Raw genomic sequence first — 72,089 nt, forward strand, 5'->3', positions numbered from 1 at the left:
TTCTCTTAATGTTCATGGTTATCCGAGTTTCTTCGGCTTATAACGTCATACTCAGACAATCGAGACTTAATGCATTGAGAGCGGTAGTTTCGATTTTCTATCTCCTTGTCTGATTTCCAACAAGAAATGAGATTAGAGAGATGTATGGAATCAACTACTGGTCCGATATTGCTTCATGGTCTCTGTCGACGGCAGCAAACTTGAAGATCCTCTGTCGATTGACAAACTAGACCGGAGGGATGATGAAGAAAGGGGTGAGCCAGTTGAACAATTAGTTTTGATCCCATTAAAAGAAGATAATTCGACTAAAACTATTCAAATCAGATTACTACTATCTGAGTCGAAGCGAACTCAACTGGTGAATCTACTAAGATGAAATACCAATGTCTTTGCTTGATCGATGGCTGACATACTTGAAATTTCATTAGAAGTCATAACTTATCGGTTAAACATCGATCCAAAAGTTAAACTAATAAGACAAAACAAAAAAATTTTTACTCTCGAAAAACAGGTCATCGATGAAGAAGTCGATAAGCTCCTTATGACAGACTTCATAAGGAAAGCCAACTATCCGAATTGGCTAGCCAATGTCATGATGGTGAGAAAAGTCAACAAAAAATGATGAATCTGCATTGAATATACCAACCTAAATGAAGGATGCCCGAAGAATAGCTTCTTTCTGCTGAAGATTGATCAACTGGTCGATACGACATCGGAGCATAGACTCTTAAGCTTCATGGACGTCTTCTCAGAATATAATCAGATCCGAATGGCCTCCAAAGATAAAGAGAACACGATTTTCACAACTGACTAGGGTATCTACTGCTACAAAGTGATGCCATTCGACTTGAAGAATGTCAGAATGACTTATCAGTGACTGGTCAACAAAGTGTTCAAGGCACAAATTAGATGCAATATGTAAGTTTATGTTGATGACATGCTGGTGAAAAGCATCAAAATTCGTGATCATGTCTAAGACTTAAAGGAGGCTTTCAACACACTTCGACGACATCGGATGAAGGTGAATTCGACTAAGTGTGCATTCGAAGTAATAGTCGAAAATTTTTTCAAATTTCTCATGTCACAACGAAAAATCGAAGCTAATCCAAAGAAGATAAAGGCTATTCTCAATATAAGGCATCCTAACTCTAAAAAAGAGATATAATAGCTGAATGGAAGAATCACCGTATTTAGCCAATTCATCTTAAAGTTGGCAGAAAAATGTCTACTCTTCTTCAAGACCTTACGGCAAACAAAGGATTTCTCATGATCGAATGAATGCCAATAGGCCTTTGAAGACTTGAAAAGATATCTAACATCTCCTCCACTACTTATAAAACCAGAAGGAGAGATGTTGTATCTCTACATAGCTACATCTTCAAAAGCAGTTAGTTCGGTTCTCTTTAAAGAAGATAAAAATCAAGTTCAACGACCTATTTACTACACCAGTAAAGTACTCTACAATGCTGAGACCTGATACTCAAAGATGAAAAAAATAATTTATGCTCTGATTATATCAACTCAGCATCTTCGATCATACTTCCAAGCATACTCAGTGGTCATATTAACAGACCAGTCGTTGAAGGCAATCTTGTATCGATCGGATATCTTCGATCGGATGGCAAAGTGACCAATCAAACTCCATAAATTTGACATATAATGTCGTCCACGATCATCAATGAAAGCTCAAGTCTTGGCCGACTTTATCATCGAGTGCACTATACCCGATGAAAAGTCTGATGACAAATCTGAATAAATTGAGAGCTTAGAGATCGAACCAGAGTCTGTTTGGATGTTATATGTTGATGGAGCATCCAACGCTCAATGGAGTAGAGCCAACCTCATTCTCACCAACTCCGAAAGGACAGTGACTGAATGTCCTTCGATTCAACTTCAAAGCTTTCAATAATCAAGTCGAATATGAAGCCTTACTAGCCGGCTTGAAGATTGCAAAAAAATTTGGTGTAGACAACTTGAAGATCTTCAACGACTCACAATTGATCACTGAACAAGTTAAAAAAATTTAAAGTTCGAGATTCGATCATGATAAAGTACCTTTAAAAGGTGAGAGATCTCATTCATATCTTCAAATATTTTGAGATATCCCACATCTCCAGAATAGAAAACGCACGCGCCAATGCACTACGTCGACTGGCGACTACTTCCAATCCACTTGATCGAACATTTGTCGAATATCTCAAAAATTGAGTATCGATAAAGTCAACGAAGTGCATCAAATATATGATGAACCAACCTGGATGGATACGATCATTCAGTATTTTTTCGATGGGGCTATACCTGAAGACTCGTTAGAAATCAAGCGACTAAGGTAGATGGCTTCACAGTATATTTGATGAATGGATAGCTATACAAAAGATCATTTTCTCTTCCACTGCTTAAGTGCTTGAGATCTACTAAAACTGATTTTGCTCTCCAAGAAGTCCACAAAAGGATTTATGAAAATCACTTGGGAGATAAATCACTGGCTTACAAAGTTCTATGATAGGGGTATTACTGGCCCCCCATAAAGAAAGATACTGCCGAGCTTGTACAGAAGTGTAAAGCATACTAAAAGTATGTCGATATACAGTGTCAATCGGCCAGCTAGTTGACATCAATTATCATGCCATGGCCCTTCCCATAATGGAGAATCGACATACTCAGTCTCTTTCCTCCGACGACTAGTCAGAAGAAGTTTCTAGTTGTCACTATATATTATTTCACTAAATAGATGGAAGCCAAACCCCTGGCATAAATCACTAAAGACAAGATGGAAAACTTTATTCAGAAGTCGATCATATGCCGATTCGAATTGCCATACCCATCATTACTGACAATGGTCAATAATTCGACAATCAGAAGTTTAAAGAATTTTGTGCGAAACTCTATATTACACACAAACTTATCTCTGTCGGTCATTTACAATCAAATGGAGAAGTAAAAGTGACAAACCGAATGATTCTATATGGTCTCAAAATCAGACTAAATGTATTCAAGGGCTTATGGATAAAAGAGTTATACCTGATCTTATGGGCTTATTGGATAACTCCTCGCATCCCAATGGGAGAGTCACCGTTCAATCTAGCATATGGAACAGAAGCGGTGATCCTATTGAAGATTGGACTACCATCAATAAGGATCGAACAATATGCAGAGCCAAGCAACTCCGACTGTCGAAGAGCTGACTTAGAATTACTTCCAAAGATTTGACAGCAAGCTCAAATAAGGATGGCTGCATACCGATAAAGAGTGGTCTGGTATTACAACGTAAGGGTCAAATCGAAGGTCTTCCGTCATGGAGACTTAGTCTTAAGAAAAGTAAAAGTTTCAAAACTCTCGAAGCAAGAGCAATTATTTCCTAACTAGGAAGGCCCCTACAGGATGATCGAAATCCTTCACTCGGGTGCATATCGACTTGAGACCCTCAACAGAATGACTATCCCTTGGACGTAGAATGCTGACAACCTATGAATATATTATTAGTAAAATTTATCCTTATAAAATAATATATTCAAAATGACATGATCTGTTTTCAACTTTCCATGAATATTCAATTATCTACAAATATGATGCTTGACCAATGACTCATCGGTGAATCTACCTGCTAAATCTGATCAGTCAAATCGATGTACTAACATAGGTCAGACGACTATATATACCGACCTAACTATGGTTGGACGGAACGATATGCCGACCTAACTATGGTTGGGTGGAACGATATGCTGACCCATCTATGGTTGGGTGGAACGATCTACCGACTTGACCACAGTTGGGCGAAACAGCATGTCGACTCGATTCCGATCGAGCTAAAGACATTCTGACTTGACTCCAATCGATTGAAGGTTATTCGATTAGTCTCCATATATAAAATACTTAAAAAAAATTATGTCTAAAGTTTAGTTGGTTAATACCCGACTATCAGGCGAACTCTACGACATTAACTATCGATTGCTATTCATCTGCAGTAGCAACAGTTATCTACTATAAAAAAAGGAATAAGAGACAACACTTGGAAAAGTTCTTTCATTATCAACAAAGGATTACAAAATCGGATCAAAGTTTGATTACAAAAAGAAAAGTCGGACTAAAGTCTGATAACAAAAAGAGAACTTAATTACACTGACTGACGATCGACCTCATCAGCTACTATCTCGGCTTTAGGAACTCCAACTAGTGTGGGCTCTACTTCAATCAACGCAGGTGCGGCCTCTTTAGTCGGAACAACTCCTTCGGTAGTCGATGCTTCGACTGCCCTTTCCTCCGAAGTTGGTATAGTGATGCTACTCAGATCCAGATCTGGATAAAGCTTTCCAATGGCATCTCTCCCATCTCCGTATCCGATCCAGTAGGCTTCATCACTGTCTTATGAAATCTGCAGACTTTTTGTAGTCCTCGATGGTCCGACTAAGGACCTCCTGAGCCTAGGTATCCTGTGCAGTTTTTGTGTCCTTCTTAGTGGATGCCGACTCTATCTTGGTCAGTGCCAATCTTGTTTCGATGGCCCGATGCCTCTCCTGCTCACCCTCAAGCTCACGATAATAGTCGTTGTGCTCCCCTCGGAGTCGGCTGATAGTATTTTTCTTCTATTGGATCTGGGTATCATGGGAGGCTATGGTCTGTTGAGCTGATGCAAGTTTGGCTTTCAGTCGGGAGATCTCCTCCTTATACTTCCTCTACCAAACTTCTACCTGTAGCGAAAATTTTGTGCAGGGGCAAAATGGTAATTTTAAAATTTTTTCAAAATTACTATTTTATAGTGAAATTATTAATTAATCTTATTAATTAATACTAATTAATCTTACACTAGGATCTAAATATGATACAACAGCATGCATTTAAATTTGAAATTCAAATTTGAATCAGTAAACCTTTTACAGTACTGTGTTCAGAACACATCACCTTTTGCGGATAGTCGATCACCACAATCTGATCACCGTCGGGGGGCTCTGATCATCACGTCATAGCCACATAAATGTCTGGCCTCTGCGGATCATCCACACGAAGCTCCCGTCTGATCAGCTCCTCACGAATGCTAGTTCGTGATTTCACCCTTTTGATGGCAGATGTTGATCGAACTCCTTCAATCAATGTGTGCCGACTTCTCGGATACTCCGAATCATTTGCACGATTGCTTGAGAGGCTGATGGATCTCTCCCTGAAATTTGGTAGACTCACGACACTTGTGGCACACCAATCTCACTTCCCAAACCCTAGGTAGAAACCCTAGGGTTCACACTAGAAATCCTGCGCTCAATTTTCTTTCTTTTCTTTCTTTTTCTCTCGGAAGGTTTTGGACCTTCACCTTACGCACAAACTTTTCTAACACCCCAAAGTTTCTCTCCTAAAATTTCTACACACATCCCACCTTTCTCCTCTTTTTAAAACAACGTTGAACGTGTCTTATCCGCGTGAGAGGATAAAGATAAGTGGTTGCATATTTGAATTCAAATCAAATTTGAATTCAAATGCAAAACCAACTCATCTCTATCCACTTGTGCGTGAGAAGAGAAGGGGCATGAGTTGATTTGTGCATAGAGAGTTTACACGAGAAATATTTTCTCGTGTAAAATATGGGGCGCACAAGATAAGACCATGGCGCATGGATTAGTTGGTTGCTCATTCAAATTCAAACTTTCTTTTGAATTTGAATGGCCAACCAACTTATTTTTATCCAGATATTTGGCGCACAAGGGTGGGCGTGGGATGGCTTCTGCATGGAGAAAATTCATGAGAAGTTACTTCTCGTGAATTTAAATATGCACAGAAGAAGTGAGGTGGCGCAGGGAGAAAAGTCAAGGTGGTTTGAACCTAATTGAGCCAACCTAATCTAAATAGGTTAAGCACAATTAGAATAAATTAAATCCAAATTAATTAGGTTTAATTAGGCTCAATAAAATCTTAATCAAATTAGAAATTAACTAAACCTAATCCCTGATCAAATCAGGGACTAAACCACCTTAGCGATTAGGTCAACATTTAACCTAATCGGGTCAATCCAAACTGAATCTAATTCAATTGGACTTGATCCAAAAATAATTACTCAATCAAATTGAGTTAATTAGCGATCAAATCACTAATTAAATCTCTCATAAATATTGAGTCCAAATCTGATGGGCAATCAGGCATCAGAGACCATCGATATGAAACCCTGATCAAAGAGTTCAAATTTCAAATTCAAAATTTAAAATTCAAAATTTTGATCCCGGTATCCAAAATATGTGGAACTCATGATCAGAGAATCCTAATTCTCAATCATAGAGTTCCAGACACATAAGACTCATAATCAGTCATCTGATCAGAAAGGAACCACTAATGTGTGTGACCCCGCAGGTTCGAACCTAAGTCGGTAGCACAGGAACCAATTCCTGTACTAATCGAAGTGACCATCTAGCAATGGTACCCGACGATCGGATAGGTCGAATAATCGCAATCGCAACATTCAGAACCTACGTGAATATGGTTACCATATAATTCATCCCTTTTGACCCCTGTGTTTAGGACGACTCAGGATTAAACTGTCAATCCTGATGATATCATCCGAATCGTGCTCAACTCAATTAGTCCTGTGACTCCTCACTAGGACTATCCTGGTCAAGATTTTGCTAAATTGAAACATGACTGTACACAGCTCCTAAACTGGAGTGGTCAATCACATCTTTACACACGCACCGACAAGTCAAGTACTTGACTACACCCAGCAGCCTTCCGTCATTGAATTAGAAATTCAGGTAGTCCAGTGCCTAAGTGCAGTGAGTTGCTTGCAAGTCACCGTGGCGGTCTCAGGTCGGAGGGACATTTATACCCATATCCCAACGGAGCAAATCTTGATAGCAGAAATAGCTCCGGAGTTGGTCACGTTCAGTGCAGATGTATCATTACATCTCACTTGTATGCCATACCAGTGTCTCCACACTCTTTGGTTATGAGGATAACCAACCCATATGGCACACAACGACCTATGCTCGATAAACGTTGTCGTCCTTGGTAACAACGTATCATTTGGTCGCGAACATGTTTAAGGACTAAGCGACAAATCCTCCTTTGTCGAGTCTAAATAGTCCTAAGGAATTCACCACAACATAGGAGTTCATTAGAAGATGAAACATTTGTGATGAAAAAATACCAAAATAACTTTTATTTATTTATAATTCATGTACTAATACAAAAGGAGCACAACCGTCAACAAGCTGACGATTGGCTTTGGGACACTATTCCCAACAATCTTCCACTTGGCCTAAAGCCTATCGGTGCAGTATCTAATACCCATCTTCGACTTGTAGTCATTGAACTCCTTCACTGCAATGGCTTTAGTGAATGGGTCGGTCAGGTTCTCCTTCCCGTCGATCTTCTGAAGGTTGACGTCACCTCGATCCATGATCTCCCGGATGAGATGGTAGCGGCGCAGAATATGCTTCGTCCGCTGGTGTGCCTTTGATTCTTTCGCCTGAGCAATGGCTCCAGAGCTGTCGCAGTAGAGCAGAACTGGACCAACAAGGGAGGGTGCTACTCTGAGCTCGGTGATGAATTTCCTCAGCCACACCGCTTCTTTGGCAGCATCTGATGCAGCAATATACTCTGCCTCGCATACTGAATCAGCCACAGTGTGCTGCTTGAAACTCTTCCAGCAGACAGCCCCACCATTAAGGGTAAAAATAAATCCTGACACACTCTTGCTATCATCGCGATCAGACTGAAAACTAGAGTCTGTAAACCCTATAAGTCTCAAGTCCGATTCACCATATATAAGCCACTGGTCCTTAGTATTTCTTAAATACTTCAGGATGGTTTTAACAACCTTCCAGTGATTCTCTCCTGGATCAGATTGGTATCTACTCACTACCCCTAGTGAGTATGCCACATCTTGTCGTATACATGTCATGGCGTACATGATAGATCCCACTGCCGAAGCATATGAAATCCTACCCATATGCTCTCTCTCTTGAGGTGTTGTCGGACAATCCCTCATCGAGAGAGAAATTCCATGGCCTATCGGTAGATAGCCTTTCTTGGAATTTTTCATGCTGAACCTTTTCAGTATAGTATCAATGTATATGGACTGGGATAAGCCAAGCAACTTTTTGGATCTATCCTTATAGATCCTCATCCCTAGGATGTAGGAAGCTTCTCCCAGATCCTTCATGGAGAACTGTGATGATAGCCAAATCTTTATTCCCTGTAATACAGGGACATCATTCCCGATTAAGAGAATGTCATCCACATACAATACAAGAAATACTACTACTGGACCATTAGCCCACTTATAAATGCAGGGCTTTTCTCCGTTCTTAACGAAGCCATACGTTTTGATCGTCCTATCAAAACATATGTTCCAACTCCGAGATGCCTGCTTAAGTCCATAAATGGACCTCTGTAGCTTGCACACCTTAGACTCATCTGTGGATGTGAACCCTTCAGGTTGTATCATATACACCTCTTCGTCCAGCTCTCCGTTTAGAAAAGCTGTCTTCACATCCATCTGCCAGATTTTATGGTCCAGATGGGCAGCTATCGCAAGCATAATCCGAATGGATTTGAGCATTGCCACAGGAGAAAACGTCTCGTCATAGTCTATACCATAACGTTGACGATATCTCTTGGCAACCAGACGGGCTTTATAGGTCTCCACTTTTTCGTCTGCGCCCCTCTTCCTTTTGAAGACCCACTTACACCCTATGGGTTTTACTCCTTCGGGTGGGTCAACCAATGTCCACACATCGTTGACCTTCATGGACTCCATTTCGGATTTCATGGCCTCTAGCCATTTCTCAGAGTCAGGTCTCTGCATTGCATCCATGTAGGTGATCGGATCCTCATCATTTTCATCAAGTTCGACAGGATCACCATCTCGGACCAAGAAACCATAATATCTATCCGGTTGATGTGGTACTCTACCAGACCGCCTTAAGGGTGCATAATCAATGGGCTCCGGATCTGATCTAATCAAATCCGATTCAGGTTCAGTAACATATGTCAGTTTTTCCACCTGTCGAACTTCGTCAAGTTCGACCTTAGAGGCAATAGTTTTTTTTACTAAGGAACTCCTTTTCTAAAAAAAATTGCCTTAAGGCTGACAAACACCTTTTGCTCATCAGCAAGGTAGAAATAATACCCTTTGGTCTCTTTTGGGTACTCTATAAAATTACACTTGTCAGACCTGGGTCCAAGCTTGTCTGTAATTAAACGTTTAACATAAGTCGGACACCCCCAAACCCTAAGGTGCGAGAGTACTGGCTTACGTCCTATCCATATCTCATATGGCGTTTTGGCTACAGACTTACTCGAAACTCTATTTAGAAGGTAACAAGCCGATTCGAGCGCATATCCCCAGAGGGAGATCGGCAGACCAGCAAACCCCATCATGGATCGAACCATGTCTAACAGGGTCCGATTCCTCCTTTCAGACACATCATTATGCTGTGGTGTTCCAGAAGGAGTCCATTGAGAGAGAATCCCATTCTCTCCTAGATACGTCAGAAACTCATTGGAAAGGTATTCACCTCCTCGATCAGATCGAAGAGTTTTAATACACTTCCCAGTTTGTTTTTCTACCTTATTTCGGAATAGTTTGAACATTTCAAATGATTCCGACTTATGCTTCATTAAATAGACATACCCATACCTAGATAGGTCGTCTGTGAAGGTTATGAAGTAGAAAAATCCACCTCTTGCACTTGAGCTCATGGGTCCACATACATCAGAATATACCAGACCTAAGAGTTCACTGGCTTGCTCACCTTTTTCAGTAAAAGGTGACTTGGTCATCTTCCCAAGAAGACAGGACTCACAGGTTGGAAGTGATTCACAATCACTAACTTCAAGAATTTCTTCTTGAGCCAACCTGTTTATCCTGTTCTTATTGATATGACCTAGCCTACAGTGCCAAAAGTAGACTTCTGACATATTATCTATTCTAGAGCGTTTACCGAAATTTTGAACCACATTAACAGACTGTGATAGTAAGTAAATTTTATTATTTAATTATCCAACAAATATTGTAACACCATTCAAAATGATATTGCAAATATTTTCTTTTATTAAAAAATCATAACCGTACATGGCCAAAAGGCCTACAGAAATAATGTTTAATAAAAAACTTGGACAATAGTGACATTCACTCAGAATTACATTACGAGAATTGATTACAAGACTCATGATTCCTAAAGCTAGAACTGAAACTTTGCTTCCATCTCCAACATTTAGGAACCTCTCGCCTTCATCAAATCTCCTATTGACCTGCAGACCTTGCATCGAATTACAAATATGATAAGGGCTTTCGGTATCCAATACCCAGGCAGTAGTATCACAAATCGAAAAGTTGCAAGGAGTTATCATATAATTACCTTGCTTCTTCTTTGGCCTGTTCGGATCCAGGGAGGCAATGTATTGAGGACAGTTCTTCTTCCAATGCCCCTGCTTCTTGCAAAAGAAGCACTCCGCCTGTCTCTGGTCGTGCTTGCGCTTCTTGGTCTGACCCTGTGCTCCTGTCCCAGCATGAGATTGCACCTTCTTATTTTTCTTCTTCTTGTTCTTCTTCTCCTTCCCAAAGGGTTGACGACGAGAAGAAGACCCTCCCACTACATTCACCGACTCCTTATGGAGTTGGTGATCCTTCTCAAAGTTCTGCAGCAACCCCAACAATCTGTGGTAGTTTACTGCAGGTTTTGTCATTCGAAAATGAGTAAGGAATGGGAAGAAGGACTTGGACAAGGAATTAAGGATCGCATCCTTACCGAGTTGCTCGTGCAGAGGAAAGCCCAATTTGCTTAGGCGCTCAATCATCTCGATCATGTACAGTACATGATCAGTAACTGAGGCCCCATCCCTCATCCGAGCATTGAAAATGGCACAACTAGTTTTGTGCCTTTCAACATCGTCAGGCATACCAAAGGAGTCGTTCAACATTTGAAGCATCTCCTGTGGCTGGGCGTTCTCAAACCTTCGACTGAACTCGTCATTCATTGCTGCCAGCATAATACATCGAACGGTGGTGCGGTCATTGAGCCACTTCAAGTAAGTGTCTCGGATCGCCTTACTAGCGTTCGGAGCTGGCTCCTCAGGTGCTGGATCCGTTACTACATAAAGGATCCGCTCATGCTCAAGGACGATTTTCAATTTTCGATACCAGCTATCGAAATTGGATCCCATGAGCTTGTCATTATCTAATAATGACCGGAGCGACAGGGTAGTGGCCATAGCTGCATAAAGGAAAATGAGACCTCTATTAGTACATAAATTAATACTAAAGACTTGGACTTTAGTCTAAAGTTTTTTCCAATATTTTTACGAACTGGTAACCTCATCCTCCAATTCGAGGAATTACTTTAATTCCTTAATGGGTACTAGAATTCACACAGACTACACACGAGCCCAACTTTGGTTGGTCAACCCATGTGCATCTATGGGTAGGTTCTTAACTAGTTGTTTCTCTAAACAACTTCTAGTAATTGATTTTGCCCCAGAACCTAACAGTAGGCTTTGGCCTCCACTGAAAAGATCTGGTTAGGTCCAACCATTAACATGACTTAATTTAGTGAATCGGACTAATAAATGATCAGGCCCGACTTTGACCGGCTAACCTAACCACCATCAGAAAGACTCAATCAAATTATCATATTATGAATAATAATTCCATTAGTCAATGAGCACCAGGCCTTTGGGCCTCCAATGATCATTGAACTAATGGACTCATTATCATTCACTTAATGGGAGGCTATGACTTAGTTATCATTATAACTTAATCATTTTAGGGACCTAATAATTTTGAGAATTTTATTAAAGAATAGTAGAGAAAAAATCATCCAGCCAATTTCAATCCTCCCACTGACTTCACCAAGTCAGATTAAAAAAGATTTAATTAAAGCTGGCATTAGGAGCACCTAAATCAGTCACACTGATTTACCTAATGACATGGGTGAGCTCTAATCACCAAGTGATCTAATCAAAATCTAACTTACCAGATTGGCCAGGTAAGTGAGATCAGTGATGGGGATTTGCCATTAACTCGTCAATGATCGAATCAATGCGAGTAGCTCCCGCTTAAGAACCACTGGTCAAAACTGCCGAACTTACCTTAGACACCAACCGGTTCATTAGTTTTAATTTTGATCAACTTAGTAAATAGGGCTCCACCGCGTAGCCATGAATTAAGTCCATCTTGGTCTAGTTAAAGACATGGACCCATTCAACTACAACTATTGAAGTTGAGTCTAGAGTATCCTTGACCTAATCTAATTCAACTTTTGATTAGATTTGACCAATTACTCCATTTAGTCCATTTTTTAAGCTAATCTTAGGTCTAACCCAATTATGGACCTAATTCATCTAACCCATTGACCCACAGTTTATGCAATTGTCTTAGGTCTTAATTCACAATTCTAGACCTACTAGACAACACTTAATTCTTTTAATTAAGTACTTGGGCTGATGGGTCAGGGTTTGACATTTCGAAAACAATTTTTAAATTTTGAAAGATTTTATTTTTTGTTCACCAAATGTGTTGACTCATTTCACAAACGGATCAGCACAATTCATAAACAGCAATCCTATTGCTCATTTCATAACAGAAAATAACTCAAAATAAATCATAAATTTTTTTTAGATCTAATCTAACACATTCATGATAAATTTTATAATTAAGTCCTTTCGCTGCTTCATCGATATGGGATATAATTGCATCGGCACCCCTACCACCATAGGAGACCCCATCGAATGGAAAGAGATGGCCTTTAAACCCTACTTTTCTCCTATGACCGGACGGCCATGGCAACCAACCCAATTAGATTACTTGCTACTTGGATCAAGTATATCTAAATATACCAATTTTAAAATTTAAATTTTAAATTTTAAATTTTAAATTTCAAATTTCAAATTTTAAATTTCAAATTTGAGATTTCAACTAAATTTCAAATTTTGAATTTTCAATCTTTGAATTTTAAATTTTGAATTTTGAATTTTAAATTTTGAATTTCAAATTTCAAATTTCAAATTTGAGATTTCAACCAAATTTCAAATTTTAAATTTCAAATTTGAAACTTCTAACAAATTTTAAATTTCAATTTTTTTTTGAATTTTAAATTTTGAATTTTGAATTTTAAATTTAAACTTATAGATTACACCTTAATCTACGCATGCATATGTATATCATATTCTAGAACCATGCTCTGATAGCATTTGTAGCGAAAATTTTATGCAGGGGCAAAATGGTAATTTTAAAACTTTTTCAAAATTACTATTTTATAGCGAAATTATTAATTAATCTCATTAATTAATACTAATTAATCCTACACTAGGATCTAAATATGATACAATAGCATGCATTTAAATTTGAAATTCAAATTTGAATCAGTAAACCTTTTACAGTACTGTGTTCAGAATACATCACCTTTTGCGGATAGTCGATCACCGCAATCTGATCACCGTCGGAGGGCTCTGATCGTCACATCACAGCCACACAAATGTCTGGCCTCTGCGGATCGTCCACACGAAGCTCCCGTCTGATCAGCTCCTCACGAATGCTAGTTCGTGATTTCATCCTTTTGATAGCAGATGTTGATTGAACTCCTTCGATCAATGTGTGCCGACTCCTCGGATATTTTGGATCATTTGCACGATTGCTTGAGAGGCTGATGGATCTCTCTCTGAAATTTGGTGGATCACGACACTCGTGGCACACCAATCTCACTTCCCAAATCCTAGGTAGAAACCCTAGGGTTCACACTAGAAACCCTGCGCTCAATTTTCTTTCTTTTCTTTCTTTTTCTCTCGGAAGATTTTGGACCTTCATCTTGCGCACAAACTTTTCTCACACCCTAAAGTTTCTCTCCTAAAATTTCTACACACGTCCCACCTTTCTCCTCTTTTTAAAATAACGTCGAACGTGTCTTATCCGCGTGAGAGGATAAAGATAAGTGGTTGCACATTTGAATTCAAATCAAATTTGAATTCAAATGCAAAACCAACTCATCCCTATCCACTTGTGCGTGAGAAGAGAAGGGGCGTGAGTTGATTTGTGCGTGGAGAGTTTACACGAGAAACATTTTCTCGTGTAAAATATGGGGCGCACAAGATAAGACCACGGCGCATGGATTAGTTGGTTGCTCATTCAAATTCAAACTTTCTTTTGAATTTGAATGGCCAACCAACTTATTTTTATCCAGATGGAAGAAGGAAGATCAGTAATGAAGGACAGATCCTTTCTCAGGCTAAAGAACCACCAACCCTCGGCCTTAGGGTGTGGATGAAGTATGAAAAAAGTTTGAAAAAAGAACACTCAAGAGTTGGTCGGAAGCATATTACATAAAAGAGCAAAACTGACAAAAAGCTGAATGGAATTCGGAGTAAGTTGGACTGGGCAGACCCGATAGTAATCAAAAATATTCTAAACAAAGTCCAAAATCGAGAAGCGAAGGTCTGACCGAAGGTTCTCTACATAGAAAGCTATATGATCTAGAGGAGGAGAAACTACCCGATCATCCAAACTAGGCGTAGATAGCCGAAACTGCTCCGAGATATGATACTGCTCTCGAAGATGGATAACTGCGGATTCGATCAGAGAAGAAGCTTCTACTATCAGATCCGAATGGGAGTCACAATTGGATTACTCGATTGACTACCCCGAGAAGACTCTGGACTGAGGACCCTATCTACAGGTCTATCTTCTTCCTTAACTTTAGATTTGCTCTTTCTACTACTATTGGCCATTGATAATGGTGGAAAAGAAATTGAAAAGGAGGCAAAAAATGGAAGGGAGGAAGGAGAAGGGACCAACTTGAAAGCTAAGGGAATCCTAGAGGCCACGAAAATACGGAGGAAGAGGAGAAAACGCTCTCGACACCCACGAGAACCCTTCAACAAAGCTCTCGACACCCACGGAAGAGCTCTCAAAGTTGCAATGAAAAAACCCAGATGGAGGAGGAAGACAACCCTTATATAGAGCTCACCAATGACTGAGATGAGTTCGTTCAAACCAAGATCTTCTCAGATCTTGACACCTGGCAGTATGAGGACCGAACATTAGTTGGATCTTTTAAAGCACCTACCACCTAATCAGAATACGTTGGTGCAATCCGCATAAATTGCCAGGAACCAACAGTCGATGAACACGTTGCAACACCTGACTGATTGAAATCAAATCAACCAGACTACCCCGCCATCTAATCGATTGCAACATTAAATAACCATCTACTTGATTCGACATCTCAATGATGTCATACGATCTTCGAAATGATAAAATGGCTGAAGATTCAGTTTTCAAGAAAACAATTAATGCTTGCCATCGAAACGATCACAGAATCGAAGCCCGAAATCATAACGAAAGATATGCTGACTCCCTTCGCCCAACATATTAAGTCACCTTGGACTTGAGAGTGGAGGGCAACTATTGGGATAATCAGATCTACTTCCCTCCCTCGATCCACGATCAGCCTCCCGACTATATGTCGGCAATAGATCTTAACCGTCAGAGGGGTTATCGATTCAACTATAATACCTACAGAGTTCATTACCCCGATTGTCTATCGGCATCATGGAATACAGATAGTCAATTGTCAATCAGCAAGCTGACTCACTATCGAACTCTCGACTATCTTCTCAGATGACACCTAATCTCAATGACTCAATCAACTATATGACTGATGGTCAGTCGGTATATTAGAATCACCGATCGATGGTCAGACAGTATGTTAGAAGCACCGACATATAGTCGGTATATCACCGACACTTAGTCGGTATCGTGAGTAATGACTCCACACCACAATTATTAGTAGGCGTAAACTACCCAGTAGTCTTATGATCATGGCTCGATAATAAGGGTTAACTACCCTTTCATGCCACAATAAGTAGGATTTCACGTATTCAACGGTTACACCTAAGTTGCCTATAAAGAAGAGATAAGAAGACAGTAAGGGTAAGGGGCTTTTACTAGAGTATTAAGGGTAAGGAGCTTTTACTGGGCTAATACTCTGCCAAATTCTACTTTACTGTTCACCGCTTCTCGCTGATTTAGGCATCAAAGGGTCCTCATCGAATACAACTCCAGTCAGTGAATTTTTTTTGTAGGTTGCTCTTTATCGACGTCAGACGTATTTGAAAATTGGTCACAATAATTATGATAATAAAGTTTTAAATAAACTAGGCTAGAAATTGATGGCTTGTCAAACTGATGAACTCTTTCAAAATTGGATCCAATAACGTACAATGAGATCTCAACTTTACGTGGGAGGTTGGGGGCATTTGGGGTAGCCTATCTCGATTATGTAGCTCATTGCCTATAAATCATCTAATACTATAACTAAGTCTTGGTTCTCAAGTCTAAATTAAGGATGCAATCGAGTCAAGTTAAGCCAAATAACTGGAAGCTCAAGCTCGACTTGATTTAAAATATTCATATTCGAAATATGATCCGATAAAAAATAATTAAAATTTGAGATTAATTCAATTCGATTAGTTGGCACCTCTTCCATTCCAAATGGAACATTCTCCATTGGCACCTCTTCCATTCTAGTTGCTGAGCTCTCCATTGGTCAGATTTCATGGTGACTTTGTAGTTTCTAGATGCTGACTATATTATTTATTAAGGGGTTTTTCTCTGCTCTTAACCTCTTTAATGCGGCTGATAGGGATGGTTATTCTTTCTTAAGATTCTAATTGGAGAAAATTATTTCGTGCACTGAAGAAAAGAAAGAAAATAATATTAGATGAGATTCATATCCAGATCATCAGTAACAATTTCTATTAATTTTATTGGCTCAAGGACTTGTAATAGTGTAGACAAGGCTGGAATCCAGTCGCCGGTTTCAATACAAAAATTAATTTATATACGACTCACATAGAAAAAATAATGGAATTCAGAAAGTTTTAAAAGAGAGAGAAAAGAAAAGGTTAAAAAAAATAGAGACTCCTGGGGCGGTGAGGAGACCGCCAAGAGGGAACAAGAAGAGGGCTTCCGGCTCCTCCATCCACGAGGCTCGGTCCTCCTCCTTTTCGACTATACCATAAAACCCTGTGACCACACCCCTTCCCACGTATCTTTTCCTCTTATCCTTTCCTTCGTCGCTAGGGTTTGCTTTAGAGCTCGCCTTGTCGCTTCGGCTTGTGGAAAACGTAGGGCCTTCTCCGGCCATGGACGCCCAGAGAGCTCTGCTCGATGAACTCATGGGGGCAGGTATTTCCTCGCCATCGACCCACTGGCCTCGATCCTTCGATCGATTTATCTATTCTTTCGGTGTTCGCAGCGCGAAATCTCACGGAGGAGGAGAAGAAAGGGTACAGGGAGATCCACTGGGACGATAGGGAGGTGTGTGGTCCGTTCATGGTTCGATTCTGCCCCCACGATCTGTTTGTGAACACGAAAAGCGATCTTGGTGAGCTTTTGATCTATTCCTTCTCTGATTTCTTGCTCAATTTCTGTTGCGAGTTCTTATGCCTGGGTTCTTTATCAGGACCTTGCCCTAAAATCCATGATCTGAAGCTCAAAGAGAGGTAAATACCAACATCGGCAACTTCCTTGAATTAAAATTTGTGGAATAACGTTTTTGGGTGTTAAACTGTGCCCCCTCTTTATGATTTACATACCTATTCATGATTTGGTAGTTTTCAAGTACTCGGACTTTATCGTCCAACTCTTTAATTGGGTTTGTGAAATTTCTTTTTTTTTTTTTTTTAATTGAATGCTAGGATTTCACCCTTTGTGTGATTTAAGGTACTTGTAATTGTTATTTTTCCTGATTTGGGCTAAGCCTGGCAACTTATGGAATGAATTCTTGATTGTATGGGCAAGGTTGATGACTGGCACCTGCTTTTGCTATTAGTTAGTTTATGGCTGGAAGAACTCTTTTGAAGCTTGCTGCCTTATATGTGTCATGTAGGAGGGAACTTTAATATGAGTTACTGGCGTGCTATGCTAAATATGACATTTGGAGTTCTCTGGCTATTGCATTGTTTTTCCTTTGAGGTAACTGATCTAAAGCTTCCTGATCAGGTCCTTGCATGTAACATATAGGGGAGTCATATTCTCCATTTTGGGTTTTATGTATGTTTCTCCATCTGTCCATCAGCGATTCCATGACTTCTGATTCAACATCATCAATCAATGTTATCTAGTTTGGCTCTTTCGGGATAAAATTCACTCTGAGTGCCAAATTTATGAAAGTTGAGCTTTTAAATTGACATATTTTGGAAGCTTAATATACTATGCAGGTTCTATGGGCATTCTGAGCAGCAATAGCCTTGTGACCATATGGAATGAGCGGAAGTGACACATAGTTTTAAATAGATATGTTTGTGAAATCATGTTAAAAGAGTGGGAAGAATTGCTTGTTCTTTGAATTTCTGGAAGAATTGCTTGCTTTATAAATTTATAGGCATATCTTCTTGTCCTTCTATCATGCCTTGGTCATCATATTTTTTAGAATAAATGGGTTTTCATTGTTTCTTTATATTTTTTTCTCAGCACAAATCGTTTCCACTTTTTGAGACATAAATATGTTAAACAAATTGTACCATATAAAAATGATCTATTTCTAGAAAGTTAATTGTCATCAATGATTTGTATGCATTTCTTTAAGAAATAGAAAACACTGGTGCATGTGAAAGAGAAGATGAACTAGATTGAAGCCGTAGGTGTATAAAGAGTATTCTCACACATTTGCAACACAATATCCAAAGGTGTAAATTTATTTCCTTAAAATTGGAATCCATGAGAAATGCCTTTTTTAAAGCACATTTCATCAAAAGAGAAATGGCAGCTTTCATAAATATGCGAAAATGGTGTTCACTTTGATTTGGAGATGCAAAACTTTCTGGCATCTAAGGCAGCCTATAAAGGAAACACAGCATGACTTATCATCGTGAATGAAAGAGTGTTCTATGGTGATGGCATGTTAGAACAACACCTTTTCACACTTAGGGGTAAACAACTTGCTTTCATACTAGATGACATTGGTGCAGGACAAGAAGAAAGCTTGTAGGTGTAAAATTTATTACTTGAAAGATGGAAAATTGTTGATAGAAGTATTCTTATAGCGATTATAATAATGACGAGTATGATCGATATAGCTTGTCATACAAGAGCATGCTTGCAGATAGAAATAAATGGATAGAAGAGGGGAAAAAAAGAAACATGAAACATAAGCCAATAAAAGAAGCTATAACATCTCAATGATTTAGCTCTATTTAAGTTGACAATGGAAGTTGTTTGTCAATACTATTGTATGCATTGCTCATACATCTTGTGGAAATAATGAAAGGTAGTGGTTGAATGAAATGAAATATCGTTGAATGAAATGAAATATTGTTGAATGGATTTGTATAGGAAGAGAGGATGTGTTTCTTGGAAGAATAGATGGCTATTTAGAAGAAGATAACAAGGAATATGAGAGATCACATGAAGGGATGGACGAAATTAGAATGGGATGGAGATTTGACTCCTGTTTTATTTGTAGTGTGTATGACTTAATAATGAGAAATGCATATGTTTAATGAAATGTGAATTTCTAGGTTGCTCTAAGAGTAGTATGGATTCTTTACAAACTGACTAGTTTCTTCTTTGTGGAATGGAACAGACAATACATATTGGATTTAAATTTACTCATTGCGTAAGTGATATAACCACCCGACATAGATTATCCTCGGTAGACATGCATAAGAAAAGAGAGAGGAGTAAAAAAAGCATAATATGGTGCATAGTTGTCAAGCCCCAGCAACTTGATGAAATAGACTAGCCTATCACTTAGATGGTTGCCTAGGTGCTTATGAGAAGGATAGGCAATTGACTTAGTCTGATTTACTTATTTATTCCATGATTTAATGTCTATGTTTGTGTAATCGAAGTTTTGTGTATCAATAATTTAACATTTTAAAGCAACTTAAACCATGCATGACAATTGTAACCAATTGGAAACACTTTTGAGATGTGTTTTAATTTGTCAAATTTATACTAAATTCATAAGTAAATATAATAGATGTAATAGTACATATCATTGTTGTATTATTCACATGTAGTAGGGATTGCTAAGTTGGTTTTATTCATTTTGTTGAAGGTTGAAGAATGTTGACGGCTTTAAATGAAACCTGTTATGGTTACTACTTTAACACTTAGTTTGAGTAATTTTAATTTTTTCAATATGATGTTTTTCCTTAGGGTTCAGTTCGCAGTATCTAGTTCTCTTGTTAGCTTATCTATCATCTTTTTTATATGCTATATTACACATCTATACATATACATATATACGTTACATGTTTACATATAATGCTTGTGAATATATGAGCATTTATGTGCGTTTGTATGTATTTATGTACAATGGTGCAGGTAGTCTATGCCTTGTATATTGCCTAGGTGCGCAAGGAACAACCACTAACAATAATGACATGCTGAAGTGTATTAACATTATTTCAAGGACGATACATCATGTGTGCACAATCAATGTTATTGGAGTACCCTAAAGTTTGTTTTTTAATGATATATTGGATACTTGACACTTGGGACATTTAGTGACAGCCCTTGAAATTCGTACCATAAAATTATAATGTCATGATCATTACAAGTCTACTTTTGGCTCTTCTATGTGATGTTATCAAGTTGATGTAATAATGGCTAATGTTTAACAGTAATTTCATAACAGAAATGCTCATTATCTATTACATACATGCTTCATTGCATTTGCATATGGAGGCAAGACCTAATCCCGTCCCTTGTCTAATTTTTAAAGGTTCCTGTGTCTAATTCACCCGTATAGGATGCTCGATATCTGTGTCATTTGTCCTAGAAAGATTGATTGTTACAAGATGAAAGTGGCATAGAAGAATCTACAAAGGTGTTGAAAGATGGTAGCACTAGAAAATGAAATGGTTTGAAATTTAAGTGATCACTATAAAAGTCATACATCTAAGGAATTGAAAAATGCACCTTTTAATGACAATAAGATGATTGAGATAGAAGGAAAGAATATGAAAATAGTGAGAAAGTTGCAACATTGATCTGGATCAAATATTTAATCCCAGAACTGACCGCTGTACCAGTCTGTCTTGGGTTGGCATGGTATCGAGATGCTATCATCTTGACTTTTGGGATGGTGAAGGGTCCTAGCATCATACGCTGGACACTCATTTTTTTTCATTTTTCTTGAACTTCTGCTGTCTTAAATGAATTTTTAAAGAATATTTAAATGTGTCAATGTTCTTCAATAGTGTTTTTTGAGTCAATGATGGGGTGTGTGCTGTAGGTACCGGTACAATAGCAATTACCAACAAATATAAGTGAAACATCACTTATCACTTGTCCATCATATTATGCATAATATTATGATGTGTTTGAGTGAAATAATAATTTCTTGTCAAAAATAATATAATTAATGAAAAAGTTATATAACAAAAAATATGGTATTGTAGGTTAATTTCCAACCTACAACATATCTGAATTTTATGCCAATTGGGAAAAATTTGAAATGATATTTCATATTTTTCTTACTTTTTGGTCAAATTAATGGCAGAAAAAAAGGAGTGTCCAAGGTCTGCATATTAATTTTTGGTCAAATTAAATTTTGAAATGATATTCCATATTTTTCTTAATTTTTGGTCAAATTAATGGCAGAAAAAAAGGTGTGAAGAATCTTATTGATTGTGCAAGGTCTCCAACATTGAGGAGACTAGATTTCAATAAGGGTAAGATGTTTATGGGCCAAGCCTTTGCTCTTCACTCTCTCTCTCTCTCTCTCTCTCTCTCTCTCTGTGTGTGTGTGTGAGCCTAAGGCCCTTTTCTGAATGAAGATGAGAAAAGAGAGTAGCAGTGGGACATGTCTCTCTCTCTCTCTCTCTCTCAAAACTAAGGGACTTGGCTCTTACTGGCTGAACCAACCTTGGTACCAGCCTGCCCCAGTTGTTTTGGGCTAAGTTGGTGGGACTTCTTGGTTTACACATGAATTGAAGTTCCACATCCATCCCGTATTCTGTTCTTTTAATGGAATGTTATGATGATGGCAAGATGGATCAGTAGCGGACTACACGAAAGGAAATGAGACCGTTGTTATATAGAGAAGTTATTTTGAAAGTTTCTTGATATCGACAATGCAAAGTACATAGAGGTGAACAAAGATTCATGAGGAGACCGGAACTATAGACAGGAAAAATAGATGGCTTTATCCAGAGTATATGTTATGTAAGGATTTAGGACTAGATGGCATCATGGAAGGTGCAAGTGCACAAGATGAGTGGGTAGGAGATGAAAAATATGCTATAGATGTCAATGACAAAACCAAGAAGGATATCAATAAATGTAAACTAAGAAATGGCTAAGAGTTGAGTTTGCTAAGAAGCTGAGTGGTAAAAACCCATTAAGGTGTTATTGGCACATGCAATGATAATTATGGAGGCTTTCCTAGCAGGAACCGAAATTAGGTTAGAGGAGTAGGAAATAAGAGAGGATCTAAAGAAACATGGATGGAGTTGGGAGGAATAACTAAAGAATTTGGGAAAGCTTGTGATGATAGCAAATTTAGTTTTTGATGGAAATGGTTGGTGAAGGACGTCTGAAGTGTACTGCGCTCAAATAGGGTAAGGCCTCTGAAGCATGGACACAAAAAAATAGGATGTGATTTAACTACGATATGATAATAGATATGATATTTACATATATGTAACACACTTAGAAAGCATAATAGGTTATCAAATAACAGTCTCAATATAATAACATAAACACCATAAACTCTAACATCAACTCTCTAACTTGCATGTTAAAAGGTGAAGATTCACCAAATAAGGGGGAAAAAGAAGTCCTTTGCTCATTTCTGGAAGCAACTGGAAATTATTTCAGCATATTTGAGAAGTATTGAGAGTCCTTTTTCAAATTTTAGTTAATAGGATACTTATAATTAGTATTCAGTACTTCATCTTAGGTGCAGCCAACAGTTACTGGTATTTGCAGTTATCATATATGATTGTAACATGCTCTTTGCATATCTGTTCATACTAGGATAAGGCTTGGTGATTGTGGTTACAAGCAATCATACCTTCTTGCCAAGTACTTGATCTTTAACTTGAATCACATTGGTGGGATACCATGTAAGGTGGGATTATATGCCACTAATAGAAAGCAAGATGGTGAGTTGAAATGTCAATTCAAAATGTATACTAGTGGTGTTTGGTGTTGGTGGAACTAGGGCATCATGACATCGAGAATTTGTTACTTTGAGAGTAGTAAATTACATGATATATCATTAGCTCTGTTAAGAGCTAAGGCGTTCTTGACATAGCCAGTATATGCTTGGAATTCAGTCAGATGTGTCATGAAAATGACTATTGATAGGCCTCATATGCCCCAATCAACATGTCAATTTCTAAAACTCATGTGGACGCTAGCAAGTGCAAGTGGCACGTGTGGGTTCTCATTAAAATTCCTCATGTAATGAGAGATCAAGGTCCCTGATCAATCATTGATTTGGACCGGGAAGTAATTTGCCTCATGTGAAATACCCTCAATGTAGTGATTGTGGAAGAAGTAAAATGAATTTGTTTCTAAAATGCAATGTATATTGATTTGATGAGATGATATAACAAAAAGCATTTTGGTGTCACATTGGGATCCAAGAATTATGTTGTGGACCACATGGTTAGTCATTTGTTACAAGCAATAAAATATTACAGAAGTTTGTAGGAGTGATCACAACGAGGTTCACATTGAGAGTGGCTGGTATGTGTATGAGGGCATTAGCGGTAGAGGAGGGAGTTGCTTGAAAGCAAAGTAATATCTATCAAATACCAGCAGTGTCAAATAATTAGTTTACTAATGATGAGGCCTAGGTAATAAATTGATTTTATAGGAGCATGTTGGAGCACTTGATAGTTAGATATTTAGTTTCCTTGTTGCACTTGGTAATTGGTATCCAAAAAAAAGGTGGCCCAATGCACAAGGCTCCCATTGTGGGTCCAGGGAGGTTCAGATGCACGCAGCCTTATCCCTATATATGAAGAGGCTATTTCTGTCTGTCACACCGATAAACTCCAAGTCACAATGGTGCAACCTTACTGTTGCACCAGGGCTGGCCCTCTTGTTGTACTTGGTGTCCCAACCAGGTAAATCTTTTTTTGGACTCTAACAAGCTATCTAACATAATGTGATAGGGGGATGTAAGGATGTTTATAGAGTCCAGAGTACATGTCGATCTCAACAAGTAAAAGTTAACCAATTTATGAATAAGAGAATATAAAATTTTAAAGTCTATGATGATAATAATTTTGTGTTGGAGTTTGAAATGTTGGCCATATCTCATGTTGCTTTAGTCCATAGTGCATCAATTGATCATCATATTTTTCCTTATGATCCCACAATATGAAACAAGAACCATCATGGAAGTGTGATTAATATGAAATGTTTTATCCCATGGAGAATTGAATTGGACATGTGTGCTTTAATTAAATTTTTATTTCACTTTAGAGATAGGCAGCTTTAGCTAGACCTCTGTATTTTTCTCATGGAAAGTAAGGAAAGTATGCCATTTGAGTGGAAACAGAAAATTTTAGAAGGACACTTGAATAAAGTAAGGCATTTAGAATTTTGATGGGGCAAGGCGAAAGCTTAAGAGGTTTAAAAATGTGAACAGAATAATGTCAAAAGAAGCAAATGGTTGTTAGGTTTGGACTTTATGATGATATTTGGTATTGTCACACATTCCAAATGCCAAGTATGCACATACATCAGTGAGTGTACAACATCATACTACAGAATTTGCTTTGCATGCTATGAAGAATATGGTAAGACATAATATTCATGGTTATGTTGCTGTGGAGTCAATTGAAACCCAACATGTATGCCTCCCATTTAATTCATGAATTAAAAGATTGCAATGTGCACTTCATGTGAACCTCTTATCCTTTGTGCTATAAAGCCTCACTGTTAACATTAAAGCAATTTTTGGATAATCTCACCTCATATTCAAAAGTCCAGCATTTAGGAACAATACTGGTGGAGTTAATGATCTGGAATTCGGGAAAAAATGCAAGGGGAAATTGTAGAAAGTTCAAATAATTTCAAGTAAATAAAAATATAAAAATAACTAGAAGTAAAGAATGTAAAATTGTTGAAATTTTTTGTTTATGTGTAAAGCAAGAATGGAGGGAGTAGAGGGGAAAAAGGGTAATAACATAATAGCACCATAAGCAACAGTACAGGATTATTTTTAGTTAAGGATATAGCATCATTATGAATTTGTAATTCACAAAGGACTACTAAACTAGTTATCTACAATTAGTGAATAAATAGTAAAAATTATGACATTTTAAATCATTATTAATTAATTTGTTTGTGGAGAGTTATTTGGTCAAGAAGAAAATCAGTATAATTGTGAATCTCTGAATAATTCGGATAATGTGTTTACTATATGTCGCTCAAGGACTGAGGTGGAGTGAGACTCATTGGCTATTTAAGCAATGGAAAGAATCATTAAACATCAAACACTCGCTATTTCAAAAACCTATCAGTGATATGCATACATGCATAATCTACACATATTTCCGTACATGCATTTTTGTGTGGATGTGGGATTTATTTAGACATGTATTGAGATGTGTATGGTAGAATTTGGTTCTTGTGAATGCATTGGTTAGAAGGAAATATATACCTTGAGAAACAGCATAGACTATATATAAAAAAAATGGAGTTTAGGATAATAACTTTCATATTTAAAAAGAAGAATATCGTCATGATTAATGTAATATGGTTGCATGCAAAAGTAGAAGTCATGGAAAACACGAACAACAACACTAGGAAGCAAAAAATCAAAATTAAGAGCAAATATGGCAATATTTCATATAGTATTATTTGATGATTAATTGTAAGTGAGACACTGATTATTGAATTGCTTTTTGATGGTTTGACTATATGGAGATGATCTATCAGATAATATTGTTCAGCATAGAAAGTTTGTAATAGGCAAATCTTGTAATCTGACGGCAAGGTAATCTCTAATATCTTTTATGAAATGAACCTCTAACAACCAGCTCTTCATTTAAGGAAATGATGTTGTGAACTACCTTAGTTTTTAGGACCTGTCAACTTTTCATGAGATCTAAGCAAACTATTATGCAGTTCAAGCATAAAAGAGAATTGATTAGAAACATGAAAGGCATTAAATTGTCTCTAGGTTTACTGCTATGTCTTGTGAAGCAGGGAGATTGGCTGGAGTGAACAAGAAAACAAGTAATTGATTTCGCAAAATTCATGGTGGGTATGATAGAGATGCCAGAGAAAATGCGCTTAGGAAGGGAACATTTTTGAAGTGAATAAGGAGCAACTACAGTAAGATTATGAAATCATCTCATTAATGGATGTGGAAACACATAACATAATAATGAGAGTTTGTGTACTACATTCTTGTAAATCTGTGAACATCAAATCACTCATGTGATTAGAGTCTTTAGCTCTTTGATAGTGCTTTCCTTTAAGCACTTTTCAAAAAATTTAAAAAAAAAATCGTGATTCACACCTTGGATAGAGAGGATTGACTTCATTGTAACAGAACAAAAATCTATATCATGAGATCCTCCTATTCTATGGCAAGTGTCTCCATGCTTTTGAAAATTGACCCGAACCGTCCGGTTCGGGCAGTAACAAGCCGGACCAGTGGGGAACCAAGATGGTTCTGGCATGCGAAACGGTTCTCGGAGGGAGGGAGAAGAAAGAGAGGAAGAGAGAGAGAGGAGGGAGAGAGGGAGAGGAAGAGAGGGCCTCCGATGCCGTCGGAGGCCATCCGACATCTTGCGGAGGTCGGTACGTGCGGAGGAAGGGAAGGAGAGAGCAGAAGGTCCTTATCGGGCCTCTAGAGGTTGTCGGACACCTCCGAACGGACGACGCCTCCGCCGCAACATCTCTGACGGCCGTCGAGCTACGTCGAGAGGCCTGAGGGTGGCCGAGCCAGAGGAGGGCCTCTGCCTCCTTCGTTTGCGAAATAGGAGTTCACCCTTGCTTCAGATTTTTTTTTTTTATTTTAACATGTGAAGTCGGCAACCCAGTTGCCGACTTCACGAATTTTTATTTTTTATTTTTAAGTTTTAGTTGGAATCAGCAAACCATTTGCAGACTTCAACGATTTTTTTTAAAAAAAAAATAAGGTGAAGTCGACAAATCATTTGCTGACTTTGCCTATTTAAAAGCAAAAAAAAAAAACATGAAACAGAGGCAAACCCTTGTTCCGCATGGGAGGAGGGCAGAGGCTGTCTTTCGCTTGCTCGGCATCGGCCACCCTCGACGCTCGCTCGCCGGTCGTTGGAGAAGTCGTGTTGGCGTCGGCGTCCATTTAGAGACCTCCAACGGCCTCCGATAACCCAATGAGTCTCCCCCTCTGTCTCCTTCCCTCCCTTTGCTCGTACTGAGCTCGAAAAGAGCTCCGACGGTTGTCGGACGTCCTCTTCCTCTCTTCCTTTCCTTTTTCTCCCATCTCTTTTCCTCTCTTTCTTTTCTCCCTCTGGGCCCTTCTCTGCCATGTCGGTTTGTGCTAGTTCGGACCGATATGGATCCGTACCGACTCGTACCATCAGCTAGTCAGCACGGGCTTTAGTACCAAATCTGCGAACCTTGGGCGTCTCGCTCACATGAGATTGTAGAAGACCTGGAATATGAATTTTGCTTTGGTTTTTTTCTTGAATGCTGCCCTATTCATATGCTTGGATCAAATGATCTAAAGCAGTAGTTTATTTGAGCTTTCGTTATCCATTCTAAGATAGAGAATTCTGATTGCTTGAAGCATTATACAAGTTGTCGGAAGACCACTATCAGATGCTGAGAGATTTCCTTTTAAAAGATCCCTTGTCTTCCTTATATTCTACTATTTATAAACAAACAGTTCACTTAGCCATAATAGAGTCATAGCTACTTTGCTGCTTTACTTGAGTGATACTCTTCTCTGCTACCTTGAGAATATCCTGATTATTGAGGGATATGTTAAAACCTGGTAATCCTATGTGCCACCTTTAGTTCTTATTATTATTGGTTAATACCACAAAATCTGGCAGGACATAGCTTTTGAACTTGAGTAACCTTGAGAACTGCTTTGAAATAAAATGCTACAATCTGTTTGGTGCCCATATTGTTGAGAGCACCTTGCAGTTTCTGAGGAGTATTCTAAAAGATATAGTGACTCTGGACTTCATCTCTTTTCTGAGCTTTTAAGTTTCTCCAACATATTTGAATAGCACATTTCTTTAGACAAAGGCTAGAGTTTAATCTTCAAAATTCCTTTGAATAGCTATGGTTTCATTGTTCATTGCAACTCTGACAGGCCATTTTTATATGATGAGAAAAAGGGAGGAATTTCTTAAGCTGTTATTTCAAAATTCTATCTGTTTTTGTTAGAATTTTTACTAAATAGCAATTTTTCATATAATCTTCACTTTGTCCCCCCTGCAATAGTTATTCTGCTCTATTTCCTCTAGCAGACAGGTCAAGGCAACTTCTAGTGCGATCTTGATTGAAAAACAGACCACAAATCTGGATGTTGATTCCCTCAAAACTCCATTAAATTAGCTTTATCCAATTGTCTGTATATTATTTTCTTTATTGCCAGTAAAATGGTGATTATTGTGTTTTCTTTTTGGCGTTGCAAACATGATAGTCCAACTTTTAGCACAGTATGTTTTCAGCTTTGTCAAAACCATCTGAATTGGGCCCATACGGTTTTGACTATTGAACTGAGGGTGCAGGCCCAAGTATCCATCATACCTGCAAAATAGTGGGGGTTTTATTCTATCTCACTATTTTATAAGAGATCTGGGTTCAAAATTGTAGTAACTTCTCTGACTAGATCAGGTCCAGGTTGATGTAACCTATTTGCTTCTTTAGTTCATCCTAGATACCCAAAGCCATTTACCTTACATATCTGAGTTCCACTTGAAGACCTCTGCAAAGTTGATACTTCTTGGGGTTACTATTTTCTCTGGTTTTCAGATATATATTTATTAGGCCAGGCCTACAAAGACATCTGATGTCTGACCTTATATGCTTGTGTTTAGTTTTGAGCCAGTTCGATCTTGGTTGTTAACCATCTCATATTATTGGAAATACATCTATCAAAGGATAAGTTTCAAAACAGAAAAAAGTGAGCTTAGAAAATTTCAGATGCTTGCTTACTCTACTTCCCAGTGCTTGTATTTTAGCTAATGTTCATCAGTGTTATTAATAATATGGTTTTCTTTAGTATACTCTGCCGTAATTGCATTTTGATGTGGGGATATACTTTTCTCTCTCTTTTTTCCCCTTTTTTCTGAATTGCAGTTTTGAGAAGTCTCCTAGACATGATTCTTATGTCCCCAAGTTTGAAGCAGAGCTTGCACAGTTTTGTGAGAAACTGGTGAGCCTACCACAGCTATTCATTCATATTTTACTTGTGCTGGTTCATTTGGTCTTGGGTAAGGTCTTGTATGGTATTACATGTTTACATTGCAGGTGATGGACTTGGACAGAAAAGTCAAGCGTGGTCGAGAACGGCTAGCGCAGGAGGTGGAAGTACCACCTCCTACTCCAATCCCAGCTGAGAAATCTGAGCAGCTCGCCGTGCTAGAAGAGAAAATAAAAAAACTATTAGAGCAAGTCGAGACTTTGGGTGAATCTGGCAAGGTTGATGAAGCTGAGGCACTCATGAGAAAGGTGCATTACAAGGATTCCTGCCTTGTATTAATTACAGTTAACTACACAATTCACAGCGAAAATCATAGATCTCTTTTACAGGTAGATATGCTGAATAATGAGAAGACAGCCTTGACCCAATCGTCAAATGACAAAGTCATGATGCTTCCGCAAGAGAAGAAGATGGCACTTTGTGAGATTTGTGGCTCGTTTCTGGTAGCAAATGATGCTGCTGAGAGGACCCAGTCTCATGTAACTGGGAAGCAGCATGTTGGCTATGGGTTGGTGAGAGATTTTCTCAATGAGTTCAAGGTAAAGCATTTGACAGTGTGGCCTCTAGATCAAAATTTAATCATCTTGTTTGAGTGGACTGAATGGTTCTGGGCATGTTGTGATCTGCAGGTTGCGAAGGAAGAGGCAAGAGAAGCAGAGAGACTGGCAAGGGAGAAGGAAGCAGAAGAACGGAGAAAACAGAGGGAGGAGTATGAGAAAAGGGCTAGAGGGAATGATAGAGAGAGGTATGCAGAGCGGGATCGAGACCGTGATCGCTATCGAGAACAGAGCACTGAAAGAGAAAGGTCTCATGAGCGGAGTGGAAGAGGGAGCAGAGATGGTGGGAGAGGATCAGATTGGAGGCATGACCGTTACAGAAGTGGGAGGGAGTGGGAAAGGGAGAGGTATCGGGATAGAAATGGGGTTACGCCACGAGATAGGACTCATGGAAGGAGCAGATCCCGTTCTCCTGTCAGGCATGGGTATAGGAGGTCATCGAGAAGCCCAGTTCGGCCATATTAACTAGTAGTTTGGATAATTTATTTCGAGTTCTGAGACTGAAGAGGTAGACTATTTTGTCTCTTTCTTAGATGCACTTCATGTGCTTACATTAAATACCATCATTGTTAAGACTTAAGACTCTGCTGATATTTTAACAGCTCTGTTGAAATCATACCATCTTTCTATTAAAGCGAAACATTTGAGGTAGGTATAATCGTCCTTCCAGCCTTTTCTTGCAAACTAATGTTCTGAGTCGAGCTGTGCTGCTATGGTTCTTCTTTGTAGATATGTTTGTACTCGAGCATCATATTTTGGGTGTCAGCATTTTCTTGTCTTTACTAAGATGACAGATCCAAATCCAAATCGTAACATGAATGATGGGGCTTCCATTGAAGGTGATGATTGTTAATCCACATGTTAGAAGGTAATACATGATCTCCGTTTTTTTTGTTTTTTTCAAAAAAGAAATGATTTACCGCAATGGCTTTGATTACTTTTATTGATATTTGCGCATGTATCTTTTACTTTTTTTGTTTCTAGCTAGGATATTATCATATCATCCTTATCCACAATAGCCATGCCCTCGGAAATAGATATTGCAGTTATTCATGAAAAATCAATATAGGTTGCCTGGTTAATTATTGTTAATTTTTCTTGAAAAAGAAATTTTTTATCACCTTTGTCATCTATTTGCCATCTTTATTAACATATCTTAATCTGCTCACAACTATGAAATTTTCAAATTTTAAGATAAATGCACAAAATTCACGGTCAGCTCCGCAAGCATTAACTGTTTTCACCCGGGTGGCAATATTTCTACCTAGCTTTCCCCTTCTGTTTCCCGTAGTCACTTGAACAGGGTTTGGCTCCTGGCTGTTAGCATGCCAGCAAAATCATTGTCAGGATGATGATGGGCTCTGACACCAAAAGGTCTGGATTTATTACCATAGCCCGTACTTATGAACAGGGAACCTGCACCAAGATACGGATTCACTTATGGGATAGGCACATTTTTTGTTTTGAAAAGGAGCGCCCAAGGTATTCATCCAAAAATGCTAAAAAGATGGGAGCACTATGACATCATCGAAGTTCCCAAATAGTGCAGTTTCTGTTTCTTTGTAGTAAATGCGAAAGAAGGATTGGTTGTTGATATTTTGTTGTCAACCTTGATGGTGAAAAGGATTCGTATGGTGAAATCGGGCCGTGGCGCACAGACATGCCTCCGCCAGCATAGCTATTGCATGTGCGAGCAGTTTGTTGATTAACGAATAATTGCTCCTTCAGTCTCAGTTGCTGCTTAACTGTAATCGTTAATAATTGTCTAAAGATTGATCATCACTTGATTATACAATTGTCTTTGTGATGTGTTCTATTTCCCCTTTCTTTCTTTGTTTTTGTACTGGTTGTATGTTTCAGGTGCTGTTTTTTCAGGCCACCGCTAGGTGGGACTGTACTGGGCAAATAGAAAATCTGAGAAAGGTTTTGGACATATTACAAGGTTGCCGCACAAAAAAAAAGGTCTGATACAGGATGTTGGAGGAACTAGGATTATAAGATGACCCTTTTTAGGAGCAAATTGAGAAAGGCTTGCCAGGCGTTCTGGGCTTAACGTAAATTGATGAGCTTTTTTATCTGGTAAATGATGTTTTTCGTCTTTTTAATGCCCAAAAAGACTTAACGAGGAAAAGTTTTGAGGAGTTCTATGTTGTAGAAAATGTGACCTCTAGTTTGTAGAGGTCCTGCAGGTCTAGCCATCGCTCCCAAAATTGACCCTATCTTTAAATATTATTCAACTTCCTGAAGTTAAAGTTGCGATACTATGGCCTCCGATTTTGAAACATTTATTGTGACAGATTAGCGTTGTTGGTGCTCCTGCCGCGGCTCAATCCTAGCACAGAATGCGAGGAGTCTGAGCAGTAGGCTCTTAGGTTATAGACACTGAACCAATGGGAACCTGTCCTGTGAATTCTCTTCCCAAGCACTGCAGTTGCAGTAATTTGAAAATTCTGAAGCTCCATGACTTTAACATACAATGAAACCCGTAACCTCCACCGTAAGGAGGTAATGTGCTTAGAAGAGTTTCCCAGGGAAAGGGTGCTGAGATAATCAGGAAAGACATGAAGGCGAAAATCATGTAACCATAGCCAACATCAAACTGCGGTTTCCATCAGCAGCCTTCAAACAATTCGTAGTGTTGACCTTAGAAGTCATCCCATTAAACTATGCTCAATAAACATGATGCTGATTCCAATGTGCGCTATATCAAAAAAACACTCTGAATACTTTTGGCCCATGTAGTGTTACTATGTAAATGCAAAATCTGATGCAAAGGAGACGCTACAATTCGTTACTCCGTTGAGTACTACTAATGTAAATGTGGAAGAACATTAGCATTGCTTTTATCTGTTTTAGTTGATAATGTAGCAGAGCTTAAACCTAATAGCCCATCGGGATTTTCACCAAAAAAAAAAAAAAAACGTCCTACAGAACTTAGACATGATAGCGAAAAAGAAAGGGAGACCTAACAGGCTCATGGTGAAGAAAAGGGGGAAAAAAACTGAAAACGAAGTAGAAGCCACAAAATGGAGATGCGGGGTATCGATCCCCGTACCTCTCGCATGCTAAGCGAGCGCTCTACCATCTGAGCTACATCCCCAACATAATTTTGTCTTGAAATAACAATAACAGAGGTTAAAAACTTTAATGAAGATGATTCGGTGGACCACAAGGCAAGGCAACCTCCTCTCCATGTCTATTATATTCTTTTTTTTTTTTTTTTTAAGAATAGCTGCTATATTTGTGGCATTTTACATTATCTATAATTCATTTTGTATCTTTTGTAAGTTGATATGGAAAGTCAAAGTGTCCAGGTAAAATTAAATGGTGTTGCGATTTCAACAAGTGTAAAGTTATCTCACATCAAGCTAATCCTATGAAATTAAGCATTGGATGAAACTCTATGATAGAATATTTTCGACAAAGTGGGACCAACTAAGTGGATTGCCATGATCTTCCAAAGCCATCTCTTATTGCTTCATCTTTCTTGTTCTACTCATTATAAACAACTAATCCAATTAGAGAGAATGAAGAAATTTCTTCTATTCTTTTAATTTAATCTCTTAGGAGAATATTAGAAAATAAGAATATCGATGAAAATAGGGTGTAGATTCATTTTTTCTTTCATTAACAATGAATGGATTAAGTAACAAGATCTCTATTTGTACTAGTGACGTCCATCTTACATAATTTAAGTTGAATTCTTCTTTTAGTTAGAAAAATTTATAACCTTTTCAAAATAGATATGCCTATCAAAAATAATTATAAAAAAATTGAAATATTAAATGAGATACATCTTGATCTTTACATCAACTTTATTCTTAATCATTTTATCTACTTTTTTGCAAATTAAGCAATATGCTCGATCAAAGTCTTTCTTTAAAAAAAGAAAGTTTACTTTGATCCAGCTATTTTAAGATTCAAGAGATAGAGTTAGGCCCTGAACTTCAGTTGCATTGAAACTTTAAGAGTTGGTATTAAGTCATAGAGCTTGAAAAAAATTATCCGATTTCAAAAGAGAGTACTTTAATTGGGCATCACATAAGTCATACCTCTGAAAGTTTGGGATGCCATTTGACTTTTGGATGTAATGGAACTTGCTTCTAGATTCTATCCAAATGTTGTAGTAGCCAAAATAGTCTACATTTAATCCGATCATCCTTCTATATTAGTAATATCTAGTTATTAACTAAAGAACTCAATAATCATTCATTAAAATTAAAATTTTGCAGCTTCTTTTATATGCTACCAAACAGCCATGTGTAATTCATATTAAAGGGAAAGGGTAAGAGAAAGTGATATGATTCAATCTAAAAAGAAAAGTGGTATAATTCAATGTATTCAGAAGTCTAGCCAGTAAATTCGGTTGATATGGAAATGGAATCGGAGAAAAAATTGGAGTTTGGTCTTTTCATGAAAGGAGTCTTTTTTTTTTCTTTTCTTTTTCTTGCTAAAACAAGATGGGAGTTGGAGAGGGGCGGCCCTCTGGGTGTGATCTTAGGGCCCCAAACCCCAGGATGTATGATAGTTGATGTGTGAGCGAGAAAGTTAGTGAAATAATTAATATATGTCAAATTGGACCATAGTCCAATTTGATTGGCATATGTGATGGTTGATGTGTGAGTGAGAAAGTTAGTGGAATAATTAACATATTCTTTAAGATAAGTAAGGAGGACATTCTTGATATAAAAAATTGTATACAAAATGAAGAAATAATGATTACTGATCACGAAACTCTTATTATATACACATGCATACAGACATACATGCACATGTGTATATATTTCAATTTCTTTCGTAGGTGAATCCTATCGATCCAGATACAAAGATAATGCACTTGATGAGTCAGAAGAATCATGCAACCAATATGGCGGATCAAATTGGCCATACAGCAACCATGCAACTTGCTAAATTTATATTTTTTATCCACTGCTATTAAATCCTTCTTCTTAGTCCACATGCTGAGTCCTCTCAACCACATTCTTGCCCGACATCATTAGTGCTACGCCATCTAATGTTTGCACCCATACGAATTTCACATGCACGGCCTGTGGATCCTAGCTTAAACCTAATTGATTTGTTGTTCTTGCCATTTACCAAACACATAAAAACTTGAAACATAACTTTTGATTAAGAAATTGATTGGATGCAAAAGGAAGGGCAGAAATTGAAGATAAGCATCTTTAGATCGTCGAGAATGAACTATGAAGGGTGAAACAAAGTAAAGATTAGATTAGCAAATCTATCTTACTAAACTATTTCCGAATGTAGATGTTTATCTTTTTTTTTTTTGATACAAACGGATGGTCACACCAATCTGGTACGAGAACAGTCCAAAAGATCAAAATACATAAAATTCCATAATACCAACGAACAATCATCTCTCTGTCTTTACAGTCAATCATCGGAGTGCTCAGCAAAAAAAAATCATCATCTAATTTACTGCAGTATTTGTCTCTCGATAGACATGCTGGATTTGCACTGCAGCATATTAGTGAAGAGAGGTCCAGATATTCTGCATAAGCCAATGAATCTCGAGCTGTCTGGCATCTCTCAGAATCTTAAAAAATAATGATGGTAGAATCAGATATTTATCAAATCTTTAATAATTTAAAATTATGATTATTTTTTTAAATAAAATTTATCATCACATGCATTGCACATGCGCAACAATCCACATGCGCAAAAGTTGGACCCCTAATGAATTCTTGTCAAATCTTGTACTCTCTTAGAATAGCCTAGAAACTCTCATATTAGGAATTTTGCTGAAACCGAAAGCCATCTGATACAAACAAGTATATGTACTTTAGATGCAAAGCAACTCCATTGGTAGCAACTCACATCAGCGAGACTTTGCAGCACACAATGGACCACAATTGGTGAACTAAAAAACAAAAAGAATAGTGATGTGCCTCCTAAGTTTGACTGTGTGTGTCTTGATACACAGAAATCATATTCTCACACGTATTAGCCGTTGGATCATCTCACCTTATTTAGATAATACAACAAATCAAGATTAAAGCTATAATAAAAAGTTAATAATGTTAGTGAATTAAAAAAAGTTCTATTTTCCACATCAACTAGACTTTGCAGCACATAATGGACCACAATTGGTGAATTAAAAAAAATAAAAAGGACAGTGATGTGCCTCCTAAGTACGACTCTGTGTGTCTTGATATACGGAAATCCTATTCTCACACGTATCAACCGTTGGATCACCTCTCCTTATTTCATAACATAATAAATCAAGATTATAGCTATAATAGGAAGTTAATAATGTTAGTGAATTAAAAAAAGTTCTATTTTCCACATCAACTAGACTTTACAGCACATAATGGACCACACTTAATGAATTTAAAAAACAAAAAGAACAGTAATGGGCCTCCTAAGTTTTACTCTGCGTGTCTTGATGCACAGAAATCCTATTCTCACACGTATCAGCCGTTGGATCACCTCTCCTTATTAGATAATGCAATAAACCTAGATTAAAGCTATAATAGAAAGTTAATAATGTTAGTGAATTAAAAAAAAGTTCTATTTTCCACATCAAGCACACCTTGCAGCATATGATGGACCATGCTTGGTGAATTAAGAAAAAGAATAGTGATGTGCCTCCTAATTGGACTGTGTCTGTCTTGATACGCAGAAAGTCTACTCTCACACGTATCAGCCGTTGGATCACCTCTCGTTATTAGATAAGACAATAAATCAAGATTAAACCTATAATAGAAGGTTAATAATGGTAGTTAGGAGTGGACATCGACCCTGTCTTCCACCACCCGCTGCTTTTCTGCGACATTTTCTCTGCCGATTTCATTTCAAATCCTTTTTTCTTTTTTTTTTTCCTCGAATTCTTCCGTCATGGAGAAGAGAGTTAAGAAAAGAAAATTTTAAAAGAAAGGAAATAAAGGAAGCCTTCATTAATTTTTCCACGTTCCCCATCTTCTCTCTCTATCGGAAAGCCACTTCTTGGCCGAAGGGAAGCGGAGTTCCGCACTTCCCCTTCTCGTCGCCCTTTCTTTTCTTGGGTTCAATTCTATTCGTCGTCTTTGCCGCCGGGATACGAGAAATCGTATTCGAGATGAGTTCCAAGGAGCTGCTTGGGATCGAGCCCCTCGAGCTCAAATTCCCTTGTAAGTTGAGTTCCTCTTTACGTCTTTGGAAATTTTCCCCCCAGTTTATACGTGATCTGTGTTAGTTTTTGGGGTTTCTGGCTGCTCCCTAATCCCTTTTTCTTTTTTTTTATTCTTTATTCTTTTTTTCCTTTTTTACGTGATTGTTTAAATTCGAGAAGTCGAACTAAAGAAGCAGATCTCGTGCTCTCTTCAGCTATTTAACAAGACTGATGAGTACGTTGCGTTTAAGGTAATCGATTATGACGCCTTTTTTCTTTTCTTCCATTAGATTCTTTGCCAAACCCTAGAAAGTCGGAGGGAAAAATGATTTTTTTTTTCCGATCAAATCACGTTATAAATTTGGAATCTTTGAGCTTGGAATCGTTAATTTCTGCTGCAGGTCAAGACGACGAGCCCAAAAAAGTACTGTGTCAGGCCTAACTCTGGGATCATGCTGCCCCGATCCACATGCGATGTCATCGGTAGTTTTGCCCAAATTTTCTTTTGTGGTGAATATTTTTGCTTATTTTCTCAAATTGCTAAAGAGCTTATAATTTGCTTTAGTTACAATGCAAGCACAGCGGGATGCTCCGCCTGACATGCAATGCAAGGACAAATTTCTTGTTCAGAGTGTCATTGTAAACCAGGGTGTAACTGCAAGGGATATTACCCCAGAAATGGTACTTATGCACACTGCCTTGTCGAAAATATTTAGACTTGAGTTTGGTATTTTGGTCCCCTTTAGGGATTGATTTATTGAATTGGATTTTGTTTAGTTTGCAAAAGAGTCAGGTAATGTGGTGGATGAGGTGAAGCTCAAAGTTGTCTATGTGTCGCCACCTCAACCACCATCGCCTGTTCCCGAGGAATCTGAGGAGGGCTCGTCACCTAGACCATCTTTATCAGACAACAGTAGTTTAAATGCTGCGGAATTAATTGCTGTGAGTTTTTGAATTTTTAGTTTACAGGTAGATTTTGTTTGACCTGTTGTTGTGAAGATGGGGTATTCATTACCTCGCTATGTTTTGGTTAACAGGCAACGAGAGCGTATGCTGAACCGCAAGAAAAATCATCTGAGGTAAGTCCTTTCAATTAGTATGCGTCTCAAGCAAGGAATATCTGGTGGCTTTCTGATATTGGTTATGGTTTTTAGAACGTGCAAATCTTAGGGGTAAAACAAGGGCCCTTCTTTTGATATGATAATTGGAATTTTAATGTATGTCCATTATCACATCTGTTTGATCTTTCCATATTTTTTGGCTTCATGTCTGCTGAATCTCTTAAAATTTATTAGTGTGTTCAAAATTTACAATTCTTTCACCCAATATGATTGTAACGCACATATTCTGGAGCTAGATTAGTTTGAGGATATATACAAAAAGGCATCTAAATTCGATGCATGATTGTATGCATTCATGGATGTTACCTTCTTTTTAACTGGAGTGCTACTCTTGTTTATCCTACTCCACTTTAGCAATATGATTTTCCAGAAGCAAAAAAATGACACCAAAACTAGATGTCACTTATCCAGCACAATTTCTCTGTCAATACTTGTCAATTCTGTGCATCTAGTCTATGGACCAATATGAGTCCACAATCTTGTTCTATGCTGCAATTCCAGTATTTACTGGATAGGTACAAACTCAACCAGATTTTTGGATGTGTGGGTGTTTCTTTCGTTCTTTCTATTTTGGACTTTGGTTTTCTTTTGGGGGGTGTGGGGGATCTTTTTTATTTTTCAGTCCACTGAAGGCAAACCATTTTGGCCAAAATGGATCAGTTTCAGCCATGTGGGTCCAAACTGACTCCTTATTTTGGGTTCTGAGGGGAACTCTGTGACCCATAATATTCTTGAGCCATTGCCTTGGCTTTATGAGCGAACAAAGCTCCAGAAAAACTGTCATCCTCAAAAAAGGTACAATTTCTAGCTTTCCATGACAACCACAAGGTGGTTTCCATGGCAGTCATTCCCCATGGTGGGTTAGAGCGATTGGTCCAGAAATCTTGTTGCAGCCAGTTTCTGTCGTGAGCTTAGGAAAGGTCTTGAGGAGACCATCCTATGCAATCAAAGATTAATGCATACGTTTGAATGGCTCTCCTGCACCAAAGGAACAGATGATTTGCTTCCTCCAGATGGAAGTAGCAAACCAGACATAAGGGATTGGAAGTTAAATGTAGTTAATTAAGCCAAATATTTGTAGGAAGCCTTCCCCATGCCAACTTCCAAATGAAATTCTTTTCTCAAGGCGTCACTTTTAGTTTCCATGGAACATTCCAACCTTGCCATTCCTCTCCAGTCTGTTGCCTGAGTGTTGAGAGATGTCAGCATATTGCTTTACTCAGTTTGTGGCCTGCTGTGGAACCCACCCAGCTCCATTGATCCTACCCATCTATCTACAACAGAGAGAAATTTGTGCAATTGCTTCTGTTATTTCCATACCAAAATATTCGTGTGGTTAAGGTGTAAACTAAGAGCTATCGCCTACATACCTAGGTTTGTCGTTATGAAGTATTCAACTGTATAGGAGTATCAAAAATCCAAGGTTTATCACAAGTGCCTGTGTTCACACCACTACCTTCAGGCCATTTGATCGAAAAATATCAAAAAATATAAGAGAAAAGAATAAGAAAACTATAAGTTCCACATATGTTTGGTTTTATCAAGAATTTTACATATGAGATGGTAATTATATGTTATTCAAGATTTGGAAAATTCATTGCCAAGAATGCTCTTATCAACTGGCAAATGATAAACCTCACCTTCAAGAAGCTTTTTGTTGTTACAAAGAAAAAGGATCTGTTTGGAATCATCAAGAACATGGGAGGACTTAGGATTTTCAAAAATATTATCAATAGAAAGTTCACCTTTTTTAGATGTATGAGACATTTTTTTGCCTAATTTTGAAGACATTTTAAGGAAATAGATGACAGTTTGTAGAGTAGATTGAGCTTTCTAAGATAGATTCACAAGATCTGTGCTTGGATTTGCAAAAATGACTCAAATTTTGTAACAAATATGATGAAAATTTCTATTCTTGCTTTTGAACTACATTATTCACGTAGGTACTTGATATTACTTATTGATAGTAATAATCATATTAATTTTATATCAGTATGCAGAATTATGTTTGCATTTTGTACATTTTAACGACACACATGCACGCACGCATGCATATATATATACACACACACACACACACACACACACATATATATATATATACATACATACATACATACTATATACTATATATATGTATATCTAATCATGTGTATTTTGATTTTTTATTGAACAGCTTATTTTTTGACTTTGAATTGATGTCTAATGCGATTTAACATCCAAATTGTTTTTTTAGTATACTTGTATTTTTAACATTTTTAGTCTGAAACATCAAAACCATGAGGACAATTATCCAAAAACAAAATACTTAAAAATTCTGCATTAATATGTTTTCTTGGCTTGCTTTTTTGTCCCATTTATTTTTCTTTTTTTGTTTTGTTTTGTTTTTTTTTTTGACTGAAAACTTGAAGTTTAGACTGGAAATGCTGAAACTGAATTTTTGAACCCTGACTGGGAGTTTACATACTGATTTTATATGTATAGTTTTATGCAAGGTTTGAAGCACTGCAGTATGGAAGTGCACCAATCATGTCCTAGCATGGTGCCTACTGCAGTATGCCCCCATATTTACTCATAGTTTGGTGTTATGGGTGGGTATGGCATACAATATGTGCTATGATACAATCAATTTTTTAAATCTTGGTTTTATGTACATCCACCATATTCTCATGCGTTATATGATATTATGGGAAATGTATGGATTATTGCTCACTAACAGCATTTTCATTGCATTTTGCCAATTAAACACTTATTGTGCATAGAATTAGGATGTAATTTATAGCATTCAATAATTAAAATACACCATGGGAGACATCTCCTCTTCATTAACCATGCCTTGCTTGGAGACGGTACCATCATACATGTTTGTTGTTGATCATAGCAATTCCCAGTTCCCTTTGTGATCATATATTCAAACTATATGTTGGAATCTTAGACTTTAGACTCTCAAATGTTTGTGGCAATTTTATACTTGTGCTGAAAAGGCAATTGTCAATAGGTAAGTATCATGTAACAGCTACATGCTTGATCTACTAAGCGAATGACCTGTGACCAATCCCCGAAGTGTCTTATGATAAATTAGGGAGAAGTGGTGTTTCTTATGTATAGTTCAAGGAATTATTTCACCAGCCTTTTAAGGTTTCAAATGTCTTACAGTCTGCTGCTGTTAGTCAGTCGAAGAGTGTCAGTTAATTGTACAGCAGTGGAATTAGGAGAGGATGCTTGTGGACATCAGATAGCATAAGATCTGGATCTGTTACTTATTGCCCATACTTTTTTACACAGTGATTCTGCAAGCAGATAAAAATTTCTTCTCAAAATTGTTCATGTGGTAGACACCATTTTAGTTGTGTTCTGAAGAATCAGGTAAGCCCAGTTTAAAAAATAAATGAAGATAGAAGTGCTGGTAAGGTTGTGGATTACCTGCTTCAAGCTGTTGTGTTATGCAAATTAAGGACCAGTAATTGGATGCATTTAGTGCCAACATTGCTCAGCACCACCGAGTAATGTTCTTTCACTAGCCTGGTAATACATTTAACAAATTTTTACTTTGATAAACATAATAAGGAAATCACAGCGTTACATGGATGCAGAGGGCAAAGATGGAATGATGTTCTGCACATATCTAGATTTATCGCAATGATAGTGGCACTTATGAGGAGAGTAGCAGACATGGTAATGTGCAATGCAGCCCCTATACTATATATGTTGGAGAAAGAAAATGTGGCCAACTTGTTGCCATCCACCATTCATTTTCAACTCTTTAAGAACCCTATTAGCAGAATGGGATGGCAAAATGTCAGACAAAATTTAATAGATTAAAAAAAAAAAAACTTCATCTGATTTTAGGGTTTGTTGGACTGAAACATTTATGATCTCTTAACCACCTATTTTCAATCTGTAATATGATATATAATTCATTAAGACGTTAGCACTGTCTTTAATGTTTACTATGCTTTTTATGATTAGTAATTAGAGCATGGTCTCTATTCTTGTTGGTTTGTGCGTAACTGTCCCGAACCTTAAATGCACTTGCAATATAATAACTTGATGCTGTAGTTGTTTGCTAGACCACTTGTTCTTATCTTCTCAATTTTTCTTAGTGTTGTAGTCCCATGGTTTAAATGATCATTTTTTCCAGACGACTGCTTTAATTTCGAGGTTGACTGAGGAGAAGAATTCTGCTATTCAACAGAACAGTAAGCTTAGACATGAAGTGGTGAGTATTGGGTGATAAATCACGTTATAAGATCTTTCTCTATGCTTTTAATGATCATATCAACCTATAATTAAAATTTCCAAACGAATTATGCAGCTCAAGCTTGGTCAAAGAGAAGTTCGAATCAAGCTCAGTCCAAGCTAAAGAAACAGAGCTTTAAACAGCAAAACAGACTCGAAATTAATTCAAGCTAAGCTAAAAATCAAGGGATAAATGCTTGTATATTTTCTTAAAAAAATTCTTTAAATCATATAATTGTTGATTCAGGCTTGAACCAAACTCAAAACCTAGCTGGAAATCTATCTTGAATCCAGCTTTTTAATTCAAGCTTGAACCAAGCTCGATTCAAGCTCAAATTTATAAGATTATCAAGCTGATTAATTAGACTTGTGTTCGGCCCGGTTTAAATTGAGCTCAAAATAATGGTAAAACAAATCAAGCATGATCTCCAGTTGATGCATTTCAAACCAAACTTGATCAAACTGAAGCTTGATCAAGTTTGGCTTGTTTACACCCTTACCTATAATACAAGGCATAAATTATGGATTGGAAAAATACTAAAGATGTTGGTCTTTGAATTCTTGATTTATCTTAATCAGTCTTACATAAGTAAGATTTTAGTTGTTTAATTTGATATCACCCTTATTCTTTCCTAAGTGATTTCTCCTTTACAACGATGACTCCATGTTCTACAAGTTTTATTTAATTCCTTGATTTAGTATGCCTGATGTTGTTATTTGAATGTTCATTGCCTTCGGTTTCGACCTTCATGGTTTCTCACATCCCTAAAATCCTTGCCATGACAAGAACCATGTCCAAGACTGTCATGGTGGACATCAGGTTCATCAAAGCTATTTTTGGTGAATGGTGTGCATGCTGGGAAGGGAACTAGAAACAACCATGTGGTAAAGAATTTTCTGTTCACTTGATTTGACCACTATGTAGGCAAGATTCATCTTGAGAAGAAAAAGATATGGTAATGTATATGTATATGTATATGCATATGTATATACACACGCAGAGACAAGAAGTCATTGTTCTATTGTTGAGATTTTTGTGTGGTGGAGGAAAAGAAGGGTTTTTTTAGTAGAGAATTGGGGGAAAAATTGATGAAGCACAGGGTGGATGGTAATCTTAATACAGGTAGAAGATAGCAACCTATAGAGTATGAACTGCAATTTTGCTATTGAGAAGAGGAGAAAGGGCAAAGCACCTTAATGATTCGAAAAGTCTTAGCTACTTGTCTCTGTCACTCTATGGTTTTAAATCTGTAGCCTTCAGGGTTCGGGCAATATATTCTGGTTGTGAAGTTATTTATATGACTTAGAATTTCTGACCTTTTGTTAGTTTTGTACCATCTCCTTTGGATGCATGACACAATACCGCACTACATCCTTAGCACTTTGGGTAAGGATTGCCTTGCTTATATTGGACCAAATGATTGATGTTTCACCTAGAAAATGGTGTATCTTTTAAAAAATGATTAAAATTCAAGAGTCGGTATTCAACTCTCGATTGTTCAAATGCTAAATAAAAATTGACCTAGAGTTCATGGACACCTCTGATGAAGTTTCAACTATTTATTCTTTTTATCTACATTATGGAACAAGCCTCCACGACATAAAGTAATATTGACTAATCAATTTGATACATAAGTAAACAGATTTATATGCTGTATCTCTGTTTATCCTACAAAAAAGTTTCTTCATGCCGACATTTTGCAAACTTGTACGTGTGGAGCACTTCACAAGATCTGAGTCATCTGACACTTTGACACTGATATTGTTATTCACTACATTCTAAGACATCTGTTTTAGTTTCATCTTGGTGCAGCACTTCCGCATAGGTATGAACTCTTGCAATTCAGAAGCTACATTAGGTTTCCCATATTCTTAGCTACCTAAAAAATGATTTTAACTGATGTACAATAGCGTAAGCGAATTTCCAAATATCATTTCAATTTTTTTTTGTTATTAAAAAAAAAAGTGTTGTTTGACATTTACTTCAAATGGCTTAAGTCTTAATTGGACTACAATACTAAATTAGCATTTCCATGAAACGAAGTGGAAGGATTTTGTTAGATCAGCAGAAACTTTGTAAACAATAGTAGTGTGCTGTCTTAGGCGTAAAGAAAACTACTAGGAGCAGGCAAGCATGAAATATATAATGTTGTGGCAGATCTGAATCTAGGGGAAGCAAGAAGGTTGATGTTTGTATTCAATCAAAAAGTAATAAAGAAAGGAAGAATGGCAACATAATCTGGGTTAAGTGTTCTGGGTGCTGGAATGGTCTACTGGGTCGGAACATAAGAATCAAAAACATATGGGGAGCTTCTCTTGTTGCAAAAACTATGCAGCATAGGATGCCTGCTTACCTTTGTCATTTGCGCCATACACATCCCAAGTTTGAGAACGTGCAATAGATACGTAATGAATCACAAAAGAAAGCATAGAATAAGGTGGCCAAGACATCTGACTAACAAAAAAGAGATGTCTCCAATGATGATGGAGTTTGAACAGGCACCTTCATGTTTAACACAGTTCATCTCCTAGTTTGAAATCTTATGGTCTCACTAATTGGATAGTGTCTGTCCTTTTGCAGGAACTTATGAGGCAGGAAATCAGCAAGCAGGGTGGTGGCTTCTCATTCATGTTTGTGATGATCATTGCCTTGCTGGGAATTCTTCTAGGCTATCTTGTGAAGACATGACTGTCTAAATTGCAGGCCTTGTTGGTCATTTCCAACAGAATTGAACAACATTTGGCAACTTGTTTGTTAATTGAGTTAGCTGTTTGTGGAATTCAGGGCATACTCACATAAGGTTGTTTGGTTTCATAGTTGTGTAGCAGCATCTTAGTTTGTGTAACGTCTGCATTTGTCAATTAGCCTGCATTTGTCAATTAGCCATTCCAATAAATTTGATCTATTTAATACTTGATTTATGATGAGGGTAGAGAAAGGCTTAATGGACATTCGTGCTTTTATCTTAATGCCAACGGTCTTTTAATCTTTGATGACAGCAAGAGAGGAGAATTAATCTCGCGTGTCCACAACTGATTGACCCAGCCCAATGTGTTGCAAGAAAATAAACAAGTCTTCTATCCAATTAAATTCATGGCTCTATAAACAGGCAGGGTCAGTAAAATGGTACACCTATCAGCTTTAGAATTGTGGATTGAAGATGACTTCTGACAAGCCTAATCTCTTATACCATGCAAACTGCACCCAATCGAGTGGGCCGTATGGGTCTCACTAGGAGAACAGTTTGAAAACCATAGAACAATGAAAAAGAAATTATGCACATTGGATTTCTTTTAGTACATCAAAAAATAATCTGGCTTGCTGGAAATAAAAAAGTCTCTTAAGACTAATCGATGATATTGTAAATGAGGGTTTGCTCTGTTCTTGTAAAATTTCCTTTTTGGTACTATTTAAAATGGCCGTTATATTTGCTTGAAGACTATAATCATCATCCAACAAAATAAAACTTTCCAAATCTGTAAATGATATATATAGCATGTCAATTTGCCTTGAATAACAAGGTCTGAATCTTAATCCACCCTGTAGCGTCTGGTGCAACAGGTTCATCGATTAAATGGCTTCTCAGCCAAACTTACAATCTAAATAAGAACACAACCTCCTAGCCTCACGACTTTCCTGCAGAACTCTTGGATAATTGCAGAATGATCACAGTTTCTTCCCTAAAATGCTTATGTAACTTAAGAATTTCAGCTATCAAATAAAAAACAGAACAGAAACAGAGGTATAATGTTTAGTTAACCAAGCGACATCCTCAAATTGTCATAATCCAGCGACAAAAACCAGTAAGGCTTGAATGAGTAAACCCTAAATAGGTGCTGAATAAGGTGTTTATTCTACCAAACACCAAAATACCCATTCTCATTTAGCCAGCATAATTTAATTTGATCGTCATCAAATGGACAGAAAACCACCACCTGTGCCCGCTTGATAAAACGTTCAAGGAGCGACCAACTACCTTTGGAAGGTCATTAGAGAAAATTTTGGCCTCTCACATTCCCCAAAAAAAGGTCTTTTATCTATTTATGCATGCCTGTTCAACCAAAATGGATTTGCATCTATTCTGGTTCATTCCAGCTTTCCAACCAAACATAATTTTAGATTTGTTTACTCATAAAAATACAGGAGAAGGTAGAACCGACAAAGCACAACTGAAAGTACAAAATTTTCTTTACAATCACGGCCTAAATGAAAATTTGTGCTTCCCAATGATGCTAAAATACAAACCATATTTCCAAGCCACCTAGAAGATCTTCCTTGCCACCCACAGGGACATCTGGGCAGTCTTCTCCCAACATGCGTTACATATCTGATAAGCTTGCCCGGTTTATAAATGCATTAGCTTTTTGATCAGCCTCCATAACTTTCTTGATAGGACTCGGCTTTTTCTAATCTGGTGGACCAATCATATCCATCTAGTGGATATAAAAAGAGCACTTGGCTCAAATACTGAAGCCCTTATTATTATAGTGAGTAGTCACAGAGAAATGTAGTAGAGAAACTATGCAATCATCAAAATGGAAAGATTCATTAAGCAATAACAATTAACAAAGGGTCCACTGTTCTGGAAATACCTCAAATCTTTGCACTGAACCACTAACATAAGCAACAAAATTTGTCTCTTAATGTACCATTATTCCCATCTCCACCCGCATCAAAATATCCAGACTATGGAAGTTCACAGGAGTCAGGAATCAAGGACATGCCAACTTCTCATTTTGCCCACCAATGGTGCAGATTGCAACTCTAACCATGTACATGTTTCAAAGGCCGTGCTTGACGATTGACACAGATTGAGCGTCTCTCTTGACATTTAAAAAAAATGCAGCTGTTAACTAGAGATTTGCTCTCAGACTGTCCCATTTCAGAAGTTACATCATCATATTGAATTATTGATCCGGGAACCACGATTCTCTAGTTTCAGTCGGTTAGAGAATAAAGTAACACAAAGTACAACACTTCATCATCACAATCCACCAAACATTTACAAATAGGAAAAAGAACAATTTACATGCATATGAGAGTCCTCCATATTCACAATCTTCTCATCAAAAACCGTCCTTCCTGCAGAGAAATCAAATTGTCTTCAATGCCTAGCCAAACAAATAATATATATATATATATATATATATATATATATATATATATATATATATATATATATAATATTTATAATATATAATATATATATATATAATATATATAATATATATATATATATATATATATATATATATATATATATATAACGTAATAGAAACAACCATGAAAAAGCATGCGCAATCATATCTTTCAGTGAAAGAAACCAAGTAGATGACTATAATAATATATTTACAGATGCAGCTACACTCTAGATGAATGTAGAAGGCAACAATTCTTGCTCCAACAGTGTAGCCTAAATTTCAACTCTTTGTTGTGCTAGGGTGCCCCCACCTTTCCCCCCTCCCTTCCAATGTTGGAGGTCATTTAGGAATTTTGCATATGGCTTACAGTTCAAGTAAACGTTGCAATTTGAGTTTGCACAAGTTGCCTGGACAAAATAAAAATCCTGGACACTTCAAAATGCCTGAAAATGTTGACGTGTCTGACATGGCAAGCTCCCAAATTAAACATAAAAATTTACACACACACACACACACTCTCTCTCTCTCTCTATATATATATATATATATATAAACACACACACACACATATCATGAAGTACATATACATCCATCAATGCATCCCATCCAGCATGTCATATTCAAATGAATGTATATATGGCAAAACCAGGGGACATAAATTTTAGGGAGGTTCAAGCCATGTAATTAATATTCTAGTATCCAAATACTTGACTTACAAAATGTTGGTTCTCAATTTTAAACCTAAATGGCAGCTCCATGATCTATCATATAGTTATTCTGTAATTTCTGTCATTATGCTCAAATTCTACATATAGAATACAAAATCTAAGCAAAAAAGAGGATTTGTTTTTTCATTTCTTTTGGATTTAGAACATTAGATGAAACACATGGATGATTAGTTGTCTGACAAGTGATGGTTGCTTACAAGTTTGTTTTAGTTGCTTAACATTTAACAATAACTGTATTCACATTTTCTCTGATGTTCTTTTTAGAATTAAAGAAAGATAATGATTCTTTAAAAATAATTATCAATAACTTCTCCATTGTTCCACTTGATGAAGTTTACGTCTCACGTGCATTAGATTTAAAATCAAGTTTTAGATTTCAAGGATTTCGAGTACCTATTCATCTTGCACTCTACCAACAATAATAGAGCACAGAAAGGTGGAATTTGAGAGCTAATACATGAGAAGATTTTCAGCTACAAACTCTATGGAGGTTGGAAAAGAGGCAAAATCAGATATCTAATGAGACAAGGCCAAGCAACTAGCTACAATGGAGGACAAATTTATAAGGGGCTTGCTGGATATGCACATGCATGCAGGCAATAGAAGCCTACATGCAAGAATAGAAGACCACGTGGCCTTCAAATTTGCTAAAGTTCTTTGACTGCCCAAATCAGTTAATAATGACCAGCTAAAATGAATGGACGGTCAAGATCTCACATCAACTACAAACTGATACACTCACTACGCCTTCCACCTTCATGTCTGTTCATGGCCACTTGGTCCTCGATAACTCTGCCGCTACCCCTTCCGGTCGATATCGTCCAACCCCTTTGCCACCTCCTGTGATTACTCACACTGAGGCAGTGTCGTTGACCTGATCTTGTTTCCATCCACCAATAACAATGGTCAACGATTTGCACAACGAGTTAATGCTGAGCATCACCACCTCCAGCTACCCTTGGAACTTCCACAGTCGGGAAGGCTCCGCCTTTGCCATCATTGACAATCTATGTAGTCCACTCCTCTACAACTCAACAGCAACTCCTCCGCCCCACAAATGGGATTTTCAACCTTCCCCTTTGCTACACATGATGCTGATGCCATTCCACGTCATTCACCCCTGAGGCTCCCACTTCCTCATGCAATGAATCTGAGAAGGGAAGGTCAATGATGCCACCATGGGAGGAGCTGGAGGCAGCAAAGGTATCTTGCCATATCGACTAGAAATGATACAAGACCAGTGGTATGGCATTATAGATGAAGTGGCCATGTACGAGAATGTGATAAGGGATTGTATAGCAAGCATATCAGCTGGTGGCTAAGGTATGATTTTCATCTTCCATTTCTGGTCATCATTAACCAGTTTGGACAGTCAGAACTTTAGCAAATTCCGAAGACCACATGGCCTCTAATGTGTGCATGCAAGTTTTTCACACCTATATGCACGAGCATATCTAGCAAGCATTAATTTATGATTATAAGCAAAGGCAATCCTTTAAGAATAGCATGCCATTTCTATTTGGGTTATATAGTTGTATAAATGTGAATGACCAAAAGCATCACAAGTTAGGCATAGTAGGATCGAGACTGTAGTCTTTTTCCTATAATAATTTCTTGCAAATTCAAGAAAGCAACAAGTCACCTTCCTGTTGATGGCAAATTCGGTTCGATTAACAAAAAATAAAATAAAGAGCAAAATCTTTTTTTTTTTTTTTCCTTTGCGCTCCTCAAAAGAAAGTTATGGAGAGCATGGTTAGATACCTACTGTCAATTCTTTAGCTCAAACTGATACCTAATCATTATTCTTATTGCTTTTAGATGCCAAAAAGCCCTTAGTCAAGTTAAAGCCCTCTCAACAGTGAAGGTATTTCTAGCATCAAAGGGTAGTAAAATAGCTTCTTTTGCTTTTCAACCATACTAGTGATGAGGCATTGCAATCATGCTAATTATTTTGCTAGAGAAATAATGTTACTACAGGGATCAATCTTAAAAGGAAAAATTTATTGCGGAAAGATTCTGAGAAAATAATTGTTTAGGTCATATTTTATGATGCATTGAAATCATGGAGCTTGTTCAAATTGAGAGGCAATGCCAGCAAAATGTGATAAGATTCATTCAAGCATAGACAAAAGTAGTATCTAAAGAGGGAGTGACAAGGTGGGCTTGTTTGTGTATTTAAAATCTTTCCATGGCCTGGTCTGTTTAAAATTCTTTCGTACTCTCTTCTATTTATCACATGATAGGTCAGCAAAGCATGAGTGGGTTTAGAAAGAAAGCACCAAACACTTCAGCGTAATGGGAATGAGCAATGACAAATTGATAATATAAAGTGCCCCAATGATGCAAACGTGAGGTTGCAAAAACTAAAATTTCAATTAAAACATTGGAAACTGGTTAATCCATTTTTTTGTTTTGAGAATTCTAGATAACTTCAACCACCATAAGCAAAATAGTAAATAAAATTTCAGCAAGAAAGTGATAGTAAAATCCAACTAAGAGCAACACAAAGATGATAGGAAGCACACTATACAAGGAACAATAATATTATCCAACTAAACTACTTATAAATATTCCCACAAAAGTAGTAAGTGTGATCCTATCGGACATAAAACTCTTAGTTTTCGGTTGATTCAGCAAGGGTTGATGATAGTAGAGGGATGGCTGGAAAATATTGATATCTGGAATAAGGAGAGGTTAGGGTTCAAGAGGGACAACAGTATACCGATCGCGTGACTGCGGGGGATCCACAGCTGACGAGGATAGCGGCCTTACCACAGGTAGAATTTCAGCATGAGGAGAAGGAAAAGAGAGACAGCAGGCTGGAAGAAGTATTGTTGAAGAGGAAGAAGCCAACCACGCCGCGAGGAATAAGTGACACGATCAATTGGAGAAAGAAAGAAGATAAGGGGAGAACAGAAAATTTCTGTTCTTCAAAAATCTCCCCTCCCAAGCTTTAACATTTGGATATTTATAATGCCAAAAATCAGCCTCATATTGATTTCTGTTGTCTCTTCATTTTTTTAGGCAGCACTACATTAAAAATCAGCTTGTCTCTTCATTTTTCCAAGGCAGCACTGCATTAAAAATCAGCTTGTCTCTTGTTTTTTTGTTTTCTCCAAAATACTAACTCCAAAAGGTCAAAAGATGAAAGAGAAGAAGAGGCATTAACTTCAGCCCATTACTCCTCCATTTACTCCAAGGCACATGCTCCAAAAGTCATAAGGTACTGAAAAAGAGAAGACATTAAGTTCAACCATGTTGGTTTTGGATTTTGGAGATAATTTTGATGGATAATAGGTTTAGATTAGCTGAATCAACTAAAACTAATTATCTTAAGCCCGAATTAGACACAAACTCACAAAATAAAAAAAAATTTGCATGTAATAAAATAAGAAATGATGATCGCAGCACTAGTAGCTGCATCAGTTCAAGTATTGTTGAAAAGAAAGAAGCCAACCACGCCACGAGGAAGAAGCGACACGATCAATAGGAGAAAGGAAGAAGATAAGGGGACAATAGAAAATTTCTGTTCTTCAAAAATCTCTTCTCCCAAGCTTCAACATTTTGATATTTATAATGCCAAAAATTAACATCATATTGATTTCTGTTGTCTCCTCATTTTTCAAGGCAGCACTGCATTAAAAATATGCTTGTCTCTTCATTTTTCCAAGGCAGCACTGCATTAAAAATCAGCTTATCTCTTGCCTTTTCGTTTTCTCCAAAATACCGACTCCAAAAGGTCAAAAGATGAAAGAGAAGAGGAGGCATTAACTTCAGCCCATTACTCCTCCATTTATTCCAAGGCACATGCTCCAAAAGTCATAAGGTGCAAAAAAAAGAGAAGACATTAAGTTCAGCCATGTTGGTTTTAGATTTTGGAGATAATTTTGGTGGATGATAGATTTAAGTTAGCTGAACCAACTAAAACTAATTGTCTTAAGCCTGAATTAGACACAGACAAATAATGGGCTAAAGTTAATGCCTCCTCTTCTCTTTCATCTTTTGACCTTTTGGAGTCAATGTTTTGGAGAAAACAAAAAGACGAGACAAGCTGATTTTTAATGCAGTGCTGTCTTGAAAAAATGAAGAGACACTGATTTTTAATGCAGTGCTGCTTTAAAAAATGAAGAGACAACAGAAATTAATATGAGACTGATTTTTGGCATTATAAATATCCAAATGTTGAACCTTGGGAGGGGAGATTTTTTAAGAACATAAATTTTCTATTGTCCCCTTATCTTCTTCCTTTCTCCCATTGATCGTGTCGCTTCTTCCTCACGGCATGGTTGGCTTCTTCCTCTTCAACAATACTTCTTCCGGCTTGCTGCCCCTCTTTTCCTTCCTTTCCCTCTTGCTGAAATTCTACCTGTGGTGAGGCCGCTATCCTCGTCAGCCGTAGATCCCCCGCAGTCACGCGATCGGTACATTGTTGTCCCTCTTGAATCCTGACCTCTCCTTATCCCAGGTATCATTATTTTCCAGCCATCCCTCCACTATCATCAACCCTTGCTGAATCAACCGAAAACTAAAAATTTTATGCCCGATAGGATCAAACTTACTACTTTTGTGAAAAAATTTATAAGTAATTTAATTGAGTAATATTATTGTTCCTTATATAGTGTGCTCCCTATTATCTTTGTATTGCTCTTAGTTGAATTTTATTATTACTTTCTTGCTGAAATTTTATTTACTATTTTGCTTATGGTGATTGAAGTTCTCTAAAATTCTCAAAACAAAAAAAAAAGATTAACTAATTTTCAAGATTTTAATTGAAATTTTAGTTTTTGCAACCTCACGTTTGCATCACTATTCGAGTGAGGCTCCGCACCTAACCTCTCAATCACACGATTGGTACACCGTTGTTCCTCTTGAATCCTTCTCCTTATCCCAGGTATCATTATTTTTCAGCCATCCCTCTACTATCATCAACCCTTACTGAATCAACCGAAAACTAAAAATTTTATGCCCGATAAAATCCAACTTACTACTTTTGTTGGAACATTTATAAGCAGTTTAGTTGAGTAATATTATTGTTTTGATACCAATTAATGCAAACGTGAGGTTGCAAAAATTAAAATTTTAATTAAAACTTTGAAAACTAATTAATCTTTTTTTTGTTTTGAGAATTCTAGAAAACTTCAATCACCATAAGCAAAATAGTAAATAAAATTTCAGCAAGAAAATGATAGTAAAAGCCAACTAGGAGCAACACAAAGATGATAGGGAGCACACTATATAAGAAATAATAATATTATCCAACTAAACTACTTATAAATGTTTCCACAAAAGTAGTAAGTTTGATCCTATCGGACATAAAACTCTTAGTTTTCGGTTGATTCAGCAAGGGTTGATGATAGTGTAGGGATGGCTGGAAAATAATGATACTCGGGATAAGGAGAGGTTGGGATTCAAGAGAGACAACAGTATACCGATCGGATGACTGCGGGGGATCCACAACTGACGAGGATAGCGGCCTCACCACCACAAGTAGAATTTCAGCAAGAGAAGAAGGAAGGAAAAGAGGGGCAGCAGACTGGAAGAGGTATTGTTGAAGTGGAAGAAGCCAACCACGCCGCGAGAAAGAAGTAACACGATCAATAGGAGAAAAGAAGATAAAGGGACAATAGAAAATTTCTGTTCTTCAAAAATCTCCCCTCCCAAGCTTCAACACTTGGATATTTATAATGCCAAAAATCAGCCTCATATTTATTTCTGTTGTCTCTTCATTTTTTTAAGCAGCACTGCATTAAAAATCAGCTTGTCTCTTCATTTTTCCAAGACAGCACTGCATTAAAAATCAGCTTGTCTCTTGTCTTTTCGTTTTCTCCAAAATACTGACTCCAAAAGGTCAAAAGATGAAAGAGAAAAGGAGGCATTAACTTTAGCCCATTACACCTCCATTTACTCCAAGGCACAAGCTCCAAAAGTCATAAGGTGCAGAAAAAGAGAAGACATTAAGTTCAACCATGTTGGTTTTGGATTTTGGAGATAATTTTGGTGGATAATAGGTTTAGGTTAGCTGAACCAACTAAAACTAATTGTCTTAAGCCCGAATTAGACACAAACTCACAAAACAAAAAGAAAATTGAATGTAATAAAATAAGAAATGATGATCACAGTACTAGTGGCTGCATCATCCAGGCACCACCAAATGGATAGAATGGTCAAACATTTTGGGCGTTTGAGTATTCCTCTTCCCCTCTTATTGGGATAATCCTTCTTTCCACTGCTTGAAAGGAGGCTTCCTCTTTTTTATTTTTATATTTCATACATCAATACATTCTAAGCTATATATCATTTAAAACAATGACCATTATTAACAAGCAATTATAAATCTGTTATAAGATCGCATCTACATAAATTAGGAACTGGAGCGAGAATCTTCCACAAGCTTCAAGATGAATACATGAAGAAACAACAAAATGGACAGGTGCACAAACAGATACACCCTCTCTCTCTCTCTCTCTCTCTCTCAATGTGTGTGTGTGTGTGTGTGGATGGTCTATTTGTATAAATCAGACATGTTATATCAATTGACAAGCATTTTTTTAAGAAATACATGAAAGAAAAAGAAACCAAAGAAGGCTCCTTTTTATAAATGATGATCACTATCAGATTTGCAATAACGAGCTAAAGGCATTACTCATTATTCAATTATATACTTGTTTCCATATGCACAAGTTTCATTTGCTGCAAAAAAAGAGATCATAGAGATTCTGGATGGTGGAGATTGGTTCCTTTCTTGATTCAAGATGAAAAGCTTCCTGCTATTGAAATAATTATGGAAAATGAGAAACAGAAGTCCCATGGACTGACTGAATTCACATTGTCATTAGAAATATAGATAAATATTATTTTATTCACCAAGACTACATCATGAACTCACCAAATCTATAAGAATATCACTAATAACGATATGTTTAAGACTAAAATATCAAAAGGTACCTCAAAGGTACTTTTGTCGACTTACTTAGAAACAAATGGTATAAAAGAAAATCTCCTTCCTAATGATTGGTTGCCAAGAAAGTGAGAAGAAAAGGATAAATCAGCAAGATAAAGGGAAAGAAAATGAAAAAAAGGACAGAAAAAGCAAATCAAGTACTTTCTTATGTTTCTTATGTTTGATTATACTAAAAGATGGCAAAGAGAGTTGTTGAGAAAGTGGTTAAGATATGATTAAGTTATCTTAAACCATTACGATATGATTAAGTTATCTTAAACCACTCATCTACATCGTATTTCTCTCTAAATCACTACCTTTTGAAAAAGATAAATTTTAGACATGTTAGATAAAATTTTGGCCCTTTATATTCTCTCTGTGTTTCTCTTCCTAGATTTTCTTTTTACCATCAAATAGCAACAAATAAGATTCTTTCATAACAAACTTTGTTTTTTCCCACTTTCTTGGCAACTAAACAAAGCTTTTAGGTTTCGGTTTCAAGAAACGATCTTCACAATGGAAACAAATTGAAGACATAATGTTACAATATAATAATCCTTATTTGGGTAACTTTAAACTATAAACTTGTGTACTTTTCTATTCAAGGATGTCTTAGCAGCATCACACCCTTTATGACTTAATTTTCAGTAATAAAAATTAATAGGTCTGGAGGCATAACCCAACATATCTGTTAAATTAAACTTGTAAGTGTGGTACTCATTTTGCTGCCAACTTAAGCACCATTTTTCTGGGTATGAATTTCATATGGTTTGGTCATGATGGTTCTCCACAACTAGATCAAAGCCAGAGAATAATATTATGCAAGAATTCCCAACCATGGTAAAAAAGAAACTAGCAGCTTTTAAGTTGATACAAATTCCGACTACAATTACCTCACCCTATCTTTTTTGGCATATTATAATTGGGCTGTATGTAAGGCAAGCTATACCCATGAATTTATCAGTTATGTCATGAGAGAACTCGATAAAAAATTTTTAGTTCTTACATCATCATCCTTCTTCAACCTTAATTTACAGTTATCTCTGATAACTTCAGATTCTTACAACAACATCTTCATGAAATGAAATAGATGAATATGTTTAGACTGATACATGAATCAGCAGGCAAATAAGCAAACTAACTAGCTGTGTAAACCAGCGTTATATGATTCATGGCTAAAAACTATATCAATTCATAGTTAAATAACTCTTGAGAGTGTAAATTCTGATTTTTATGTTTTGGCCGAAAAACATGTGTTTTGATGAAACCCATAACCCCTTAGCTCTGACACATGATATGGTTTGGAGCTTCCCATGTTTATAGCAGGGGAACGGAACAATGCTAATGGGGCAGCTCAGATACGAAACCCTGCCAACTAATTAGATTCTTGGTGTCCTAGTCTGAAGGAGCACTACCAGGGCTCACGCACATGGATGTAATTCCATAAGGGCCTAAACCTTTTCCCAACCCTAAGAAAAAGTATGGCATACATACATTAAAAACAATTTATCAACAAATCCAGTTTGCCATATTTGGATCCTAGAAAGTTGTCATGCAAAACCTAATTCTATTTTGACCATCTCATTTTGCACTTTGCATATGGACTTCCATTGTTTTCAGCCTTATTTTCAAAAGGTTGTAAAACTCCAATAATCATGGTGTTCCAGCTACCACTCACCAATCTCTTCACAAAATCTTTCGAGTTAAACCAAATGGAAATATTGACAACATACTCTCAATGCAAACTTGCTATTGATAACAATTTTATTTTAAGAAAACGAATATAAGTGGCATTCAAGTATGCTATATTTCATAATAATGAGTTTATCACATGGTATAAAAATTACAAAAAGAAAACAAATGAACAACAGAACAACATTGTAAGGAGTCTATTTTTGTGGGTTTTGCCCTTTGAGCGACATCTATTTTTGTGTAACTGATTCATTCCAACACAACAATACAACTTATGCTGAGGAAAACACTAGTTAGTGTGATTATTTTACATTACACACAAATTTTATATCACGAGATATGGAGAACAAGGATATTACTAGAAGAAGAATGATCCTTCAGAGCAAGACTTTCCTAGAATCAACTGAATGAGTCCCCTTACCGCTGCTTAGCATTCATTTCACAGGTGCCGCCTGAAGTGAACCAAACATCAGGATACGAGTTATAAGCAAGTCCTATTCCACCCAATATAAAGATCGAGGAAGCCAAATTCTTGAATAGATGAATAGAGTCATCTCTATTAGTTACCTAGAAAACCCTCGATCCATTCCCTTCTTCGCTACCGATGCAAGGAGCGCCCGCTCTCTTTCCTTCTCCTGCTTCTCCCTCCTCCTCCGCTCCTCCCTCAGCTCCTCTATCGTCTTCTTCCCCCCATTCTTCTTCCCGGAACCACCAACGCTCGCCGAAGAGCTCCGCCCCTCGATCCCCTCGTCAACGTCTTCCAACAAGGACGACGACCTCGAGAGGTACCACGGTGCCTTGACGCCCTTCCCGACCAGGCCGTACCCCAGCTTGTATTTCTCGTCCTCCGGCGACACCGCCGGAGGCTTCTCCTCCCTCCTTTGCTTCTTGGATTTCTTGGAACCGCCATCTTCGGCCTCCTCTTTTCTGTGCTTCTTGGATTCCTCCTGGGCGCCGCCAAGGGAGGAGAAGTCGGCGAGGCCGTCGAAGAGGTTGATGTGGCGGGAATCGGTGGAAGACGTGTTCGCGGCGGCGGAGGTGGAGGAGGAAGAGAGACCACGGGCCTGGCGGAGGCGCTCGAGGCGGAACTCGGCGTCGCGGCGGCGGGACTGCTCGCGCTTGAGCTGCTCCTCGCGGGCGGCTGCCTCCTCGTCGCGGCGGACCTTCTCGCGGTTCTCGTAGTTGTAAACGTTCCACCGCTTCTGCGGCAATATGTTGAGGCCTCCGTGCCCTCCCATCGCCCTTCTCTCTCACGGGCTGTGGATTTGGATCTGGGGGTTTTCTGGGGTTTGCGGGTCCTGGGGATCGGAATTAGGGTTTTCGTTCCTCCGAAGGACGGCCGGCACAGAGGTCCCACGAGAGAGGAAAAATTACTGGTTGAATCTCCACCGCGTCGTTTTTATACGGATTCGACCAAGGCACGACCAGCGTCGGTGGTGGGAAATAGATATCGGGATTTTTGGTTGAACCGTTTGAGTCCCCTCCTCGACCATCCGATCAACAAACCAAGAGAGAGGCTCTACCATCGCGGTAGCGCATCAAAGATGAGGAGTAACCGGATCCCCTGAACCGTGTCCCGAAGTCGGCCGACATGGCGGAGTTTTTGGGAAATGTTTTAGTAACCCAATAATATTATAAGAATAAAAAATCCAAAAATATGGTGTGCTATGTCCTCTTGAATAGCATCCCACATAATGAAGCTATCTCATGCAAGGCAGCTCAGTGATTTTTACCTGGGATTGGAATTAGGTTCGGATCGGGCTAACTTTAGATTGATTTTCGAATTAGGCTCAAAAAAATTTAGATTGAATTTGAGCTTAAGCTATAGCTCATTTATTTTTCGAATCAAGCTCGGATATATCTTTGACTTGGTTTGAACTTGAGCCTATTCAAGCTTGATATCAAACCTTCCATTTGCTCTCTCAAATCATTCATCCAAATTCAATCTAATCAAGTAAGAAAGAGAGCACCACAACAAAAAGAAGCAAAGGTGACGGAGTTAAAAACAAAAGAAGACCTGCTGGCATTGACGATGGAGGCAAAGACGTTGTATAGGTAATATCTATTACAATTGAAGCTCGAGTTGTGAGGTTTTTGATCATATTTTGCAATGATGTGCATGGATTAATCGGACTGTTGGCACGCTCTCATGTCATGATCCCTTTTCTTTGTCCTCTCCCTCACTATTCTCATCGTCTTTCTTGTCCTCCTCATTGTCTCCCACTTTATCCTCTGCTACAAGTTCCTTCATTGCCCCTATAGCCTCACTATCCAGCTCTCCTTATCTCCTCCTTCGTCTTTTTCTTTCTCTACCTCTCCACCATCAACTATTGGTATGGCCTCCTTCATTTTCTCTTCATTGACAAGATTAGTGACAGGAGAGCATGACCTACCTACCAGCCAAAAAAAGGAAAAGAAAAAAAAGTGTAAAGCCTTGAGCTGGCCCAAAATTGGGCTTAGCCTAGGATTGGGCCTAGATGTTCAAAAAAAAAAGAAGAAGAAAAAAGGGTATAAATCCGACCTGAAATCTGAAAAATAGTTTTGGACTGGATTTGGTTAGAGATATGGCTCGATCCGGTTCCAGCTCTATGTTTTCCTCTTCTAAAGTACCATACCATAACATTGACCGGAGAGAAAATACTCAAGGATTCAACAGCCAAGTGACTCTTTCTGATTCGTAATTGAACATTTATGTGAGCATTTAAAAAACCTAACTGATGTTTTTTTTTTTTTTTTTTCCCTTTTTGATAAAGCTAGGAGGTCAGGCCCCTTACAGCCTTACAACACTACAATTAAAAGCATCTGCAGCAGCAAGATCGAGCATGAAATCAGAGAACCAGACATCGCAGTCAGCAACCTAGCTGATTTATACCATTTATCATTACAATGTTAAAGTTGTCGAGGGCGTGCTACATGAAAAGATCAACTTTGAGTTTTAACTAGTCTCACCATGCCACATGCCGAGAGTAAGTTTCCCATCCACAAAATATTGATATTTTTTATCGATTTATGTGTGGATGATAAATTAGTAGTCAAAGTTTCAACGTTGGAAAGCGTTGCAAGAATAGCAAAGTCCTTTCCATTTTGCATATGCATCCGAAGCTAGAACATGCATTTATTTAATGAAATCAATGGAGGATAGAGTTCCATTATTTGTGCCAATTGGATGGTTGAATAAGCAGCTCATATATAAAACTTGGAGTTAAAATTTATTTGGAGTTATTAGAGAATTCTTTTCTTTTTTCCCTTGTTTTGGTAATATAAAACCAAAGTTGCAGATTAGTACCTAAAAGAAGTTTTCCAAAACCGAAAGTAGGTAATTAAATCGGGTAGAGCAGTCTCCTTCTAGGTTCCAAGTTCTTTTCTCAAACATCCTCTTCCCATTTGGTTAACCGATCTACTGCTACATTGCCAAGTAAGTGCCTAATATATAATATATTTGAACAAGATTATATTATTTTATCATACTAAAAATAGGAGAACATGAAATAGTGCTTGTTAAATTAAATAAGTGCATTTTTTATTTATAAAGCAGAATTCAGTAGCTCAATGAAGAGTCTATATTCTTTGCCAATGACAACATAATTTATAGGTTTCATTGGCAGAAGATGTTAAAGCATCCTAACTAAATCTAGAGAATTTTATCGGCAGATAAGCAGAACCTTTTGACCGGATCTAACTACAATATGGCAGATGTGATGCACATGTTATTTTTCTTATTATAGTTAAAAATTAAAAAAATAGAAAAAATAGGTAATAAATTTGTTTTTAAAAAAAATGATTTGAATTTTTTTTTTGGTTACATAAAATGGCTTGAATTTTTGATCTCATGGTTAACAAAGAGAAAGGGTCTGGTTTCCAGCCGGTCAGCTATATTTTTGGGTCCTTTATTAAGACCAACCAGTATGAGGTTCATCGAATCTTTGAGCGGATTGTATCAATTGATCTAGGATTATCACTATGATACGATGTGAATAACTATTTGCATTATTATAATATATAAAATTGAATAATAAATTTTATTTTATGGTGATATTTGGTTGGGGGATGTTTCACTATTTTCATGATCGAAGCCCATGAAAATAATAAATTAGCAACATAAAAGGAAGTGTTAGGCGTGCCACTAGCACAGGGCTGAAAATTCGAAGAGAATGATAGCATTCGAAGATGTCTTGAAATTTCAAAGATTTTTAGATTACAAAAATACCATCTACTTCTAAGATTAAAATTATAATTTAAAAGGTAAAGTTAAAAAAAAAAAAAGAAGGTAGAGTTGTCATTGATTTCTAATGCCCTCTTGTGTGGTTATATTCAAATTAAATAAATTTTATAATATAGTTAATATCTCACTTGTCCATTTCTTAGTAACTGTATCTTTCTAAAATGATTTTCGGTTCTGTTCGACTTTTCACTTTCGTATCCTCCACGGATCTCAGACCTCACAAGTCAGTCCATCAAACCCAAATCATTTGTGGATATAATTTTATATTATAAATAGGAGTGTTGAAGTTTAAAATAAAAATTAAATTTGATGATTCTCATTCTAATCGTTTGATAGGAGAAAATTTTATTCTATTTTCAATTTTGAATGGAATAAGAATGGCCAAATCTCCTTAAAATTTAATTCCAACTCTATTCTAAAGATTTAAATTTTTATTTTTTATTTAAATTTTAATTATAAATTAAATATTCTAGGAGAAACGATTGTCTTAATTTCTATTCTGATTCATACCATTTTCGATTCCGATTTCAAGTCGCGAAGCAAACCCCAGTTGTGCGGTGTCTTGCGAGAAAAGGTTTATTTTATTATACAGACCACAAGTAGCCCTGCCACTGGATATATAAAAGATGGGATTGTATTGGGAAATGCCATCACTACTGACGTAACCCTATAGATTTCTTTATATGGTAATAAAAAGTACCATCTACCCAACGATCATGTGATGTCTCCTAGAAATTCAAAATAGTCGAATTGCGTATGATATGATGGCGTTGCTGTCATGCATCAGTGCTTTTGTTCCGTTCACGCATTCCGCTTGAGTGGCAGCAGGAAAGAAAGAAAGCTTCCATTTTGGATGCATTGTATAAGGGAGCAACCGAATCATTGCATCAGACTACTGCCCACCAAGTGTTTATGTTAAAGTACTTAACATTTTAGTGTACCCAAAAAAAAAAAGTACTTAACATTTTACTTTAAAAAAGCGCCTAATACACCAAATCTTTCACATCACGCAGGTCTCACTCGATCGTCCTTGCACGCCAACAAGAAGGCATAATCCGGGGTGCACATTGGATGTTCCTGTCACACACAGTTACCACCCAGCATACCTTGGAGCTCATTCAACATGTCTCTGAAAAGGATATTGAGGATATTGTAGCAAGTTTAGCCCCATTTAAGGCACGGTCCCCTAATGGTTTTCATCCATTAGGATATTCTGCAGAGCCTTTGGCCAACCATTAAAATGGATATTGTGAAAGTGGTGAAATAATTTTTCATCGCTTGCCAAATGCCAACAGAATAGAAGGCTACATATGTTACCCTAAGCCCATATAAAAAAAAAGGCCTCCTAAAGGTGGAGTATACGAGACAATCAATTTATGTAATACTCTATACAAAATTATTTTTAAAATATTAATGAATCATATGAATGAGAGGATGCCGGATTTGGTATCCATGGATAAAGGAGTTTGTGTTGACAATTACAGCATTACATATAATGTACCAAGAAATCATCCATACTTGAGGCATCCAAATGAGAAATCCTTTAATGGCGGAAAGGGCGAACATGGAAAAGACTTTGATATGGCTTCTTGGAACTACCTCTCATCTGCTTTTCAATATTATGATTTTCATTGTAAGTTTATTAAATGGTTAAATGTTACGTCCTAAGCCCCATCTTCCTGATTCATGCTACTCCATCTTGGTTCTCGTCTTTTTAAGATCTTCATCAAGGTTGCCCACCCTCTGCTTTTCTTTTCATTTTATACTCTCGACATCTTACTAAGACCATTGCACCAAGTAGCGGACATTGACTGTGGCCGAACATCTATAACCTCTTGTTTGCAGGCAATATGCTTTTGTTGCTAAAGAAAATAGAAAGAATGTTGAGAAGTTGAAGAGAATCATGTATGCCTGTTGCTACCAGTTAGGACAAAAGGTCAATATGATGAAATCCCACATTCTATTTAGAACGTTTGGTCATGGATCAGATTCTATCTACTTTGGGCGTTACTATTGAAAATGATATCTGGATTTATCTAGGAGTACCGTTGCCCATTGCCAAACTCGAGCTTAGCGAATTTAGTTCTTTGTTCGATAGGATTAGTAATCGATTTGAGAGCTGGAAAATGGAAGCACTTACCGAAAGGAGGACGGTTTGCTCTTCTGCAGTCTATTCTAGCATCAAATCCAATGTGCCTCATGGGTAATTGTGCTATCCCAGCTTTGGGCTTGAAAGAATTTTAAAACACTTCTTTGGGGACATGAAATTGGGCAGAGGATGCTACACCGCACGTGGTAGTTTGGGAGAATATTAGTACTTCCAAAAGGTCAAGGAGGGTTGGATTAGCAGCAGATGAAGAATGGGTGAGATGCTTCCACGGAAAAAGCCTAAGGATAATTGACCTTTGAACAGGGAATCCATTTGGTGTCAACTTGCCGTTGCCAGCAATAATTTTACAACATGGGATGCTTGACAATATAGGATGAGGTGTATCCCGACATTGGAGAGCCATCCGTTCAGACGCACTTTGGTTAGAGAGCTCTTTCTATTGGTCGACAGGAGATGGCATTAAATGATCCATCACTTTTCAAATTTGACCATCTGTTAATCCAGAGTTACATCAAAATGATTTCTACGTATCTCGTCTTTTGACCACCGAGGGCTTCCGGAACTGTCACTTGGTTGCTGAATTGCTTCGACCAGAACTGGTACGAAAGGTCATCTTTTTTTACATACTCTTAAGCATCAATGTACTGATCGACTCCAATGATGTGCCATCAGTTTTGCAAGGGAGCTTTTTTGACCAATTCAGTTTTGCAAGAGAGTCGTAGAAATTGTACCATCATAAATAGGCGTCTCATGATTTTAGAGATGGATGGCTGCTATTTGTTGCAGAAATTCGAGCAGTCATACTTGATGTTGTATGCGGCATGCATCCTGGATAAGTAACAACCATCTATCTCCGAGACGGAAGACATGATGACCATCCACGGCAATACGACATTCTACGATACAAAAGATTCATTACAAAGGATATGAATCTCTACAAGATTTTGAACAAAAAATAATATATTATAAATAAATAAATATAAATAATAAATTTTTTTAAAATTTAGATTACATTTAAGATTAAAATATATAATAAATTATAGAAACATCATTTTCGATTTTAACCTAATTTTATTTATATTATTTTGATTTTAAAATATATCAAATTAATGTTTCAAAATGATTCTATCATTTATTTACTAATAAATGATGTTAATTTTTCCTCTCAATTGATGGAAATACTCCTCGCGCATATGAAAGAGATTGCTTGTGAGAAAAAGATAGAGATGAAGAGAGCTACCATAAAGGGGGAGGATGGGGTTGTAAAGGTTGGTATGAAAAAGGAGGATGACGTTAAAGACCTTATAAATGAGATTGGAGGAGGAGGAGAAGAAGGAAGAGCATAAAGGGAGAAAAATGAAGGAGAGGAAGGAGAACCGGTAAGGAAAGAGCAAAGATGGAGGGAGCTGCTGCAGAGAAAGAAGGCTTATAGGCACACTTGGAGGAGGAGAATAACAAGAAGGAGAGAGTGAGAAGGAAAGAAAGATGGAAGGATGTATTACCGGCGAGAAGAGGTATAGGTGGAGGAAGCTGCTATGAAGTATACAGCTCATGGGTGGACTTGAAGGAGAAAGAGAATGAAGATGAAGGGGAGGAGGGGAGACGGGCCACAGGCAATGAATGGGTGAGATTAAGAGAAGCACCATGAAAGAAGAGAGCTTATGGGTGGTGTTGGAGGAAGTAGATGACAAAAAAGAGAAGAAGACGAGGAAGGAGAGAGAGAATGATGGGTTGTTGGCAAGAAAAGATGGAGGTAGAGGGAGCTACCATGGAGGGAGATAGCCCATAGACGGCTTGGAGGAGGAGGAGAATGAGGAGAAATAGATGAGGAGAAAGGAGAGGAGGAGGATAAAGGGGTCGTTGGTGAAGAATAGTTGGAGGTGGAGTTAAAGAGCTACGATGGAGAGAAAGGGCTCATGGACGAGCTTGGAGGAGGATGAGGAGGAGAAGTAGGTGAGAAGTAAAGAGAGAAGGAGAAAGATAGGTTGTCGGTGAAGAATGGATGGAGATAGAAGGAGCCAGTATGGAGGAGGAGAAGTGGATGAGGAGGAAGGAGAAGAGGGAGAAGGAGGAGGGGGAAAGAGAGATGTCAATGATAGAGGAGGAGGGGATCAATCAAAGAGGAGGGAGAGAGGAGATATAGATACGAATATTTTTACTATATTATAAAATAATTATATTATATGATGGTCATGTGATATTATTTCGTTAACGTAGATATACGGTATGATTATTTTGAAACATCTCAAAAATTTGAAGATCTAATTTCATACTTTTTAAAGTCGAAAAGATATAAGTGAAATTAAGCTAAAATTAAAAAGATATTTTTATAATTTATTTTAAAATATATCGATGGACGATAACATGGGAATGAATTCTGTGTAAAAATCCATTTGCAAGCAAAGATCGCTTGCATAATCAATCTAGTAAATATGATCTCTGACTAAGCACCAATGGAGCTTTATAGCATATACTTATTGGATTTTTTTTTGTAGAAATATACTTATTGGATATTAAATGTAACTTTTTTGGAGTAACTTGGCATGGAATGAGAAGGTATACCTCAACCTTCCTGATTACGGCTCTTTCTGCACTTAGGTTGTATTTAGTGCATCGTCTGACAATCTTGAAAGAAAATATAGATTGCCTTCAAGATAAATTTATATTATTAAATTATCAGTAATGTTGATTATTATGTTTGGTATATGTAGATAATATTGCAATAAAATTACTAAAAATTTTGATTGACATATTTGGTATGACTATCAGATTACCGATAATGTAAAATTAAAATTTTAAAATACTTCTAAGTCAAATTTATTAAAAATTTATATACTATGACTTACACTCAAAATCATTCTAGTGTCGTAGTTGTCAGACGGCACATGCCTGGCCATCGGTCGCCACCCCCACCGTCGTCGTTGACCATCGCCCCTCATCGCACCACCGTCAGTTGGTGACCATAATTTTTTATTTTTTTAATTAAAATATATTCATAAGAAAATATCAATTAATTTAACTTCATATATTATAAAATATATTTTTTGAGAGGGCAACAGGATGCTCGATTTGATTGCTTTTCCCCTTCTTGATGAAAGGATAAAAATATCTCAATTTTTATCTCGTTTGCACCTCTCTACACCTTTTATCTCATCTTCTTCATCACTGCCGCAAACCCACAACTATTTTTATATAATTTATTATTTTTTAAAAAATAATATTTTATTATTATATTTTTTCTTTCTTCTTTATTCATGTCCATGGCTTCTTCTATGTCCCCTACACCTCCTCATCCGACACCGTGGTTCCTCTACGCACCCCCATCCCCTTGTGCACCGCCCTCCCTCTTGGGTGCCGTAGTTTCCTTGTGCACTATCCCCTTTACACCTCCGACAGCCTGCGGCTTTTTTGCGGTTCCCCACCTCCCTCTTGGGAGCTTATGGCTTTTCCACAGTGATGTGGAAGATGGAGATGTTGTTGCCAACATTACTGGAGCCAGAGGAGGTGATTGATGTGGTGGGCCTGGACGATGGGAGAAGGAGCTGGCGGGGTCGCGGTGGTGAGGAGGTCGACAGTAGCACGGATGGAGGGTTGGATGGAGAAGGAGCCAAGGAGCGGCTTTACAGAAAGAAAAAGAGGGATTTTATTTGATTTTTTGATAAAGATAATTTTATCTAAAAATTTTATTGCAAGATTATCAAAAATATGATAATCTGGACAGTCACTCCTCTCCAAAACAATCTGGATTGCCATCCAAAAAATATATCAAACACAGTAATCTAGTGGATTCAGTTTAAATTACCAGTAATCTAAATAGATTGTCAACTACTAAATGCAACCTTAATATCATGAATACTCATGCACTACCAATAAAAGGCGAAAATGCAGCTCTGCCATGTCGAATGGAGGGAGATAGCCCATAGACGGCTTGGAGGAGGAGGAGAATGAGAAGAAATAGATGAGGAGAAAGGAGAGGAGGAGGATAAAGGGGTCGTTGGCGAAGAATAGTTGGAGGTGGAGTTAAAGAGCCACGATGGAGAGAAAGGGCTCATGGACGAGCTTGGAGAAGGATGAGGAGGAGAAGTAGGTGAGAAGCGAAGAGAGAAAGAGAAAGATAGGTTGCCGATGAAGAATGGATGGAGATAGAAGGAGCCAGTATGGAGGAGGAGAAGTGGATGAGAAGGAAGGAGAGGAAGGGGAAGGAGGAGGGAGAAAGAGAGATGTCAATGATAGAGGAAGAGGAGATCAATCGAAAAGAAGGAAGGAGGGAGGAGATATAGATAAGAATATTTTCACTATGTTATAAAATAATTATATTGTATGATGGTCATGTGATATTATTCCGTTAACGTAGATATACGGTATAATTATTTTGGAACATCTCGAAAATTTAAAGATCCAGTTTTATATTTTTTGAAATCGAAGAGGTATAAGTGAAATTAAGCTAAAATTAAGAGGATGTTTCTATAATTTATTCTAAAACATATCGATGGACGATAACATGGGAATGAATTCTGTGTAAAAATTCATTTGCAAGCAAAAGTTGCTTGCATAATCAATCTACTAAATATGATCTCTGGCTAAGCACCGATGGAACTTTATAACATATACTTATTGGATTTTTTTTGGTAGAAATACACTTATTGGATATTAAATGTAACTTTTTTGTAGTAACTTGATAAGGAATGAGAAGGTATACCTCAACCTTCCTAATTATGGCTCTTTTCGTACTTAGGTTGTGTTTGGTGCATCGCCAGACAATTTTAAAAGATAATATGGATTGCCTTCAAGATAAATTTATACTATTAAATTACCAATAATATTGATTACTATGTTTGGTATACGTAGATAATATTACAGTAAAATTATTAGAAATCTTGATTGACATATTTGATATGACTATCAAATTATCGATAATATAAAATTAAATTTTTAAAATACTTTTAAGTCAAATCTATTAAAAATTCATATATTATGGCTTACACTTAAAATCATTTTAGTGTCGTGGTTGCCAGACGGCACATGTCTGGCCATCGATCGCCACCCCCACCATCGTCGCTGACCATCGCCCCTCATTGCACCACCATCAGTCGGTAACCATAATTTTTTATCTTTTTTAATTAAAATATATTCATACAAAAATATCAATTAATTTAACTTCATATATTATAAAATATATTGTTTAAGAGGACAACATGATGCTCCATTTGATTGCTTCTCCTCTTTTTGATGAAAGGATAAAAATATCTCGACTTTCATCTCGTTTGCACCTCTCTACACCTTTTATCTCATCTTCTTCGTCACTGCCGCAAGTCCACCACTATTTTTATATAATTTATTATTTTTTTTAAAATATTATTGTATTATTATATTTTTTTCTTTCTTCTTTATTCCTATCCATGGCTTCTTCTCAATCCCCTACACCTCCTCATCCGGCATCGTGGTTCCTCTGCGCACCCCCATCCCCCTATGCGCCGCCCTCCCTCTTGGGTGCTGCAGTTCCCCTGTGCACCGTCCCCTTTACACCCTCGACAGCCTATGGCTTTTCTGCGGTTCCCCACCTCCCTCTTGAGAGCCTACGGCTTCTCCACAGTGATATGGAGGATGGAGATGCTGTTGCCAACATTACTGGAGCCAGAGGAGGTGGATGACGCGGTGGGTCTGGACGATGGGAGAAGGAGGAGCTGGCAGGGTCACGGTAGCGAGGAGGTCGATGGCAGCACGGATGGAGGGTTGGGTGGAGAGGGAGCCGAGGAGCGGCTTTACTGAAAGAAAAAGAGGGATTTTGTTTAATTTTTTGATAAAGATAATTTCATCTAAAAATTTTATTATAAAATTATAAAAAATATGATAATCTGGACAGCTATTTCTCTCCAAAATAATCTGAATTGTCATTTGAAAACTATATTATATACAGTAATCTAGTGGATCCAATTTAAATTATCAACAATTTAAATAAATTGTCAACTACTAAATGCAACTTTAATGTCACGAATGCCCATGCATCACCAATAAAGGCGAAAATAAAGCTCTGCCACGTTGAATGGTAGAAAAGGAATGAAAGGGTATTCTAACCAGGTCTAGGTCATATTTTTCATCTAGCTTACCGTCTTGCAATTGAATCCGGCGATGCTTCACCACTTATCAGCATTAATACCTCATGGCACTAGGGTACCGGCTACTCAATAACCTCATCAACATCTTTTCCAACATCAATTTCTAAGGTACCCCCCTCCTTTGACATGGTGATGAAAATTTTGATGCGTCATGAGTGATGGAGTGATGACCAAGCTTGTTTGAGAGTTATCATTAGGAATCACAACGGTCAAGCGTTATATGCTGAAATCAGAATTTTCTTTAACATATAGTACTTAAAGCAGAGTTAAGAATAGCTTGGGAAGGTTCAACAATAGCTGCCCATGAACTACACACTTCCAAAATATGGTTATAAAGGGACCTACCAATAGTTACCTGTTGAATTAACAAGGGTAGCTATTCCCTTACTTGTGGATCATCCTCTTCTTGTTGCTATAACCTCTGCCAGGTCCTCACTTTTTTCCGTGCTAGTCATGTGTGTATCGAGAGGCTATCAAACTGTATATGGATCACCCTCGAGCTTTTTTGGATATTCTCATAAGAGTATTCTGCATGAGTCGTACTTGTTAGCTTATCCAGCTTAGCGTCTTCTAAAGACCTTGCCGAAGTTCCAGCCTAAATTTCAGCATGTAGGCCTGTTAATCTGCAGGAAGAAAAGGACCATAGGGGTCTTCTTTTCCTTTCCACAGGGTTTGAATTGGAGGACATTGGTTTGATACACACCATATTCAAATAGACTTCCCGATTCATGAATCCAATAAAAATTTAGTCTAAATCTTAAGGGATTAACTTAAAGAGACTCTAAATCTAGAGAGCTTGAGCTTGAATCTTTAATCCTTGCAGATACCTTGGTGTTTCTTATGTTCATTTTTTAGGCTTTAGAACAGCTCTATCGTTTAAAAAACAAAAGGGAGCATGTCATAGTTAAATACGCATAACTTGTTTGTAGCGACAATGACGCTGATGTGCTCATGCACTACAATCACTAATTCGACTCCTAGTGTGAAGCATCTCTAGACCTATTGGCCTAATTGATCTCACTTACTGCATTACATCGCAAACAAACGACCCATTACGTCAACTCAAGTCGATGCGGCATGAATTGATCTCCATTCCTGGGACGGGCGGTTGCCGCTTGGAAACCGACGAAGAAAGCGCCACGAACCTTCAAAATGTTACTTTAAAAAGGAACCATGAGTACAAAGAGGGCGTGGACGTCTCGGCTGCGGCCAACCACGAACGTGGAAAACGCCGCGCGCCACGGGAACAGACCAGGTTAATCCAGTCCTCGGTCGTCCCTCGCTGTTGCGCCACGCCACCAGAAAAGGAGACCCACTTAAAAATACAAGGGACCCACAGCATCCGTGCCTTGTGGCCCGATGGGTACCCACGCGCGATGGACCGGTTACGAATGCGGGTCCGTAAGCTCTGCGAATGGGTCCCACTTATAAGTCAAAAGTAGGTGTCTCGTTCGCGTTTTTTCTTTTCCGGCCAACGGCTCTTTCGCTTTTCTGACCGCAAGGTCCGCAAATCGCTGGTCTCAGCAGCGAAGCGGTGGCGACGCTCGGACGCTGTCCCGACAGAGTATTCTGTTAAGTTGCGCCAGCACATTACTCAGAGCGTTCTGGTCCTACGTGGCAGAGGCTTCATTGGTGTGGCTATTTGTGGGGATCCACGTCAAGGGCACACGTTGGAAAGTATCTTAGTCTAACTCATGACATTTTATTATTTTCTCCGCCGGTGGGAGAATGGAATATCCGGACCGAAACTGGAATCATTCCATGAGCATATCTGGAGGATATGCCCAACGTTTGGTGGGCATAAACGCTCCCACACGCTCGAAATAGCAAGGACACCGCTCACCAGGCGTGGTTAGGATCACCTTCCGCGAGAACGCCTTCCATTCAAAATATGGTACACCCAGCAGATTAAAAACGTTGCATCCGTTCATACAACAGACCTTTTAATTATGAAACTTATGAGTCTAAATCTAGACGCACACTATAAGATTAGTAACAAATAATGATATTTTTTTCTTAATTCGAGCAATAATAAGAGTATATATAATGTTCATATACAAATATTTTTTGCTATATATGTTTTTTTATGAAAAAAAGTACCTTCACTGAAACCTAAGAAACATTCATTTTTTTTTTGTATATATGTATATTATAAAAAATATAGCTATATTATTTTTAAGCAATAAACAAATTTAATGGATCCACCGGAGTTTCTGAGCTCATACATATCAGCTTGATTTAAATGAATTTTTACTTTATTAAATAGATCATAAAAGATATCATTAATCTACCGAAACAAGTGTGCAATGCCTACTATTAATTACATTATTCTGAAAGTTTAAAATATTTTATCCTCTATATATAAAATCTAGTCAGAATTATTATTTACAATTATTGATATATATAGTCGAATTCAATTACTTAGTTGAATCAAATTTCGGCTGAAAACTTAAAAACATAGTTATTTGGTAGAATCATTGTTATTCAAGCCAATAATAAAGTTGGAAAAAATAGTAATAACCCAACTTCACACGGAGGCCAAGAAAAAAAAAAAAAAAAAAAAGAAAAAACTCGATCCCCCGTATCATCTCGACCAAGGGGAGTAATCCTACCGGGCATAACAGGAACACAAATCCTGGAGCCCAAAGGCACAGGGGTGGGCCGGTAATTTGAGCTCTTTTGTCGTCGCCGGGTGGTGTGGCGCATTTACAAATTCTCCCCACCCCTCCC

The 72,089-nt window shown here is 37.5% G+C and overlaps 4 protein-coding genes and 1 non-coding gene across 19 annotated transcripts in view; 3 read left to right on the forward strand and 2 right to left on the reverse strand.

The window, feature by feature from the left end:
- Positions 1 to 16,900: 16,900 nt before the first annotated feature.
- On the forward strand, positions 16,901 to 31,751 carry LOC105043628 (uncharacterized). 9 transcript variants are annotated; one of them, XR_012140698.1, is made up of 10 exons: positions 16,901 to 17,161; positions 17,232 to 17,360; positions 17,439 to 17,478; positions 29,255 to 29,330; positions 29,426 to 29,626; positions 29,708 to 29,917; positions 30,008 to 30,443; positions 30,538 to 30,583; positions 30,723 to 30,803; positions 31,347 to 31,751. XR_012140698.1 is itself a non-coding variant. In XM_010921241.2 (8 exons), exons 1-7 carry the CDS (start codon positions 17,119 to 17,121, stop codon positions 30,398 to 30,400), a joined length of 1,092 nt encoding a protein of 363 aa, XP_010919543.1. In that variant the 5' UTR covers positions 16,901 to 17,118; the 3' UTR covers positions 30,401 to 30,443; positions 30,538 to 31,751. The 9 variants fall into 9 exon arrangements, 1 of the variants encoding a protein (XP_010919543.1); XR_012140696.1 differs by having other exon boundaries at positions 30,008 to 30,583; positions 31,227 to 31,751; XR_012140697.1 differs by having other exon boundaries at positions 30,008 to 30,583.
- A 1,211-nt stretch (positions 31,752 to 32,962) lies between these two features.
- TRNAA-AGC (transfer RNA alanine (anticodon AGC)) lies at positions 32,963 to 33,035 on the reverse strand. Its single transcript has one exon. It is a non-coding gene; the product is annotated as a tRNA-Ala (tRNA).
- A 3,652-nt stretch (positions 33,036 to 36,687) lies between these two features.
- LOC105043627 (vesicle-associated protein 1-1) lies at positions 36,688 to 45,331 on the forward strand. Of its 3 annotated transcripts, none has more exons than XM_073255737.1 (8): positions 36,688 to 37,068; positions 37,230 to 37,300; positions 37,451 to 37,520; positions 37,615 to 37,730; positions 37,827 to 37,991; positions 38,087 to 38,128; positions 42,312 to 42,389; positions 44,991 to 45,331. In XM_073255737.1, exons 1-8 carry the CDS (start codon positions 37,017 to 37,019, stop codon positions 45,096 to 45,098), a joined length of 702 nt encoding a protein of 233 aa, XP_073111838.1. In that variant the 5' UTR covers positions 36,688 to 37,016; the 3' UTR covers positions 45,099 to 45,331. The 3 variants fall into 3 exon arrangements, with proteins under 3 accessions (XP_073111838.1, XP_010919540.1, XP_010919538.1); XM_010921236.3 differs by having other exon boundaries at positions 36,691 to 37,068; positions 37,451 to 37,532; XM_010921238.3 differs by lacking the exon at positions 42,312 to 42,389 and having other exon boundaries at positions 37,451 to 37,532.
- A 1,959-nt stretch (positions 45,332 to 47,290) lies between these two features.
- LOC105043626 (uncharacterized) lies at positions 47,291 to 58,360 on the reverse strand. Of its 5 annotated transcripts, none has more exons than XR_831723.4 (3): positions 57,479 to 58,355; positions 57,301 to 57,363; positions 47,291 to 47,488 (listed from the first exon to the last, which is right to left on the reverse strand). XR_831723.4 is itself a non-coding variant. In XM_010921235.3 (3 exons), exons 1-2 carry the CDS (start codon positions 58,147 to 58,149, stop codon positions 57,351 to 57,353), a joined length of 684 nt encoding a protein of 227 aa, XP_010919537.1. In that variant the 5' UTR covers positions 58,150 to 58,360; the 3' UTR covers positions 47,291 to 47,492; positions 57,333 to 57,350. The 5 variants fall into 5 exon arrangements, 2 of the variants coding, with proteins under 2 accessions (XP_010919537.1, XP_073111839.1); XR_002164576.3 differs by having other exon boundaries at positions 47,291 to 47,521; positions 57,271 to 57,363; XR_831722.4 differs by having other exon boundaries at positions 47,291 to 47,492; positions 57,271 to 57,363; positions 57,479 to 58,354.
- Positions 58,361 to 72,085: 13,725 nt separating this feature from the next.
- The window catches only part of LOC105043625 (putative glycerol-3-phosphate transporter 1), a 4,338-nt gene continuing 4,334 nt past the window's right edge, over positions 72,086 to 72,089 (forward strand). Inside the window, exon 1 of the mRNA XM_010921234.4 lies at positions 72,086 to 72,089. This exon is cut by the window's right edge and continues 135 nt beyond it. The gene's annotated coding sequence lies outside the window, so the exon portion shown is untranslated.

Source organism: Elaeis guineensis, chromosome 4, assembly GCF_000442705.2.
Source record: "Elaeis guineensis isolate ETL-2024a chromosome 4, EG11, whole genome shotgun sequence".
Taxonomy (NCBI): domain Eukaryota; kingdom Viridiplantae; phylum Streptophyta; class Magnoliopsida; order Arecales; family Arecaceae; genus Elaeis; species Elaeis guineensis.

Coding starts and splice junctions, on each gene's coding strand:
- LOC105043627 (XM_010921236.3), top strand. CDS start 37,017: ATGAGTTCCAAGGAGCTGCTTGGGATCGAGCCCCTCGAGCTCAAATTC. Junction 37,992..38,086: donor ATGCTGCGGAATTAATTGCT/GTGAGTTTTTGA, acceptor TTTGGTTAACAG/GCAACGAGAGCGTATGCTGA. Junction 42,390..44,990: donor GTAAGCTTAGACATGAAGTG/GTGAGTATTGGG, acceptor GTCCTTTTGCAG/GAACTTATGAGGCAGGAAAT.
- LOC105043626 (XM_010921235.3), bottom strand. CDS start 58,149: ATGGGAGGGCACGGAGGCCTCAACATATTGCCGCAGAAGCGGTGGAAC.
- LOC105043628 (XM_010921241.2), top strand. CDS start 17,119: ATGGACGCCCAGAGAGCTCTGCTCGATGAACTCATGGGGGCAG. Junction 17,361..17,438: donor GAACACGAAAAGCGATCTTG/GTGAGCTTTTGA, acceptor GTTCTTTATCAG/GACCTTGCCCTAAAATCCAT. Junction 29,627..29,707: donor CTGAGGCACTCATGAGAAAG/GTGCATTACAAG, acceptor TCTCTTTTACAG/GTAGATATGCTGAATAATGA.